Genomic DNA, 71,555 nt, shown 5'->3' on the forward strand with positions numbered 1-71,555 from the left:
TCAAATCACATTGTTTTTAAATGTGTTACATCATCTTTTGTGTTTCTCTGGCTTCCAATTCTCAGTCCCTAGGAACTACCAAGAAGAGAAAGGGTTCCCCGCCCATCAAGGAGTCATGTCGAGTGATTCCAAGGAACAGTAAAAACCCAGACTGCGTCCAAGTTTTAACTGCCACGTCTTAAATCTCAGCTCTTGTTCCCTACATGTGACATCACTTAGAAACTTGTTTCAGGCACAGAGAATCACAGGACTTAAAACATCTTGTTCCCAACATGTAAAATATTAATGGAATGATGGAGGAAGGTCATTGCTTAATTATAATAAACCAACTGCTTGGCCTCATGCTTAGAACATAGATGGGAGGAGTAAACAGAATAGAATTCTAGGCGGAAGAGGAAGTGAGGTCAGACTCTGCTCTGCTCCCGGAGAGACCAGACAGCTCTACTCTCTGGAGCAGAGACACCAAAATGGACGGAGGCTAGACTCTTCCCGGTAAGCGCACCTTGGGGTGCTTACACACATCATTAGAAATGGGCTAGTCCAGGTGCGAGAATTAGCCTGTAAGAGTTCATGGGCCAAGCAGTTCTTAAATGAATACAGTTTGTGTGTTGTTATTTCGGGCATGAGCTAGCCAAGCGGCCGGGGTGTTGGGGGACGCAGCCCCACCGCCGCTCCTATTTCAACAATGGAAAAATCCAGGCATATCATAAACAGTATAGAAATTACATGAAGAAAAAGAGGAATTTGCAGAATAGTATCTGCATCCTTCCAACCCTAAAGAGAGAAAAAAAGGAAAGGAACCTAACGGAGAACGGAGCAGCCAGCTCAGTGCTGTTCTCTATCCAAGATGACAATAGACGTTCAGACATCCAGTTTTCATAACCTAGCAGGACCAGCAACATGTACACACATCTGGATTTGCCCACGCACATGTGCGCGCGCATACAGACACACTTAAATTTTTTTTAAGAACTCTCTACTGCATTTTAAAGATGGAATCTCGGGGGCTGGAGAGATGGCTCAGAGGTTAAGAGCATTACCTGCTCTTCCAAAGGTCCTGAGTTCAATTCCCAGCAACCACATGGTGGCTCACAACCATCTGTAATGAGGTCTGGTGCCTCTTCTGGCCTGCAGGCATACACACAGACAGAATATTATATACATAATAAATAAATAAATATAAAGTTGGAATCTCACTCTCTAGCCCAGGCTGTCCCCTAGTTCGCTGTCCTTCTGCGTCAGCCTCTGAGTGCCAGGAATGCAAGTCTGCACCTGTGACAAGCAGAGAAGAATGAAGAAATACTTTATTATTACTAATTTTTCTAGCAAGTCATACAAGATGATTTTCATCTGCTTACAGTAGCATGTGAACACATTTTGGTAAGCAAACCCCATCTGGGCATGGCTGTCATTCTCCACATGAGAAAACCAGAGGAAGCGAGTCGGCTTCAGGTGCCAGGTGGATCTCCTCCACTGACGTTGCCCGCCCTCCCTTCCCCTGTGGAGCCACACTGTTTACAGCGGTGTCATTACGCAACAGGGCGAGCAGGTTTTATGATTAGTTTCATGTCTAGAAAAGGAAATTCTAGAGTCTGAACTGTCTGGTGTAGATTCCCAGAGGAGCGTTATGTTCAGACAATCTCTCCATTTGCGGTTAATGCATCAAGGTCTTTCCTCCCTTCCGAATGAGTAATGAGTGAGAAGCCACATTCACTGCTTCCGTAGTCCTGGAGCAGGGGGTGGCGCCTAAGGGCTCAGGATCTGTGGTTGCAATTCCACTCCTGGCCAGCTATGCTTCTGAGGAGCAGAAGAGACTCAGTCCCCTGATTCATTTCTGGAAAATTGGGTCAGAAATAGGACCGGTCCGTGGGCTGCTGTGTGGACCAAATGACAAATGGCACTAGGCATTCTGACTGGTGAACTGTAGATGCTGAACATAAACATTTGCAGAGCCTGGGGCAAAAGTACAGATGTAACATTTACCAATAGACTACATATTCAAAAGGGAAAGAGCCAAGTCAATAATCTGGCAATTATAGTAAGTACTATTTGTACCTATTCTATATTGCTGATTAGATTGTACCACAAAAGTCTAGGGTCCCACAGTTCTGAGTCACGACATAGTAGTTAAGAGACAGTAGGTAACCACCGCTTGGGCCTGGGTGACACAGATGCCACTCAGGAGAATGGACATGCACAGGAGGCCTAAAGAGGCCCTGCGGCCAGGCTCAAAGATCTTTGGAGCTACATTTCCAAGGTTCCAGTGACTCCCAAGTGTTCTTGTCTCTAAAGAAAGCTCACTTATAGGCAAGGGGGCTTGAGGAGACCCAGAAGAACCTCTTGAGGCAATGTCTGGAAGTTTTAGGTATTATTTTGAGTGAGTAAATTGTGTTTGTTATAGAGAAATAAAGTTCTATTAAAAGTTAAAGCAAAATATTCAGAAAGTAAAAGATTGATTAAAACGTCTCTGATTACCCATTTGTATTATTCTGTCCAAAATTAGAAAGCTAATCATCGTATAATTTTCAAAAATGATATATGTGTATTGTTGATGTATATAGACATAGAAATTTAATGTATGTATTTATATAGAGATATATTTTGGACTAAAGACTGTCCTCCCTAAGTTCATGTGGAATCCCTAGACATCAACGGGGCTTCTATTTGGAGATAAGGTCTCACTTTTAGTTCAATTTAGTTCAAATTTGTCTCAAACTCTGTATTTAGCTGAACCTGGGCTCAAACTCATGATCCCCCTGTCTTAAACTCACCTGTGCTGAAATTACCATGAAGCTGGCTAGAGCCAGGGCCTTGACGGAGTTGGCGGAGTTAATCAGGGTGAGATGAGGTAAGGGTAGAGGTCTTATAAGTGTCACTGGGACCCTTGCAAAGAGAAGTGGCACCAGGGAGAGGCACATTCAAAGAAAACACCGCAGGAAGGTTCCTATATGCCAGCCAAAAAGAGACACAGAAGAAAAGCCTACATCTCTTCATCTGGAGCTTCCAGGATCCAGAACCATGGAAGATAATCTTAATTGTCAAGTGACTGTTAAGGTGTTATTTGCTATCACAGTCTTTGGCTAAATAGGGTGTTAGAGGCCACTCTGGGCCATGTGAGACCACGTTGAAGAGGAGGAGAGGAAGGAGGAGGAGGAATCAGAGTTCACTAGTTTCGTTTTATAAACAAGGAATCTTCCTAGTTAGTGTCACTGTCATTTAAAATAATCATTACTTCTGTCCTCCCAGAGAAGCTGTAGAACAAAGAACTATCCTCTTAGATGAAAGTAAGGTCGGGGCCGGAGAGATGGCTCAGTGGTTAAGAGCACAGGCTGCTCTTCCAAAGGTCCTAAGTTCAATTCCCAGCAACCACATGGTGGCTCACAACCATCTGTAACGACATCTGGCGCCCTCTTCTGGAACACAGGCATACATGGAGGCAGAAGGTTGTATACATAATAAAAATAAATAAATAAATCTTTAAAAAAAAAAGAAAAGAAAAGAAAGAAAGTAAGGTCCCCTCGAGTCCTTCTGCATAAGGTAATCTGGAATTTACCATCCACCCGGGAACAGCTTTGTAAAGAGATTGTTAGCAATCAGACAAGGAGAAAGATAAAAAGCGGGGCTGGTCCCCAGCTAGAATAGTGCGGCCCTGTTCTTACCTGCTCACTCACGTTAGAGAGTATACCAATCCCTACAGTGAAAACTGAAAGGAAGCCAAATGCAGCCCACAGTTGTTAACCCCTGGTGTTCAGGAGGCGTATGCAAGAAGACTGGTCAGCCTGGAAAATTTGGCAGATCCTGTCCAAAGAAAGGGAGGATAAAAGGAAGGCCATTTTTCTCACACCCAAGGAACTCGTTGCCTACTAAATGAAAGCGGGACCACCTCTTGCATGTTTCCATCATGCTGCGGTAACTTATGTAGAGACACGTGTTCTATTCATAGAACAGAAAGCTCAGCTAAGACACAGAGTGAAGTTTGGGAATATGGGAAAAGAAATATCCGGGAGAGCTTTCTAGAAGGTGGCATCTCTGCAGAGAAATATGAGCATGAGGCTGTGTGGCCTTTAAGAGCTGAATAGTCTAATTCAAAGCAAGCAGCACGGTCAAGAAGGTGTAGGGCATTCAGTCTCCAAATGAACAATTCTAAGTACTGGGGAGGAGAGCGGCGCCAAAGTACAAGATTAACAGGACTAAAGGCCTTATAAGGCTAAAGCCCGTGCAACTCTTTGAGAAACACGGTTTTTTTCCTGAAACGTTGGTAAACTGCCTGCCTGTGTTAGAATCGGGCAGTGTTATTTGTCTCCTCCTTGTTTGCTAACAAGTGAAAGTCCTACTCACACTAGAATCCAGCAGGACTTCTTTCTTATCACACTCTTTCTCCCCCAATTAAGCGTTACAGAAAAGGGCCCAGAGTATAACACGGGGGGGGGGGGGGCACAAATAATGGCATGAATTCCAGTATTCATAAAAGAGAGAGAAGGGTTGGGGGCTAAGATGGGAATCAAAATACTGTAGCCTTTATTGTTGGGAGGAAAACTAGATGGGCCTCCATCGGAAAAAAATGAGAGAATGAAATTTTGTGTTTTAACTATAAAGCCAACCCAAAGAAAACTCTGGACCCAAGATAGTTTCCTATCTAGAGAATTTAGCATGCGTAAGGTTGAGTTTAGAGAAAAAAAAATCAATGAGGACAAGGCCAGTGGTTAATTATCACAAAGCTGGTGAGCAAATTCAATTTCCTCTAGCAAATAAAATATTTAAGTTTAGCGAGCTGAGACAATTTCCTACGACAAACATTTGAATAAGCTTTGAGGTTACAAAGTCTTGCTATAGGTTATAACACGAGAGGATTACAGATAAAGTTACATTTCTTTAATCTTCCTCATCTGGAATGAGATTGTAAATACAAGCCTTAACCCTCGGAATTCTTAAAGCACTGTGTCAATGTTTGCTCTAACTTTGTATTGATTTAATGTTAAACAAGGCTGAAGTTATTATTCAAGTCAAACAAAGTGAGCGAATAATCCATACAGAAGAGGCAGGGAGATGGTAGGAGGGAGGGAGGGAAGGAGAGAGGAAAGGAGAGAGAGAGCAGCTAGGGAGAGGAGAGGAGAAAGAAGAGGGGCAAGGGAGAGAAAATATCAAAGGCTGAGTTTTACACTCAGCCTCCCCAAAGGTTAGCGCCAGTTAAACAGACAAGTTAAGGCGTGCAGTTCTAGGGGAAGACGGGCTAGAACTGTGTGTGTTGGTTGTCACGGTCACTGAAAGGCTCTAGAATGATCTGGGCCTTTGGGCATGAGTGAGGGATGATTGAGATTATCTTGATTTTTGTTACCTGACGGAGAAGGACTAGCCCACTGTTGGTGGCACCATTCCCTGACAAGGACTGTAGACTGCAGAGATGAAGAAAGAGAGCGGAGCGGCAGCGTGTATTCACTGCTGCTTCCGGACATGGCTGTAATATAGCCAGCTGTTTCAGGTTCCTGTTGCCTTAGCTCCCCTACTGTAATGTAACACACTGTACTCGTGACCTGGGACCCATAATAAACCCTTTCTCTCAAACAAACCAAAAGTTGTTGTTGTTGTTGTTTTGTCATGATAGTTTTATCACACATCTCAGGAAAGAAACCAAGACAACAACAGAGTAAAACTTGCTCCCATGTGAATACATCTAACTGGGGTGGAGGTACTGGTTTCCACTTTATGAGCAGTGGGTACTTAAACAACAGGATGGCTTGGCTCCCTTGTGGATACTGTAGAGCTCATTAAGGGAGAGTTTACAACACATTTTTCTTCTTTCCTGAAACAGTTTCACTACGTAGCCCAGGCTGGTCTTGAACTCCTAATCTTCCTGTCTGCACCTCTGGAGTACTGGGATTATAAACTATGGCCACTAAGCCCAGTTCAACACACAGTCTTCATTAAGGGACTGCAGAATCTATGATATTTGGTGATCGAGATTCCTTCCATTTAATGTCTTTCTGATGGAAATGTACTTGACTTGAAGCTTCTGGGGAGAAACCTGTCTCATCTACTGTCTTTCTGGCCATTCCTTCTCCTTCTGCTGCCTTCTTTTGTTCCTTTGGTTCCTTTAATGTTTGTTTCCTCCCAGATCCCATCATTTGGCTCTTCTCATTCTTTATATTTGATGAAAATAAGAAAACAAATAATGCATTAATAGATAAGGCCAGGCATGCTGTACAAACTTCCAGCATTCCCATGGCTGAGACAGGAAGGTCGCACTTCTAGGTCAATCTTGGGACACATAACACAACAATGTCTTAAAAATCCTTGGGCTGGAGGGATGGCTGAGTGGTTAAGAGTGTGTTCTGCTCTTACAGATGACATGAGTTCAGGTCTCAGCATTGAGTATCTTGTAACTGCCTATAACCCCACCTCCAGGGAATCCTTGTGAACCTACACTCAGATGAACATGTCATACACATAATTTTTTTTAATCTTACCCCAGGCTAGCCAGATGTTTTGTCCCTTAGAATCAGGGTCAGGTATTCAGGACACAGAGTTAAACAATCAATAACTTCCCAATCACTCTAAACTCTGATCTTTTCAGAGACCTATTGTCCAGGGAAATTACAAAATTAGACGTTGGCCTTCCTTAAAGTTTTGACTCAGTCCTTAGTGGTCCTGAACCTTCCCCAAGTTCTCTTTGTTGGTGGGTATTAATAAGATCCTCTCTTCCTCTGTCTCCTACCTACCACTATGCCTCCAGGAACTAGGAGGCCTCCTGTGGATGAGGTTAGTCTTTCCCTTCTTCTTCTCATGCGTCCTCTTCTCTCCACTCCATGTGATTCAATGAGGACTGGCACCATCAGACACCAACCTTCCCACCCTAACAGCAGGCACAAGACTAAGACTTGACGGTCAGCTCTTCCCATTCCTCAGTCTCAGTGACCAGGTGATTGTTCCAGGATAAGCGTATGTAATGAAAAAGACTAGTCGGATATGTATTACTTTGAGGGGGAAGAGAGAGAGAGAGAGAGAGAGAGAGAGAGAGAGAGAGAGAGAGAGAGAGAGAAGCCTGAGTAGAAGTATAGATAAATTTTGGTCTTAGTATACTTGGACCATCTTTCCTATAATTTTAAAGAGAACCTGGAAGAAAAATGAAGTCAACAAAAAGAAAAGTCCATAGATGAAAAGAAGAGACCAAATCACTGGCAACACCATTTTAGTGTCTAGGGAGAAGCATCCCTGAAGCAGCAATCCTGGGCTTCTCATTTACATAAACCAGTAAATCTCTTGTGCTTGAACCATTTCAAATTAGGTAACAGTTGCCTGTTGTAAAGAATCCAATCTACCTCTGCTCCCACACATTGAGTCTTCAAACACTTTAAAAGGGACATTTCCTTCCTCCCTCCTCCCCTCTCTCCTTCCTTTCCTCTTACCTTCCCTCCTTCTCTCCCTCCCTTCCTACTTTCCTGTAACTGAATAACTTTAACAGGATTCTCAATTATCAAAAATTTGGCAACTTTTTACATCACTGGTTTAATTTCAGGCTTGGGGGTTGAACCTAGACTCTTGGCATGGGCCAAGCAAGCACTAAGTGAGCTGGATACAGTAGGGACTGGGCTGCAAAGAAAATTGAAGGCAGGTGTAGGAAACGTAACAAGGCTCTGCCTCAAAATAAAAAGTTTAAGAAATAGGGGTGGTGTATATGATTCAACAGCAGAATGCTTACCTAGTACAGTCTAGGCTCTAGATGGGCCCAGTTATTTAACTTTGGAGGTGGGGGATAGCTCTCTGTCTTCTAGTAATTGGAGAGGTTTGACCAGGCAGTGTGAAAACCCTGGTTCCAGTAGAGTCAAGGCCACCTTGCCTCTTTGTGCACCCTTCTTCAGTTTGCTTGGTTTTTGCCTGTTGGCTTGTTTACTTGAAAGAAGGTATTTATTGCAAGGGCTGGCCTTGAATGACTAGGTGACTAAGAATGACTAAGACTAACTCCTGACCCTCCTCGCTTTGACTGCCCATGTCCTGGGGTGACACCAGCATCATTCTTCTTGGTCTTTCGTGACACTATATTTTAGTCAATGGCCTGGAACTCAAAGGATGGCAACACATCACCAATCTCAACCTATAATTTATCCCATCCGGGTTTGGTCATTTCCAGTGAGGCTGGTCTTTGTCCTTTGCCAGGTGGGCTTGTCATGTGACTTGTTACTTCTTTGCTGCCCGGCTTGGGTCCGTTCGGAGTCACACTGTGTTTCCAGCTGCTCTTGACTGTGTGTTTGCTCACAATATGCTAAGATGTGCCTGGCTCCAGCGTCCTCCGTGCTCTACCTAGGACCTTCTACTTGCTCACTTCATCCTGTCATCTGAATGTTGGTGTCCCCCGTGCTAGCTCCCAATTAGCACTGGTAAGAAGCAAGACTTAGCTATTATGGCAGTGCCTTTCCCGTAATCCAAGCTCTCAGGAGGATCTGGAGTTCCAGGCAGGACAGCTTGGCTGACATTGTGAGACCATGTCTCAAAAATAAATGAATTAAAGAAAGAAATCCTATTGTTATAGTGTAATTCCTGTGAGAGATTTTTTTGATAAAGGAAAACAGAAAGTTATGCGGCTTGACATTTTTCATAAAAATGCTTTCTAGGATTCATTGTTCCAACATATTAGTTAAATAGCACACTTAAACGCTCCCATCTGACGGTGACTTCATTTCTGTGAACCAATAAAGTGACTCAAACCCGTGCCAGGAGAGATTAGCCAGCTAAATCTGTGACTGTTGGATAGAAGAGTAAGTGTCGGCAGGGAGAGCCGAAGCCCCCAGCAGAAAGGTCAGAGAGGACGCAGTGAATTCCAAGATTCTCTGTAGACCCTTTAGCATCAGTAAGTGATGAGGTGACCAACTGAAAGATTCACTCTACAATTGCAAGCTTTTCACCCTTCAAGCTCACTGAATCGGGGATGTATGTTGGACAGGGATGCAAGAAAACATTTTCCAGATTTTTGTGCAAAATATCCCCAAAAATATGCATTCTACTATATTTGATTCAGCCACATGCTTGGATTCAGCCTTCTTGGGACAATTGTATCAACATTGTATTGCATTGTGTCAAGCATCTCTCTGTGAAAACTAACTCAACTATGGGGAAGGTTAAATTATGATGGCAATTTGTAAGTCGTCACTAACCATTTGGTTATTCTTGTCTTTATATAGTTATGTAATAATAGCAGAAAATGTTAACCCTGCTAACTAAGTAGTGAATCAAAAATTACTTGAGGGGCAGACATGGTGGTGAGTGCCTTTTAACCCCAGCACTTTGGGAGCAAAGACAGGCAGAGTTCTCTGAGGTTGAGGTCAATCTGTCCTACATAGTGAGTTCTAGGCTAGGCAGGGCTGCTCCGGGAGACCCAGTCTGTGTGGTCCCAGGAACTCTAGACAAAGGATACTTCTTGTGTCTGAGTTTCAGAGGTCTCTAAAACAGGCAGAGAAGGAAGGACAGGCTTGGGCTCTACTTTAGATAGTTACCAAGTAGCTGAGCAGGCACGGAGCAGCTTTCAAAATATACCAAAACCTTGGTAAATAAACATCCAAGGAAGAGTGTCCATCAAACCTTTAATCTACTTGGGTACTCTGTGAAGGAAAGGAAACATTTTTGGACCTGCAACCATGCATGAAGTTATACAGAAAACAGCAGAGTGACTTCCAATCTAAGAGCAATGTATGGCCACAACACAGGGGAAGGCACATGGCATTTCCTAGATGTAGGGACAGTTTCACTACAACTGAAGAGCCGTGGGGTTGATTTGATCCTAATTATCTACTTTTTGAGGCTATCTTAAACAGGCCTGTGTTACAAGCTTCAAAGTTTATGAGAACCTTTTGGTAGTCAATTTTTTGTATTCAACATAAACCTCATAAAGTTCCTTTTTCTTACTTCTTAGACATCTCCCGATAGCATATTTTGTAACTTTTAGTCATTTTTCCATGTTCATATTAATTATTTTTGTGGGGGGGAATTTAAGTAGGAAATATGCATTGTATAAATCCCAACAGTTGTTTATTCTGAACTGCTGACACCAAACACTGTGACTCAGCCTCAATTGTTGGCAGTCCATCTTTGTTTGGCTTCCTGGGGTAGCTATGCTAGTATGGAGAGAACATTACTGCTTTGGGAAATGGGATTAGCTGAAGTCCAGGTGCTTAAAATACTCCCCAACCCGAATACAAACATGCCCAAGTGTTTATCCATCAATCACTCCGAGTGCTCCTGATGGGCCGTTCTGCTCCCCACTGTAGTTTACTCGTAGCAGACATCCTCTAATGCCCTAGTAAACGAGAGCAAAGATCTCCTTCTGGATGTTCTCTCACCATTAGCAAAACATAAACACACTCAAAAAGCTTTCTTTCTTTTTAATTTTTATTTTTGTTTTGAGACAGGACCTTACCACGTAGACCTGATTGGTCTGGAACTCACTATGCAGGCTGGACTGTCCTCAGACTCAGAGACCTGCCTCCCTCTGACCCCTGAGTACTGCAGCCCAGCTTTCATCCTCCTCTCTGCAGTCTGACTTCTAGTGCTATAGGAATGGTTACCAAATAAATTATAGAAACAAATTAATGGATCCCTGTTGGAGTGCTTAACACTATGTGAGCGCCTCGTGTAGTGCTGCGTGCTTGTCACAGCAGTTTAAGAGACTGAGTCTGAGACCATCCTCTACTACATAGTAAGACCGTCTCAAAAAGCAAAACAGACAAATCCCTAATGTTCTGTGGATTTCATATTTCCATATAACACCTAATTCTAGAACTATGAGCTTTTTCTAAAAGGTGACCAAAAGAGAAAACATTAAATTTCATTTTGGAAGATAAGAGAATCTAGCAAAAGAGGGAGGGAATATGCGCTAACGCACTAACTATACTGGGGAGCTATTTTATGCTTAGACGAAATGATTTACTTAATAAGTTGTGATGCTGGGTCATTTGTCAGTCATCAGATACGCCAAGGGAGGTAGATGAGTGGTGTGCACATCTAACTCTAGCACTCAGGAGGCTGGAGCTGCAGCCTCATGAAGTCTGAGCTAGCCTGACTACAGAGAGTATGCAACAAAAATTAACTACTTAAAAACTACTATAGCTATAGCTCATTGGTAGATCCGCTTACATGTAGTAGGACCTAGGTTCAACCTCCAGTACTCAAAAAAAAGATGTCATATAAGGTTTTTTTTTGTTTGTTTGTTTTTGTTGTTGTTGTTGTTGTTGTTGGGCAGGGTCTCTCGGCTTTGCAGGCTAGCCTGGAACTTTCTGTATAGCCAAGACCCCCCTGAACTCCTGATCCTCCAATCCCCAATTCCTAAGTGCTTGGATCACAAGTGTGTGCTATGATGCCCTGGTCAAAACCCCTAATCTATAAAAGTGCCCCTGGGGCCAGGAAATGTGGCACACACATTGGCAGCCCCAAATATTATGGAGGTTGAGGAAGGATGGACAGAAATTCAAGCCTGCAGTCCCAGTTCCTGGGAGACTAAAGTAGGAGGAGCAAACTTTGAGGGCCTGCCCACATTACAGGGTAAGTTCACGGTCAGTTTGCATAACTGGACAAGACCCCAGCTCAAAATAATCTAAACAGGGCTGGGTATATAGGGTCTGGGTAAGGCACTGGGTGTGATCCTCAGAATGTGATAGCTATTCTTGTCAACTTGACTACAATCCTGTAGTTTTTTTTTTTTTAACTCTTTGGGGGTCCATCCCGCAGCTCCCAAATAAATACATGGAAACTTATTCTTACTTATGAATGCTCAGTCTTAGCTTGGCTTATTTCTTGCCAGCTTTTCTAACTTTAATTAGGCTATCTCTTTAACTACAATTTCCCTCTGGGCTTTGTACCTTTCTTTATTCTGTATCTTTTTTTCTTCTTACTCCATGGCTGGCTGTGTGGCTAGGTGGCTGGCCCCTGGCATCCTCCTCTCCTCCTTTTCTCACCCCTCCCTTTTCCCTAGATTTCTCCTCCTATTTATTCTCTCTGCTTGCCAATCCTGCCTATTTCTCTCTCCTGCGTAGCTACTGGACGTTCAGCCCTTTATTAGATCAATCAGGAGTTTTAGACAAGCACAGTAACAGTTTTATAGAGTTAAACACGTGTAACTTAAAAGAATGCAACACATCTTTGCATCATCAAACAGCATAAATGAATGTAACACATCTTAAACTAATATTCCATGACAACATCCGGAATAAACTAAAACCCCAACATAGAGGAGACAATTGTGAATGATTTTGTTGTTGTTGTTGTTGTTTGAGACAGGGTTTCTCAGTAGCTATGGAGCCAGTCCTAGAACTCGCTCTGTAGACCAGGTTGGCCTCAAACTCACAGAGATCCACCTGCCTCTGCCTCCTGAGTGTTGGGATCAAAGGCGTGCACCATTTAGGTTAATCTGTAATAGGAAGTTCCACTTCTAATCTGGATCTTTAAAATATCAGACATGCCTTCACTCCAGGTCTTTGAGCTGGGAAAACCCACCTCTAATCTGGGCCACACCTTCTGCTGGAAGCCTATATAAGGATGTGGAAGAAAGAAGCTTTTGCTTTGCCTGCTTACTCTTTTCTTGCCAGCAAGTCCATCCCTTCACTAACATTAGAGCCTTCTTCAGGATTCCAGCATCTACTGGAGACCTGCTGAGACACCCAGCCTTCTGGATTCTTAGAACTTCCATTCAGAGACAGCCATTGTTGAACTAGCGGGACTACAGCTTGTAAGCTGTTCTAATAAATCCCCTTTCTATAGATAGAGAGAATCATTCATTAAGTTCTGTTACTCCAGAGAACCCTGACAAACACATGGAACTATCAAAAAACCGATTTTTGTGCCAACCCTTCATAAGCCAAAAGTCGAAACTGTTATGAAAACCGGTGCAGTACTTATTTTAAACTGAAGTTCTGACCTCTAGTGGCTAAACAGAATTAATAACTAAATCTATTAAATAACTTAATGTCACTATCTTAGTTATGGTTTCTATTGCTGTGAAGAGGCACCATGACTATGGCAACTCCCATAAAAGGAAATATTTAATTCAGTTGGCTTATAGTTTCTGAGGTTTAGTCCATTATTTTCATGACGAGAAGCATGACAGGCATGCAGGCAGACATGGTACTGGAGAAGGAGTGGAGAGTTCTTGGCCCATTGGTGACAGGAAGTGAACTACTCACCACACTGAGCATAGCTTGAGCAAAAGAGACCTCAAAGCCCACCCCCACAGTGGCACATTTCCTCTAACAAGGCCACACCTACTCCAACAAAGTCATACCTCCTAAGAGTGCCACTTCCTTTGGGGGACGTTTCTTTCAAATGATCACAGTCACACAGGGAAAATGACACTGTAACTTTCCTAATGCGAAGCGACCAGTAAAATTCAGTTCCACCTGAAATACCCTTGAAACCAATCAAACTTGTTGATTTAAAAAAAAAAAATCAACTTTGAGGCCAGGTGAGACGGCAGATCTCTAAAATGACAGCAATTTGAGAGTTGGAGGCAGCAGGATCAGGAGTTCAAGGGCATCTTCAGCTACTCGGAGTTGGAGGACACCCTGGGAGATCCCGTCTAGAAAGTAAAGAAAAAGCAGGTTTGTAACAAGATAAGGTGCTAATATAACAAAAGGCCAGTGTATAAAAGGAGCGACTGTGGAAGACTCAGTCAGGAATCACAGGGGACCACAGTATACAGGGCCTTAATGTCCTTTTGTAACAGGGCCCAGACCTTAGCAGGCAACATGGACACAATAATGGAAGTACCTACCATTCAGGCCATAAAGCCAGCATGGAGACAGTGCCGCCTGCAAAAAAAAAAAAAAAAAAAAAAAAAAAAAAAAAAAAAAAAAGAAGCCCTGATCATCCAAATCCATAGTTCTGGCAAAGTCTCTGAATGTACTAGCCTTGCTTTTGGCTACTGTGGTTTCATTTCTGGCTAACTGTTCTTGTTAACTGAAGTATGTCAGTCCAGGACATGGATTTTGTGCTTAAAACCAAGCCTGATAAAAGGTGGAGCTACACTGGGATCCTGAACACTGAGTGTAGTCGCTGGCTGGTTAATAAAGACTTTCTATTGGCTTAACCCTTTGTCTGTTTTCTCTGGTGGATAATCCGCAACAATAACAAAGATGAAGAGTTTATTTTGTGCACACCAGGGGCTCATCAAAAGTATTTAAGAGAGAGGATACAAGATGATCTGGGCACAGAAAGTGTGGAGGGCATCTTGCAAGGTGGAAACAGGGCGGGAAAGAAAGTCTCATGCATCTACCCTTACTGTTACAACCTGGCATCCACACAGGACCTGAACCAGCCTCATTAGAGCTCCAGACAAGGTGCCAAGAAAAAGACCAGGTATGAAAGAGAAAGGAAGAGCTCACGAATGGAAAGAACCAGAAGCTGGGGTCAGGAGGGCTGCAAGGGATGATGGCCCAGGGCACCAAGTTCATTAGCTGCAGAGCTCTTTTTACACCCTCTAACGGGGAAGCGGAAAACATACTAGTAAGGAGCATCAGACAGCAGAACTGCAGAGTGCTCAGAATGTCTCGTTTGCCTGTAGCAAGGTACTTTCTGGGACAACAAATCAAGCACTTTACATCTCAGTGTCTGGAACATTTGACCACATGCATATGGTGGATGCCAAGTGCCAGTTTCTGGACTACAGCCCCTCAAGCCCTGGTGCCAGTCCATGGGCCTTTCCTGGCATGACCCTGGATAGTGAAGGGCAAAATGTCCACATCCCATTAAGGCCTCCAGCCAATCTTCAACTCGGTCTGGGCCTCAACACACGAAGGTGATACTCTGCCTCTCCCAGCCTTCATTTCCCACCTGTAGTGAGAGAGGCTGGAGCTCAGTAACAAGGAGGGAAACAGGGAGGCAGGACTTAGGGAACAGGGAGAAAATGAAACTCAGGAAAGTATCATTTTCCCAGGTTAGAGCAGGAAGCCACGCCTTCGACCCCACAACTAAGCACCCACTAATGTGTGGGCACTCAGGACGGCGTCACAAGCACACTCAGGGCCAGAGTGGGTGGGTCTCTGTTAGAACTGCTTTCTGTCTGTTACTGTTAGATGCTGCTTTTTACAAGCTTCAAGCCAGCACCCAGGAGGCAGAGGGAGGTGGACTTCTGTGAGTTTGAGGCCAGTCTGGTCTGTACATTAAGTTTCAGGTCAGCCAGAGCCACATGTATACTACCAACTATAACACTGTCGAGGGCTTATGCTGGAACTTTGGTCTCTCTTTATTGCAACACCAGCTCAATGCAGGCGGAACACAGGCACACTGTGAAACGAGGGCAAAGAGGTACCAGGATGCTAATGGTCCCCTCGCTTTCCAGAAAAAGCATGACTATAAAATCCTCACTCACAGAATAAAATGTGCATGTATTCTACCAGGGCAATAACAGCTGCCAGCGTCTCCCTTTCCAACTACCCTGTCTGTGGTGTAGTCTTTTGTGCTGTTTTGCTTCAGAATTAGGCTGTTTGATTTCTGACACAAGACCAATGCTCACCTAGAGGCAGAGACAAATCCCCTAATGACAAATATCTGTCTTTGGGTGTAGCTTTTTGTTGTTTGTTTCTTTGAAGCAGCGTCTAGTTCTGTAATGCAACCCAGTCTGCAAGTCACTACACAACACATGGGCCTTAGATTTGTGGCTGTCCTGACACAGCCTCCAGAGTGCTGGGATTACAGGCATGAACCACCATACCAGTCAAGGGCTGGCTTTGAATAAAACTCGTCTACCAATTCTGTCTCCTGAGTTCTAGCTGAGCCAAACGTTTGAGTCCAACAGTGCAGAGACCCAAATACTTGTACTTAAATGTTTTCAGCAGCTTCAACACAGCGGCACGAAGATAGAAAACAACCCAAATGCCCACCAATAGAGGGGTGGATAAAATTATGTTATCTGTATAAACAATGAACTCTTTGCCACAAAACTGAATTAAGTGTGGGCACATGGTAGGAGAGTCCTAGGGCAGAGGCCCAATTCTGGGGGTCCCCACAAACAACTGTAACAGCGAAAGGGGAGGAGACTGGGGCCGGGGAAGGCAGATGCCAATCTTCACCACGACTCACTTTAACATTTGCAGGCAAAAGCAACTGCCGTTGCTTTTAGTAAACACTGCTTCTACTCTTTTGACATTGCATTTATTTGTGTGTGTGTGTGTGTGTGTGTGTGTGTGTGTAGAACAACTCTGATGTGGTTAAGATAAAGTTGGTATTGGGAGATGGAGTACTGATAAAGGAGCCGCAAGCATGCACGCGCACGTACACACACAGACGTAAAAACGTTCGGTGACCTCCACAAGCGCTGTCTGCGCACGCACACACACACCAAATAGGTGTAAAAAAGCTAAGGAAAACGGTGTAAAAAGGACTAAGGAATTTCCTGAGCTCCACAGGCACCGCGTGCATACACAAACCAAAAATGTGTAAAAACACTAAGGAATTCGCTGGCACCCCCAAACTCACACCCAAACATGCCTGAGAACTTGCTCCAGGCTTCCGCCCACTCCAGAAGCGCCGCTAAAGCCATTGAAAACCCGCGGCTCTCTCCAGCGCTCCCAGCCCATTCCAAAACTTCCGGCCACCGCCCCGCCTCCAACCCCGCCCGCCCCGCTCAGCCCGCCAATTAGAAGAACGGCCGCCGGAACCCGCTGGTGAAGGTGTGCGCGAGAGTCGCGTCGGGCCTCGCACAGCCTCAAGCCCCGCCCCTTCCACGCTCAACTCGCCAATCGGAAGCGCTGCCGCCGGAAGTGGCGATTGGAGGCTCGGGGAGGCGTTACGGCAGGCCTGAGGCCAGGTCTGAGGCCGGAGGCCGCGGCGGGCGGTGGAGGTGGGCGGGTCGGCCGGGCTCGGGGTGTGGGTCAGGTGTCCCGGAGCTGCCGGGGTCGGAGGTGACGGGGCGGAGGTCGATCCGGGTCTGGGAGAGTCTCGGCTCGGGCGGGCCCGGCGGCGGCCGCCCTGCGTGGACGCCCCTCGGCTGCTCTCGGCCCGGTCGGCCTGCGCTGCAGCTGCTGCTCCTTCGGGCTCCGCCACAGGTATTCCTGAAAACTCTCAGCTAGCTTGGCCGAGCGCTTCTTCGGGGGCGGGGTCCCTGGGGAGGATTGAAGGAAAGCCGGCTGCTTCTCTGTGGAGTTGGCGTTCTGAGGGTAAAGCCTGGGTTAGAAACAAAAGCCAAAAAAAAGCAAGAAACAGGCAGTTGAGACCCAAGTTCACCGGAGAAATCAGTGTAGCTGATGGATGGCTACCCTGGAAGCCATCTTTTATCGCCATCAGAGTCCCTAGTGAGGACGCCAAGTGCCAAAGCATAGAGGAGCGCAGACTTAAGTTATATCGAGTACTGGGACAGTGATTGGCGTAAGCTTAACATCAACATTAAGGGGGAAATACGTGAGTGTTATCATCAAAGTCAATTCGTAACGCTTTGCTTAAGAAACCATGGGTGCGGGAGTGAGTGGGGTGGAGGGTGGAATCGTAACTACAACCTAAGGTGACACATTGAATTGGACAGGGTGTCTGCGTAGGTCTGTGGTACTTGGGAGAGTCGCCTGCATCGAGTTCTCTATAAAATAGAGCTGTCGATAATGTTGATAATAGCTTTCATACGGGGTCTCCTAGAGTATATTTACAAGCAGAATGTAAGAGATAACACGAAGTGTATGCTCGTTCTTCTGTGCAATAAAATAGTTTAAAAATACCCCTCCCTTCTAATTTAGTAAGAAAAAGAAACTAATTTGAGCTACCGAATTGCACTTGTAAGTCCATAGTATAGCTTCATGGTCAGAAGGATTTCATATAAGTTCAACTTATGCTTCCTCTAGCAATGCAAAGATAGGATTAATGTCCTTCTTAAAAAGATTATTTCTGGAATCCACATTTAGGCTTTTAAAAATTAATACTGCCGGATAATATTTCTTTAGCCTGTACTGACTTAAGCTTTGGGGTTTGGCACATGAAATCTTGGTTTTTCATTGCTGGAATTTGCATTTATCAGAGTCGCATAGATAGGTGGCAGTAAGTACAAATGATGGGGGAAGAATAGTAGTGAAACAACCTTTATTTATTATCTTCAGAGCACAGGGTATCACTCTGGTAGATAGGAAGAATTAGAATAGCCGGCTTCCACTGTGGGTTCTTCTCATTTCTGGACCCTTACCCCATTCCAGTCTTTGACCAGAGTCCAGAGACAGGTGTGGGCATCCATCTTAAGCTGGGCGAGTATCCCTGCCTTAGAGGAAAAGTTCTTCAGGGATGTGTCTCCTTTTCTTAAGGAAAAGGCTCAAAGCCTTCTGGGAAATGTAGCCTGGAGCATTGCGGAGGGGGGGGGGGAGACACGGTAGGTCTGAGGTTTTTTGTTTCTGTTTTGTTTTGCTTTTGGATTTGCTTCCGGTTTGGTTAAAAACTGATTTATTTGTAAAGTGACCTACCTAGCTGTCAAAGCCGGAGGGCAGGCTGTAGAATGTGTAGGGAAAAGGGACCTGTAGTGATGCTTGAAACCCCATTTTAGAAGACAGTGTTTTCTCAGTGTGCTACATTTGGTGGTGGGGTTAGTGATTTGAACTTTGAGACCGGCTAGCCCTTCTTAGTGAGAGCTGTTTTTCTCAGTGTGTGTGTGGGGGGGGGAGGGGGAGTAGAATGTTTTCTTGTGGTTTGTTTTAAAAATGTGTTAGAAATATTTGTGCCTTGAGTAATTTTCCTGACAAAAAGTCTTTCTTTTTGTGGTCTTAGGCTAAGAGTCTTACATTTTTGTTTTTTGCAGTATATGAGAAAGACATGATTTCCACTCCACTTCCACAACACGTCTAAGTTTTATCTTCTTTTTGGATCTGTATCTTATGCTGCAATGGTAAGCGGTGACACAGCATGCTAAAATTTGTATTTTACAGGTATTCTCTTCCTTTAGCTCCATAAAGATAATAGTATACAGAAACACTCAAATAACTTAGCAGTCATGTCAAAATATTGTCTATAAAATAAATGGCTGGTGTCCTATCAATCAGTGGTAGGATTATCACATCTGAATCACACGGATTAAAAGTTGATTTTGCCTTTCCATTTTTCTAAATCTTTGGCAAAGAGGCTGATAAAAATGCAAATTATTTGGGAGGAGGGTTGGGTTTCTTGTGTTTTAAGTTTCCTCTTGCATCGTTTTTGTACATATTCTGCACAGGTGAGTATATATGTATGTAAAGAAAATGAGAATAACTTTAATATTCCTCCTCCAGCTCTGTCTACTTTTTATTTTCAGATAGTCTCTTAGGTCTAGAACTGGCTGAGTAGGTCAGGCTGGTCCCTGAGGTCTACTTCCCATCGCTGGGATCCCATCTGTGTGCCAGCCAGTCTAGCTTGCTTCTGTGGATTCTGGAGATTGAACTAGATTAAACTGGTGTTCATGATTGTGTGGCTGGCACTCGGAACTATTTCCCCAAACTCCTTTACTTGCATGCTTTAAAATTAATAAATGTAGACAGGTTTAGTTTGTCACACCTGTAATCTCAGTACTTGGGATATTTAGGTCTTAGGGTCCCTGTGAGTCAAAGGCCAGGCTGGGCTACAAAGTAAACTAAGGATGTGGCCCCATCTCTAACCTCCGTAGTGAATAGAGTTGTGATGTGCATCATCTTCCTGCTCTGGAGGTCTTGCCTGTTTATATCTCTACTGTTAGAGAAAAGTGGGAATTTTCACTGTGGGACTCCTAACCTTTTATGTGTGTGTATTAATGATACACGGAAGTATTTGAGGGGAATATGAATATGTGATACAGGCATGTCAGGCTGCCAGATACTGACTGTAGATGCCATTTTAGCATTTTTTTTAATTTGCTTAATGATCAAATACCCAAAACAGTCATAAAAAGCAAAACAAAACAAAATCCCAGTAATGCATTGGAGGATAGAGGAGAGAAATAAAAGCATTGTCCTTGTTTCAGGGAGGGAAACAAACACTTACTGAAAAGTGTCAAGTACGTATTCATTTTTTCTGAAAATAATATTGCCAAATATGCTATTTGTTTTTTATAGCAGCAAGCTCTGGAGCAAGCTTTGGATCGTGCAGAGGTGAGACATGACTGATTGTAACTGACAGAAATTTCATAAGAAAGAAATTTTTGTAATCTTCAAGAGAATATAGTATTTAGGCTAAGTGTGTTAAAACTTTTACTGTGCATATGTGAAGCTGGATGATGTCTGGATTACCAGTCATGTGAAATTCTTGTTAAGCTATAAAGTTATTTAAACAAGACCATAGAATTTCTAAAGTTATTTTTCTATCCTGATGAGTTTCTCTAAAATATCTTAAAATATGGGCCGTTGCAGTCTGATGTGCAATTTAAAAATAAATGTAGCTATAAGACATTTAGAATATATTTTTCCTGTGAAATTGCAATTTACTGTACTGAAATGTTAGGTGAGTCATAGTGGAATTTAAATTTTAATTATGACCTGTGTACAAGGTGTAAGTTTACACATGACAGAGCCTAGGAGACTTAAGTGGGCTTTTCAGCCTGACCTGTTGTAGATGTAAGCACACCTATAGTTGTTCATGTAAAAGCTGAATACAAAGAGTTTGACCAGCTCCTCTCTTTCAGTATATTGTTGAAAGTGCTCGGCAGAGACCTCCTAGAAGGAAATACCTATCTAGTGGAAGGTATGACTATTTAATTGATAACATCTTTGCATCCGTGAAATGAGATAACTACCACTTACTATTTTCTTTCCAGGCATTTCACATACTGTCAGTTCTTCAGACAGGTTGGGCATCCTTGACCTGGAAATGTGAGATATTCCAAAATTACATAGGACTCATGATGGAATATCACAAATGGACCTTTTCATATCTAGTTTATGTGACAGATTATAATTAAAATGCTGTCACACAGTAAAAAGTAGTATATAAAATTGTCTTTTGTCTTTCTGTAAATGTATATGAGCCTGCCCTATAACCTCTGTTTCAAAAGCCAAAGAAATCCAAAACAGTGCAGATCTCAAGCATTTTTGATAGTCCTGAGATGATCAGACTGTGTTATGAATTCTTAGATTGAGCCCTACAATGTAACACTCATGCCTTTACCATGTTGAATTGGCATTATATAGGAATTAACAGCCATATTGATGTAGAAACATTGAAATTAATATTTTGTCATATATACAGGGGTAATGTACTATATTAAAGTCTTATCTATGGGGTTTCATTAACAGAACTGAAATATTTAAATTAATGAAAAACAAGCAAAATCATTTCATGATGATTTTTACCTTGTATATTTATTACTTTTTTTCCTAGAAAATCTATATTCCAAAAACTGTATGACTTGTATGTTGAAGAATGTGAAAAAGAACCTGAGGTTAAGGTAAATAAATATAAATTCTCTTTATTACTGGGCTTTGGAGTTGTAGTAGAAGGGGGAAGTGTAGACCATTATGTTTGAAGCAGCTAGTGATTTATATCTTCATAGTTGAATAACTTTTTCAGTCAGACTCCACTCAGTTTTTTGACTGACCCAATTCCATTCCCTGGCTAATCTGTCTGAGTTAGTGATGGTCTGGGTAATGGGACATCATGAACAAAGCCACAATGTGTCTTCCGTTATTTTCCTCTGAGATTTGTTTTTGCAGACTGAGCTAGTATTTCAGTAACCCACTTTAGATTTTGATTGCACATACAAGAAGGATTCAAGTGTGTTAGTAAAAAATGAATTTGGTCAAAGACTAAACTCATAACTGGTTTAATTCAGCATAAAAGTATCTATAATTATAATAAATAGAAATTAACATTTTTAGGCAAAGTTGGAATTTATTAAGGAAAAGCTTTATTGTATGTAGTTTGAGATGCAAGTTTTATTATGCTGGCATGGAACTCACTGAGATGCCCCTGCCTCTAGAGTAATGGGATTAATGTGTGTCCCACCACACCCAGCTTTAAGAAAACATTTTAGTATGGATTTAGAAATAGGCATTTAAAAAAACAATTCAGGTGGTTCTTTAGTACTGTTGCATTGAACTTACAGAAAACTGTCTAAATGACTTCCTTTTACCAATTAGCTCTTTTTAGGCTCAATATTTCAGCTAATTAGACTTGCTGAACTTCTTTACGTCTAAGTAGATTATAAGTTGTTGAACAATTTTGGCCTTATCGCTGTGCAGTTAAAGAGGTTCCCAACTCTTCATATCTGTATTAAGTGTTTTGGTTATAGAGGTTTCATTTTTTTCCCCCTCCTTATTTTTTCTTTCTTTTGTTTGTTTCTGTCTTTGACATGGAGCCTCACTGTGTAGCTCTGACTAGCCTTCAGGTGTGGTGATGATTCTTTTGCCTTAGCCTGCCACGTGCTGGGCCTAGAGACATTAGCTGCCATGCATCTTTTTGTTGTTTGTTTAGAATAGTTCTCAGCCTTCCTGATGGCTGATATTCCCTCATGTTGTGGTGATCCCTAACTTTAAATTTTTTTCTTTTTTTAAAATTTTTTTAACTTTATTTATATTTATGTAGTATACAGTGTTCTGTCTACATGTGTGCCTAAAGGCCAGAATCTCACTGTGGATGGTTGTGAGCCATCATGTGGTTTCTGGGAATTAACTCACAACCTCTGGAAGAGCAATCAGTGCTCTTAACTGCTGACCCATCTCACCAGACCCTAAAATTTTTTTCATTGCTACTTCATACTGTAATTTTGCCACTCTTAGGAAACGTAATGTAAATATCTGTGTTTTCCAATGGTCTTAGGTGACAACTCCCCCAAAAAGGGTCAGTCTCTCCATCCTCCCCCTCAAGAGGTTGTGACTCACAGGTTGAGAATCACTAGTTTAAAAGGTGGTATTGCAATGTAACATGGTCCAGGCTGTCCTGGAACTCAAGTCTTTTTGCCTTGACCTCTTCTAAATGTTGATACTACAGGTACACATCCATGCGTAGCCAGTTTATGCTGTGAGTTAATTTGCATAAAGCCTGCTAGTGGATAAATATTTAGTTGACATTACTGTCCTATGAATTGTAACAGTTCTCAAGTGTTTGGGATTGCAGTAAGGAAGGAAAACTGATAGGAAGTGAATTGTTTTTCAAGGTTATACTGTTTAATGAACTTTGTTTCTTTTTAAAGCAGAAATTAAGACGAAATGTGAACTTGTTAGAGAAGCTTGTTATGCAAGAAACTTTGTCATGTTTAGTGGTCAATCTGTATCCAGGAAATGAAGGGTATTCTTTGATGCTCAGGGGGAAAAATGGATCAGGTAAGGCCTTCTAAAGTATACTTCACATAAAATATCTCTGCTTTTAAGGGTAGTTCTTAAACCCTTAATCAGAGATTGTCCTGACTAAAAGACAAATTCTTATCCTCTGTTTTTTTCTCCTCTTGACTTTTGCTAGAATGTTTAACATTGTAATGTGTAGATTATCCTTCCTGAACTCACATTTGAAAAGTATTATAGTTTATAGTTTTTCTTTAAATTTTTTAGATTAATTTATTTTTGTTTTAAGTGTATGGATGTTTTGCCCTGTATGCATTGCATGCCTGGTACCTTCAAAGGCAGAAGAGGTTGGATTCCATGAATAAGTTAAAAATGGTTTTGAGTCACCATGTGGGTGCTGGGAATTGAAACAAGTCCTGTAGAAAATAAGTCTGAGATCTTCACTGCTGAGCCATCTCTCCAGGCCCTGTCTCTTCTTTTATATTTTATTTTATTTAGTGGGGAGGGGATCGTGGCACCCTTATAGTCCCAGGATGACCTATAATAAATATAATAAATAAATATAAATAAATAAAGTTAAAAAGAAGAAAAGTCAGTTCTCTTCTTCTAGCGTACGAGTCCCAGGGATAGAATTCAGGTTTTCAGTCTTGACTACAAGTGCTTTTATCCACTGAGCTATTTTGCCAGCCTGATTATTTCTTTATAGTTAATTGAACGGGTGATTTTTAACAATGGCATTTTTTATTGCTATTTATATTTTAAGGTAACATAAGGTACTTTGACTGCACTTTATAGTGAGTATAAAAACTGGAAAGTTAAGCATTTATTGCCTGTTGAATAATTTTATTGAGATTTCAAAAATAGTAAACATTAAAAATAATTTTAACAAGATTTCTCATACTATGGATGTGAAGGGCATTACAACATAAATATACTTAGATTTCATTTAAAGAGATATCTCTGAATTTAACAATATGATCACTACAAGGCTAGTGAAGCATTTTATTTATGGGGATAAGAATATAGTTTAACTGGTGGAATACTTGCTCAGCGTGCACAGAGCTTGGAGTTTAGTTCATAGCATCACATAGACGTGATGTCAAAGTCCTGTAATCCTAGCACTCAGCGTGTAGAGGCAGGAGGATCAGAAGTGCTTATTTTCCTGTTCTTGTTTAAAATCTTTTGTAGTAAACAAGTTTTCCAGCATTGTGGTATAATTGACTAATAAGACTTAGCCTCTAAGCTGTATTTTAAGATTTTATCAATTTTAATTATTTGTATATGTATATAATTGGTGTGTGTGGGGGGGTATGTACATATGAATGCCAGTGCCCACAGAGCTGACAGTTCCAGTCAGCTATAAGCTGCCATGTGGGATCTAGGTACAGAACCCAAGTCCTCTGCGAGAATGGCAAGTGCTCTTAACCACTGAGCCATCTCTCACGCTCTGTGTATTTTATTTTTAAAAGTCATTGAAATTACAATTCTTACTTTTGTGAGCCTGTTTTCATAACTTGTTTTAAAATTAAGATTCTGAGACCATCCGATTGCCTTATGAAGAAGGAGAATTGCTTGAATACTTAGATGCAGAAGAATTACCTCCTATTTTGGTTGATCTCCTTGAAAAATCACAGGTAAAAAAGAAAAAACAAAATATCTGTTTGAATAAAATAGCATGTATATAGTAACAAGTGACATACCAGCTGCTTCGAAGGCTGAAACAGGAACATCTTAAGGAAGTCTGAGGCAGGCCTGGGCAACACAGTAAAACTCCATTTCTAAAACATATATGTGTATGTGCATGCGTGCGTGTGTGTGTGTGTGTGTGTGTATTTCATATGCACCCACACACACCCACACAAATATCTTTTTCCCCCTTCTTTTTGGCACTGGATAGTGAACTCAAGGTCATATATGTTAGGCTACCAGTCTACAGCTAAACTACACTGAGCCCCTAGAAAAATGTTTTGTATTGTCTGTGTGTGTGTGTGTGTGTTACATTTTAGTATGTACATATCCTTTGTGTTGTGGTTTTGTTTTGTTGTTGTTGTTGTTTTTAAGATATGAGCTCATTTGTATCCTGTCTGGCTAGTTTGTGAACTGGTGATGTCCTTGTCTCAGCCCTTTAGTGCTAGTTGTAACATGAGCTGCTCTACACACACGTATTATCAGTAGTGTTGAGAGCATAAAAGGAGACATTGCACAGTGCTCGTTAAAAATGGTTTATCGTGGCGTACTTGATTGCTGCACTGCCATGTGCTGATTGATTGCTTCTAAAATTGCTGTAATTATCCTGGAAATTTCCCAAGGTTAAAATTAAGAAATTAATAAAAGAATAATTTCCACTGTTTATGAAGCTTACTTACAAACAGTGACCCATAAGTGACTCGCTTGCTCTTCTTGCTGCCTTGACCTGACTCCCATTCCTTCTTGTGTTAGTGGAACCAGTTGACCAGCATTCCTGTGTCTTTCTCCACACTTTTTCTTTTCTTAGGAATGAATCCTATTCCTAAGGCCTGATTCCCATTTCCCTTTTAGATCTTTCCCTTTTCGGTGGCTTACAACCATATGCCTCCACTAAATGCACAATATAAATGTGCTGTATTCACAACTTGAAAACCTTCTGATCTCACTTGTTTTTTCAGCTGTCAATTAGGAGTTTTCCTTATCGCTACAAAAGCACTGGAAAACTTGTCTGCAATCTCTTTATCACACTTTGTCCACTCACATATCTAGCATTGTAACAAGCATTTCTTAGATGATTTTGTAAAGTCACTGATCTCATGGCATGGCATTGTTAGTCACTTTGCTGTTTGAATCGGAATTGTCCTATGAAAATGTCAGTATAGCCAGGCATAATGGCACATGCCTTTCATCCCAGCATTGGTCAGAGTCAGAAGTTCAAGGCCATCTTCAGCTTCATGTTGATTTGATAGTTAAGTAAATCGGAAAATGATTACAGAGAGAGCAGTTACATAGGTATTGTTGTTGGGTAATATTTATTGGATAGATGAAGATACTGCCAGTAGCCAGTTTAACTGAATTGGTTAAAAGAGGGTTGCGGCGCACACCTTTAATCCCAGCACTCGGGAGGCAGAGGCAGGCAGATCTCTGGGAGTTCGAGACCAGCCTGGTCTACAAGAGCTAGTGCCAGGACAGGCTCCAAAGCCACAGAGAAACCCTGTCTCGAAAAACCAAAAAAAAAAAAAAAAAAAAAAAAAAAAGAGGGTTGCTTTATTTAATCCTAACTAGAGATACAGCTAGTTGTTGTCCTTTGGTAGCAAATCGTGTGCTGTAAGGATGTAAGCTGTAAGGATGGTAGTGATTAGTTGGGAAGGTATTGCTATACTAAGCTTCTCGTTGTTAATAACAAGGTGATAAAAAATACAGCTTTGACCAAATGTAATATTTTAAATATTTATTGTTAAAACCATGATTAATAGATAAGAATTAATATATATTGCTTTAAAGAAAGCATGCACATAAGGAAGGAAGCTAAGTCTGGTTCATAATTCCTAGTCCAGGTATTAGTACTAGCCTGGTTGACCTAAGATAAAGACTATTAGGGTTTTGTTTATAGATATATCAGTTGTATTTATCAATTTGTATTTGAGCACAGATAACTGTAATGGTATAAAGTGCCTGGACATACTATGAGGGAGTAGGCAAATCATAGTGAACTGAGCACTTAGGTTTCTTAAACTTGCAGTACAACATAGATGTGAGTTAAATTCATGGTTATTTCCTTCTTATTAATACAGCCTAAAAAGTCTAGAAAATTTAGGAAAGGAAATATGGAAGTTATATCCAGAAGCTGAAATTCTGGCACAGTTGATTGACAGTGTATTGCAGTGACAAACTATATAACCACTACAGTGAAATAATGAGCCAACAAGCTTCAGAATAACCTCATTTTTTTTATTGATATTTATTAAGCTCTACATTTTTCTCTGCTCTCCTCCTACTTCTCCCCTCCCACCTTCAATCCCCCCCCCCCCAAGGTCCCCATGCTCCCAATTTATTCAGGAGATCTTGTCTTTTTCTACTTTTCTGCTTCCCATGTAGATTAGATCTATGTAAGTGTCTCTTAGTGTCCTCATTGTTGTCTAAGTTCTCTGGGATTGTGGTTTGTAGGCTGTCTTTCTTTGCTTTATAAGTGAGTACATGTGATAATTGTCTTTCTGGGTTACCTTACTCAAAATTATGTTTTCTAACTCCATCCATTTTCCTGCAAAATTCAAGATGTCATTATTTTTTTCTGCTGTATAGTACTCCATTCTGAAAATGAACCACATTTTTCTTATCCATTCTTTGGTCGAGGGGCATTTAGGTTGTTTCTAGGTTCTGGCTATAACAAACAAAGCTGCTATGAACATAGATGAGCACATGTCCTTGTGGCACGATTGAGCATCATTTGGTTATATACCCAAAAGTGGTATTATTGGGTCTTGAGAAAGGTTCTTTCCTAATTTTCTGAGAAATTGTCACACTGTCATCCAAAGGGGTTGTACCAGCTTACACGCGCACCAGCAATGCAGGAGTGTTCCCTTTACCCCACATCTTCTCCAGCATAAGTTGTCATCAGTATTTTTGATCTTGGCTATTCTTTCAGGTGTAAAATGGAATCTCAGAGTTGTTTTGATTTGCATTTCTCTGATGACTAAGGATGTTGAACATTTCCTTAAGTGTCATTCAGCCATTCCTCTGTTGAGAGTTCTTTGTTTAGGTCTGTACTCCATTTTTTTTATTGGATTATGTGTTCTTTTGGTGTCCAATTTCTTGAGTTCTTTTTATATTTTGGAGATCAGACCTCTGTCTGATGTGAGGTTGGTGAAGATCTTTTCCCATTCTGTAGGCTGTCATTTTGTCATGTTGACTGTGTCCTTTGCTTTACAGAAGCTTTTCAGTTTTAGGAGGTCCCATTTATTAATTGTTTCTCTCAGTGCCTGTGCTGGTAGGGTTATATTTAGGAAGTGGATCCCTGTGTCAGTGCATTCAAGTGTACTTCCCACTTTCTCTTCTATAAGTTTCAGTGTGGCTGGCTTTATGTTGAGGTCTTTGATCCATTTGGACTTGAGTTTTGTGCATGGTGATAGATATGGGTCTATTTTCATTCTTCTACATGTTGATATTCAGTTATGCCAGCACCACTTGTTAAATATGCTTTCTTTTTTCCATTAGATATTTTTTGTTTACTTCTCAAAAATCAGGTGTTTGAAGATGTGTGAATTGATATCCGGTTCTTCTATTCGGTTCCATTGGTCCTCCTGTTTGTTCTTATGCCAATACCAGGCTGTTTTCAGTACTGTAGCTCTGTAGTAGAGTTTGAAGTAAGGGACTGTGATGCCTCCAGAAGTTCTCTTATTGTACAGGATTGTTTTGGCTATCCTGGGTTTTTTGCTTTTCCATATGAAGTTGAGTATCATTCTTTCAAGGTCTTTGAAGAATTTTGCTGGGATTTTGATGGGCATCGCATTGAATCTATAGATTGCTTTTGGTAACATTGCCATTTTTACTATGCTAATTCTTCCTACCCAAGAGCATGGGAGATCTTTCCACTTTCTGGTGTCTTCTTTAGTTTCTTTCTTCAAAGATTTAAAGTTCTTGTCATGCAAGTCTTCCACTTGTTTGGAAGAACCTCGTTCTTAAAAGAACTGCAGTAATGTCTGTGACAGGTGAATACAAAAGCCATCCTGGATGTCAGTAGATGCAGTCAATCTACTATTAACGGTTTTAAATTGCTTTCTATAATGATGCACATAAAAATAAATGATCCTGTTTAGTAGTTTATATAGTGGTGTATCCACTAAGATATCTATTGAAGGTATAGAATTTTAAGATTGAAACATTCAGTATAATTTTGCTTATTTTGACTTTTGGAAAATGACATTTACTGAATTTTTTTTTTTTACTTAAAACAGGTTAATATTTTTCATTGTGGATGTGTGATAGCAGAAATACGTGACTATAGGCAGTCCAGTAATATGAAGTCTCCTGGTTACCAAAGCAGGCACATTCTCTTACGTCCAACAATGCAGGTATGGAATGTTTACTTAGGAAGTACTGGGTGTTGTTTTAGTTGGGTTTTTGCTTAATGTCCATATATTTGTGTGAACATATATATTTTAAAATGTTTTGTTTCTTCCAGACTTTAGTTTGTGATGTTCATTCTATAACAAGTGACAACCATAAATGGACCCAGGTTAGTTCTCTCTCTAATCCCAGGTAGGCCCCCAACAGTGTGAAGCATTAGTGAGAGGCTTCCTTTTACTCACATTTGATTGGTTTGTTGGGTTGGACATTTGGACGAAACCAAGATTCCTTTAGGAGCTTTAGGATTTTAAAGTCTCTGTACATTTGGAAATCTCTCAAGGAACTTTATAATGTAGTCCCAAATTGCTTCCATCCTTGCTGATAAACTACGCTTAAGTTAATTTATGAAGCCTAATGTGAAATTTGTTTTGTTTTGATTTTGTTTGTTTTGTTTTTGTTTTAATATAACAATCTTGGCTGTCCTGGAACTCCCTCTATAGGCCAGGCTTGAGCTCAGACTTACAGAGATCCCCCTGCCTCTGTCTCCTAAGTGCTGGGTTTAAAGGTTTGTGCCACCATCGTCCGGCTATTCCTATCAAACAAAAGCTTTATTCTTACCATTGAATACAGATGGATTGTGATTTTTCTTTCATTCAGGATTCTAAAATTCTACAAGAAACCTATCTTTTCTCCCTCCCTCCCTTCTTTCCTTTCTCTCTTCTTTTTCTTTTTGAGGTAAGATATCTAGCTCAGGCTGGCTTGGAACTTGAGATTTTGCTGCCTCAGCTTCCTGAATTCTGAGAGTAAAGATCTATATCACCATACCTGGTAACAGGATTTCTTAGCAATGACAACAGCTAATTGATCCTCCAGTTCTGTCTCTTGTTTATCTATTACTGTGAAGAGAAAATGTCAGCAATGAAATAGCCCTCTATGAAATGTGCTTATGAACTATGATGAACTTTAGTCTGGGCTGTGATTTTTTCCCATCTATAAGAAGGTGGAAAGTTCTTCACATCAAAGAAAGTGGTGGGGAACAGTAAAGCATCAGTTTCTTAAGCTGAAGATTGGTAAACAAAGGGAGAATATAATTCTACTGTGTCCCCAACAAACTGTATTTTAGGCAGCCAAATAAATATTCAACTCTTTGAATTTGACTATTTTATACAGTATACAAATAACTGAATTTTCATAAGAAGTTTGTTTATCTTGGCAGGTTTACACATTAATGTGCAAATGAGTTACTACAGTTACTTTAATCTTTAGCAAACATCCAAGGAATATTTCTGGATTAAATGATGTATATTTGTAAACATTATCAAAAATGTATTTGAAGCTGACATATATTCCTGTGTATTTCAGGAAGACAAACTTTTGCTTGAGAGCCAACTGATTCTAGCTACAGCAGAACCACTGTGTCTTGACCCGTCTGTGGCAGTAGCTTGTACCGCAAATAGGCTGCTCTATAACCGGCAAAAAATGAACACTCGCCCAATGAAACGGTAATTGCCTGCACTTATGTGACACAGGCTCTTAAATGTTGCTAGCTTCCGTGCCCCTTCCATCAGCATGGCACTGCTGCACTTTTAAATTTGAAAATGGGATTTTTAATGGCCTTGTATTATGATTTTGTGTGGTAGAATTTTTAAAAAATATTCCCTGAATTATTGTAAAGTAGTATTGTCTGCAGTCTTTTAACGAAGTAACTTCTGTAAATTATGGTCTGTTCACAAAGCTTGTGAGGCTAAGAAAAGATGAGATAGGAGCAGAAAGACAGTGGCTTCATTCTTTCACAACACTAATTGGAAACTGCAAGGAAACAGAATGTAACTTTCAAGTTTCAAGAAAATACAATTGCAGTTTTAGAGAGTTTTTTGTTGTTGTTTTGTTTTGTTTTTCCGAGACAGGGTTTCTCTATAGCTTTGGAGCCTGTCCTGGAACTAGCTCTTGTAGACCAGGCTGATCTCGAACTCACATAGGTCCACCTGCCTCTGCCTCCCAAGTGTTGGGATTAAAGGCATGCGCCACCACCACTACTGCCTGTCTTAGAGATTAATTTATAATGACTGCCTCTCCATTTGGGGATTTAATCAGCTTGGCTACATGGTCAGGAGAATTTTGTCTTGTTCTTTTTGTTTCTCCTGTGCCTAAAGCTTGCTGGTGTGGGAGTGTTATACAGGTGTTTGTGATTTAATCTATAATTAATTCACGCTGCTGCTTTCCCACATAGATTATGAGTTGTTGTTTTGTGTATTCTAATTTGTGTAGGTGTTTGAAGAGGTATTCCAGGTCTTCCCTGAACCGGCAGCAGGACCTGTCTCATTGTCCTCCTCCTCCTCAGCTGAGATTACTTGATTTCTTACAAAAACGGAAGGAAAGGAAAGCAGGTCAGCATTATGACCTCAAGATCTCTAAAGCAGGAAATGTAAGTAGTTCTTCAGGAGCTCACTGTTGTGACAGGCTAGCTTTGTTTTACGTTTTTTGGTGTAATTATACTGCTTTAAACTTTCAGTGTGTGGACATGTGGAAACGGAGCCCCTGTAACCTGGCTGTGCCTTCTGAAGTAGACGTGAGTGCTGCCCTCTAGCATAGGGCCAAAGTTCATTAGGTAGCTAATGCTGTGAGAAAATAAACCAGAAAACTTGCTTTTGAAAGTCTCGTTTTAAGAAGCTGTGTGTTTACATCAGTCATGTAAGTTTGTTGTGTTTCTGAACTTGGGTCTTGCTGTTTAGCCCAGGCTGTCCTCAGATGTGGGATGATCCTGCTCTTAGTCAGTTTCACAGCTCAAGACATTCTGAGAGGGGCCACCAATACAGCCTCATTTTCATAAGGACATTTAGAGTTCTGTGTTAGGAGCAGGAAGAATGATAAAGTTTCAAAAGAGTGTGGCATATTTTATATAATGCAATGCTCAGGAAATGGTCTAGTGTCCTTCTGTAGTATTTCTTCATAATTAACTCATAATGCTCATGTACTTAAACTGGTAACATTTAAAGATTAGTAATATTAGAGCCATGGCTGAAATTAGGAACTCCCAGCGCTATTCTTTTTTTTTTTAAATATTTATTTATTTATTATGTATACAATATTCTGTCTGCATGTATGCCTGCAGGCCAGAAGAGGGCACCAGACCTCTTTACAGATGGTTGTGAGCCACCATGTGGTTGCCGGGAATTGAACTCAGGACCTTTGGAAGAACAGGCAATGCTCTTAACCACTGAGCCATCTCTCCAGCCCCCCCAGCGCTATTCTTTACTGATAATCTTGAAGACACACAAATTCTAAGTGGCTAGGGGTGTTAATGAAGGACAGTATTTTATTTCATTTCCTGTGTCTTTTAGAGTTTATTTTTATTATTTACTCAGTTATCGTTTATATACGTACTCTGTGTATGTGTGTGCATGTGCATACCATAACGTGTATGGAAGATCATAGTTTATTCTTTGCTTCTATCACATTGCTCCTAGGCATCAAATTCAGAATTTCATTCTTCAGTTTCAGTAGCAAGCACCTTTATCTGCTAAGCCATCTCACCAGCCCTTACTCAATTTAGTATGATTCATATTTCAAAGTTATTTATTTCAATAATGCTTTTTGTATTATCATTATAACAATTGAAACACAAGGCCAAAGGCATTAATAGACTATGTCTACAAACCAACAAAGAAAGCCATACTGTCTTCTTGTGTCATATGTGGCCCTCAGGCAGGTAGTGCTCTTAACTGCTTAATCATCTAGACCTTTAATTAAACACATCATTAAATACAAGTGTTTGGTGATACTGGTAGTTAAAACCCTTATGCTTACTCTGTTCTTATTGAATTTTGCAGGTTCTTCTCTTTGTTCCGATACTGATTCCATTTTATTTCATGTCTTTATCATTTAGGTGGAGAAATATGCTAAAGTGGAAAAATCCATCAAATCTGATGACTCTCAACCAACAGTCTGGCCGGCCCATGTAAGTAATTAGGCTAAGTTTTTTTTTCATTAATAATGCATTTTTCTTGTTTATTTTCTTTTTTGTTTTGTTTTGAAACAGTGTCTCTTGTAGCACAGATTAGCCCCTAATTTGCAGTGTAGCCACGGCTGACCTCGAACATACCTCTTGCCTTTATTGCCCAAATGTCAGGTGTGTCCCCACCATATTTTGCTGACAATATTGTTTATAAACTGGTTTCTGAATTTACTAAACAGAAAATTTCTTGTAATGTATAACTTTTTAAAACTACATTTAGAGCTCTTGTGGGCTTCAAGAAAAATATTTTTTTAAAGTGTGTTTTTCATTTTACAGAGCAATTTTAATGTAACAATAATTTTTTTATGAATGGGGCATGATAGCCCATGCCTATAGTCGCAGCTCTTGGAGGCAGAGGCAGGAAACATAATTACAAGTTGGAAGTCAGCCTGGAGTACATAGGGAGCTACTCAAAAACCAAAATAAGTGTCAAGCCTAGTACATAACTGAAAGTCCAGAACTAGGGACGCTCCTATTGGAAAGGATGCATTTGAGATCATCCTGAGATACATAGTGAGACTGTCTTACAGAAAACAAAATTGCGTTTTTGTTTTTGATGCATGTTGGTGGTTTTCATTTTTCTTTTGTTTCAAACTAGTGTGTTCTGTTAAAGATGTCTTTGTTTGAGACATGGTTCTCTGTGTGGCCAGGCTGGCCTGGAAGTTTGCTATATTCACCAGCTGGTCTCACCCTTGTTGCCATTTTGCTGCCTTTGCCTCCTCTCAGTGCTGGGATTAAAGGTGTGCACCACCAGTGCCAGGCTTCGTTGTAGTTATTTCTTAAAGGGAGAGAAATTGGAATAATGGGGGCAAAGTAATAAGGTTTTATGGACACAGGATGTTTTATATGATTGGCCAATGACAAAAACATTGCCACCTTCAGACTTTATTTTCACATTGTTAAAATTACAGCTGTATGTTCAGTATGTGAAGCTCTGTGCATGTCTGTCAGGTTTGATGAGATGCAGCATTGGACACTTAGCATAAAGACCTGTGTGAAGAAAGGGTCCTGTGCAGTACTCTATTTTACAGTTTGGGCTGTGAAATTCCTTTTCATTCATCCATTTGTTTGTTTGTTGATTATTTATGAGATAGGGTCTTACTTTATAGTCCTTGGTGGCCTGGAGCTCACTGGGTAGTCCAGGCTGATTTTTGAACTCAAAGACATCCACGTGCCTCTGTTTCCCAAGTGCTGGAGTTAAAGACATTTACCACTATACCCGACCAATTCTTTTACCTATGATGTGGAAATGGCCATGCCAGCCATGAGTTGGTGGTGTTTGACAGTCGGGTGGGATATCACTTGTTAAATGCTATGGCAATATTCAGTTAATGTTTGCTATGATTTTCATTATGCTTGTAGAAATGTTTAGCAATTTACTAGTGAATGACTCAGTAGCATGTGTAATCATCATGAACTTGATATTTTTATACTGCCTTAAATATTTCTTTAGTGCCATGTATATACCAGACATAAGTCCGTTTTATTTATTTATTTATTTAATTTCTTTTCTTGCTACTTGAGAAGATGCTATTTGGGTTTCTCTGTCCTTTTCAGGATGTAAAAGACGATTATGTATTTGAATGTGAAGGTGGTACTCAGTATCAGAAAACAAAACTGACCATTTTGCAGTCTCTTGGTGATCCACTCTACTATGGTAAAATACAGCCATGGAAAGCAGATGAAGAAAATGACAGTCAGATGTCTCCATCCCAGTGAGTCCTGTTGAGTATATATAACACACAGAGGCATCCAGAACTTACTTAGAACTACCAGAGAACTGCCAACTAGTAAATACCGTTTTCCTTTAGGGGTTTGATATTTAATCTATATAACAGTATATTTTGACAGTGGATGTGAATAAAGTTAAAATGCAGTTGCTATGTTCTCTAAGTTATTCATAGTCATTTTTTTTAAGTGTAGCTAGTTGTTTTTGTGGTAGCTCTGAAGGACAGTCTTAGGATTTTGTTGTTGGCAGTTTATGTAGTTGATTTTCTTAATGGTACATCTTAAGTACAGGATACTAATACTTAGTTTTGATTCTGTGGTTGGAAGTGTGAGCAGGGCCTGTGTATCCCTGGCTGGATTGGAACATGCTATGGAGACTAGGCTGGCCTCAAACTCACAGAGATTGGCTTGCCTTTGCTATCTGTTTCTTGAGGGCTGGGGTAATTTGGATTGTATGGTTATTTTTATTATTAGTTTGTTTTTTTTTAATCACATTCATACTGTTTAAAAAATTGAAAAGAGTTCAGGAAAATGAATAATTGTCAAGGTCAGTTGTATGTCAAATTATTGTTTAAACTTTTACTAAAATTGATTTGAAATTTGTGAAGAATGATGGGTTTTAGCGTTATTTCACCCAAGTCTGCAAGAAGAAAAGCAACAATTCCTCAGTTAACAGCTAGTAGCTGTTTTAATTATGCATATTTCTGAGATTCTATCACTAAAGACACATCCACCATTGTAAATGTGCCAGCATGTCAATAGTGTGATGACACAGTTGCTACTCCTTTGTGAAAATTCAGTTTCCATCTCTGGGAACTGCTTCCAGGAGACAACTGCTATCTCTGCCGTTATTCTGGAGGCTCTGTGCTCATCCACGTCCTTCCATGTTCAGAACCTGAGAGCTGGGAAACTTAAGTTTGGCTTGCCCTGACTGAGTGCTTTTCTTTATGTTTTATATTACAGCTCCTCTGCAGATGATCATTCAAATTGGTAATTAAAAAATAAGACTCACTTGTTTTTGTATGTTGTTATAATGTCAAAATTTAAAAAAAAAAAGTTTAGACAAGATTTTTGTTTGAGTTAGGAATAAGCTTTCATCCTTGTCTAAAATAATTGTAAGAGTGACTTCTAGAGTCAAATTAAATGAATGGAAAGCCACAGGCCTTTCTGTAGTAGTACAGTGTTTGTAAATGTGTATAGTGGTACTTGGTAATTTTATTCAAGATTGTATAATGATAAATAAACATTAAATTTCTCCTAAGGCAAATCAGCCAAAATGATTATTTTAGGGTGAATGTAAAACTTGAGCATTATTTCTCAAGTTTAATTAATTTTTTAATGAAATGATACATTGCTATATATTAAAGACTTTATAAAGGTTAACCTAAGATGTCTTAAGACATTCTTACTAATACTTCTTTTTCTTGGTGACCTTTTAGGTTCATCATTGGGTCCAAGACTGACGCGGAGAGGTAAAGTGCATTTGCCTCTTTAGTTGGTCAGACTGGATGTGACTGCATCTTTGTGGGTCGAGTGTTCTGTGTCTGAGTCACAGATGTTGATTCTGTTACACGTGTCACTGAACATCACCTCATGTACTCTTAGGTCGTGGGTTAAATCACTTAATATTAAAATCTCATAGGCCATTTTCATGGTATTTTAATACCCTGGATGTTTTTTCATCAAATTAAGAAAATAAAGACCATGTTTAAAGTACAGTTTGTTTTAGGTAAGAAAATTTAGACATCTGAGAAAGACGATTTTAAGGGGGAACTTTATAGTCCAAGTCTAAGGGAAGGGAATGAAAATTTTATTTTCTGTTTTTTGGTTTATTTATATTGTAATCAAGGATAATATTAAACATAGTTACCTTTATAATTTCTATATTTGAAGTAAGATCTTAAAAGTTGCCTTTATATGCCTTTATCTTTTTGTTTTGTTTTGTTTTGTTTTTCGAGACAGGGTTTCTCTGTGGCTTTGGTTCCTGTCCTGGAACTAGCTCTGTAGACCAGGCTGGTCTCGAACTCACAGAGATTTGCCAGCCTCTGCCTCCCGAGTGCTGGGATTAAAGGCGTGCGCCACCATCGCCCGGCTATATGCCTTTATCTTGATTAGCAGAAAAGATTTAAACATTACTTTGTCATTTGAAAGATTAGAATACGCTTCTCTTCATTCCATTTATTTAGTGTGTGAACTTGTGTTGTCACTGTGCAGTCGGCCAGTGTGCAGGAGTTGATTCTCCTTCCACCGTGTAGGTTCAGGGGAGTAAACACAGGTTTTTGTCAGGCTTGGTGGCAAGCACCTTTGTCCGGCTCCATAGCCCAAAATACACTTTTTAAAACAGGATTTCCTCAGGTAGCTCAGTCTGGCCTTGAACTCTTGACCAGACTAATTGCCTTTCTCCTATGGAACAGTAGATCTGTGGTACATAACTGATGAGAATTCGTTTTTAGACCCCCATTTTTTCTCGGCACTTGTGGTTGGACAATTAGGGAACACTTGTAACTCCGTGGTGGAGTGCCTCATTTTGATTTTTCTATTAAGTCTGGTGGGACTTATTTTCCAGTAATAACATTACTTATTTTCTGTATGATTTGTCTTTAAGACAAATTTGGGTAATCCTTACCTATTTTTTCCTAATATTTCAGGGTAGTCAATCAGTACCAGGAGTTGGTCCAGAACGAAGCCAAATGCCCAGTGAAGATGTCACATAGCTCTAGTGGTTCAGCCAGTCTCAATCCAGGAGAGGAGACAGAGGTACGTTCGCACCAGTGGTGCCTTGTGCCTTGTTTCTCAAGGAGCCTGAGAAATGTGAAGGGCAAAGGAGTTGCTTTTACTTTTAACTTTTTAATAATTCAGCTTTATGGTTGAAAGCTTCAAAAGTACTCAGTGATAGGTACAAGCTGTTATTCCTGTTAAAGGAAGGTAGACAGGGGTGAGAGGTTTTCTTTCACTTTCTGTTTTTCCCTGGGTCTCATCATATCATCATGTATGTTACAGTCTGTGGATGTCATGGGAAACTGAGGCAATTCTCATACTGAGTACTTTGCAGTTGTAACTTGTTTTCATGTGGAAATTATAATGATACTAGCTTTAATATTAACAGTTGTGTTTAATGTTACTCCTCAGCAGCCTGAGACGGTGTCTGTTCAGTCTTCAGTTTTGGGGAAGGGAGTAAAGCATCGACCCCCACCCATCAAACTTCCTTCAAGCTCAGGAAATAGTTCCTCAGGTATTATCCTCGACTGTATTACCTAATAGTCACCTCTTTCCTAAAATGTTACTTACTTTACTCTGATAATTCACAGAATTTTTGAATTATGAATATAGGAAAAGACTTAATTTTATTTGTGTGTGTGTTCATGTATATATATACCTTTGCTTCTGTAGGTAGCTGGCTTGGGTGTGTGGCGGGGTCTGAACTTTGGTCTTTAAGATTGCTTAGCAAGTGCTCTGAGCCATCTTTCCAGCCCTAGGAAATAACTTGTGTTCTTCCAGGTAACTATTTTACAGCACAACAGGCCAGCAGCTTCCTTAAGTCTCCAACTCCTCCTCCGTCATCTAAGCCAAGTCTCTCTCGAAAATCATCTGTGGAGCTCAGTCAAGTCAGCATGCTTTCTCCTGCTGCCCTGTCACCTGCCAGCTCTTCACAAAGTGAGTCATGATTTAAACTCTTGCAAAAATTTTCATAAAGCTTTGCAGTAGTGTTTCTTGAAGGCAGCTTTTATTCAATCTGTGAATGGTAAAGTCAGAATGCACTGTGTATCTGAAATGTATAAGTTGCATGAAACTCCAGGTAGAATTCTTGTTGGCTGTGTATATTACATGTTTAATGTAATTATATTTGCTTTTCTGTATCTATGTATGCACTCAGTGTATACCTTTCTTTCAGGCTTGTTGCCTATAAGCTTGTTGTCTTCTTTAAAAATTACTTGGCAATAAGGTTGCAGAGTATTATTTTCAATGCCCCCTAGTATCTTTTTCTTACTATATAAACTGTGGCTGATACCAAAAAGAAAATATGAGAGTGAATTATTGGAGGTACTACCTTTGTATGTGTAAGACACCAGCAGGTTCCAAGATTATACGCAATAAACTGAAGAGTAGTATTTGAGAGCATGCACTTCCACACTTTTGCAAGCTGTCACTAAAATGTGATCATCTGAACATAGGAACGTAGAATTCTCACTTTTGGATACCCTTTTTAACAACAAGTAAAGGCAATATAGGAGTGCTAGGTTTAATGTGGGAGAATTTCTTCAAATGACTATCTGAATATACTAGGTACTAATTTGGGGGGGTATTCCAGTTTTTTAGCTTTTTTGTTTTTGGTTTTTTTTTTTTTTTTTTTTTGCTTGGTTGCTAATGTGTGCTGTCAGTGTACTGCACAGTGCTAGGATGGTCCTAGTTTTAACATCTGCATCCTGATAGCTCAAAAGGTGTAATTTTTCTGCCTTCTTGTTTTGCACAAAGAAAAATAAATACATCTTCTGAAAGTCTTATTCATACTTCTCATGTTGTGGGTGTGGATTGTGGTGATCTGCTGCACACAGTTGTGTTAAGTCAGGGTGGGGTGACAGCTTCTGGACATTCACATCTCTCTCCTTTCTTTCTGCAGGACATGAAAGCTAAAAAGGAAACACCTCAAGAGCTTTTGCTTTACTTTTTTGGTTTCATTTTTTGTTATTTTTTTAAAGTTGATAAACTGTGCATACTTCATTCACAACAGATTTTTCTATACATTCTACATTTAAACAGAAGTACACAGTTACTGTTAAAGATGCAGTATTATCTACACAGTACTTGCTTTACTCTTTGTAAATTTGTCAGGGTAAACTTGGTATGTTGGGAATTAAACATGTATATCTTGGTGCCAAATATAACTGATAACCTTGTGTAGCTTACTAAAAATGTTCAGTTTATCTTAGTTAAACTAAGTAAGCAGTATTAAGGAAGTCTTGAACTATTGAAATCATAAATAACAAAAATTAACTTTTCAACCTTGTAGACAAAAGACAGCATGTAGGAGACTAACTTTTCAGTGGGTGTTGTGGTAGAGTGTAAGTGTCCTTCCACTGTTTCTGTGATAGCATCTGGAGTGGGGTTTTAGGTGATATACTGCATCCTTAATTGTAATTGAGTGTAGCAACACTCATGGATCTTGTAGAGAGTTTTAACACTTGCAGTTCACTGCTTTAAAAAAAAATTGGAACAAATTTATCAGTGCTAAGTAAAATTCCATTAACCTTATTTTAAAAAGGACCGGCCATTTATAACAAACTAGCAATTTTTATTTTTCTCAATGAGCAGGATCTGGAACTCCTAAGCCATCTACTCCTACACCAACCCCTTCATCGGCCCCACACCCTCCTGATGCTCAGAACTCAACTCCTAGTACCCCTTCAGCCACCCCATCTCCCCAAGATTCAGGCTTCACCCCTCAGCCCACTTTGTTCACTCAGTTTGCTCAGCAGCAAAGGGCTCTGAGCCAGGCAATGCCTGTGACAACCATTCCTCTTTCTACCATGGTAACATCTATAACAACAGGAAGCACGGTCTCCCCGGTCATGGCTGACTCTGCTGGGCTTAACTCCGTCAGTGTAGTGAGCTCTGCTGGGTAAGTTGACAATGTTAAAGACTGTTTTATTTGTGAGATTAAGAACAAATTTTTACATCATTACACTGAAAGATGGTATTTTGCTATGGTTAGGAGCTGCTTCATGTGAATGGTATAATTTAGTAACAAACTATTACCTACACACAGGTGTATTTCACAATTGCCCAGGTTTTGTCATTTGTCTATTGTTATTGTCTTTGAATCACTAGGGCAGGGCTTTACTTCTCCTCACTCTGAAATGTCTAAGGATGTGCTCATTATGTAAGCCAGGCTTGTCACACTTTAGCACTAAAATGAAACTTAGCCTAGAAATTGAATTTTTTGAAAAAAATTTTTATTATATTTCTTGAGGGGTGTATATTCCACAGTGCACATGTAGAGGTCAGAGGATGACTTGCAGGTTTTGGTTGGTTTTCCACCACCATCTTCACCTTCAGGCTCAGTGGCAGGTGCCTGCTGAGCCACGTCACCTGCCCTAGGAATTAATTTTTTTTTATTGTTTTGGTTTTTCGAGACAGGGCTTTTTTGTGTAATAGTCTTTGTCCTGGTAGTAGCTCTGTAGAACTCACAGAGATCCACCTGCCTCTTGAGTGCTGGGATTAAAGGCGAGTGCCACCAGTGCCTGGTGAAGTTAATTTTTAAGACAGAATTTGTTTTATAGTTTTTTAATCTGAAGAACTGCGAGACTGTATTTGCGTTCCTAGTGTGTAATGCTCTGCTCCATACCCTGCAGTGGAGCCCAGGCTCTGAAGAGTGCCTCAAACTCCATGCTGGGCTGTGACACTGGCACCATGACTCCTGCAGGAAAAAACCTGGGCAGCGGTCTTCTTCCCTCAGGATGTCTCCTAACAAATGCACTGCCCAGTGCATTGCCCGCAACTTCTCAGACAGGTTAGAATAAGTACATGTGATAGTCTCTCGTTTATCTTTTGTGTGTGTGTGTGTGTGTGTGTGTGTTTATTTGTATGTAGTGATTCTTTTTTTTAAAGATACGGTGTTCTTGGCGTTTTTACTCTTTGGTCTTTAGGAGGCCCGCCACTTAGCTCCCAAATAAATACACACAGAGTCTTATTCTTACTTACAAATGCTCAGCCTTAGCTTGGCTTATTTCTAGTCATCCTTTATTAAATTATCCTATCTATCTTGTTTCTAGGCTTTTAGCTTTCTCTATTTCTGTATACCTTCCTTGACTTTTTACTCCATGGCTTGCTGTGTAGCTGATGTCCTCCTCCTTTGCCTCTCTGCCCTCTCCTCCTAGATTTTTCTCCTCCTATTTATTCTTTCTGTCTGCCAGCCCTGCCTATCCTTTTTCCTGTCTTACTATTAGCCATTCAACTCTTTATTGAATCAGGTGTTGTAGAAAGGCAAAGTAACACAGCTTCAGGGAGTTAAACAAATGTAACATGAAAGAATGCAAAACATATTTGCATCATTAAACAAATATTCCACAGCATGAACAAATGCAACACATTTTAAAATAATACTTCACAACAACAGGGTCTCAAAAACTGACTTCCTGCTGGTATGTGCTGATCTTCCTGTTTCCACCTCTCGGAGCTGGGATGACTGGTTTGTGTCTCCATACCCAGGCTTAAAAGCTGTTATTTTAAGGACATACATTACTAAAAACACTAAATGTTATTCATAGTTTTATTTCTCAGATACTTAAAAGGCCTTTTTTAGTTCTGATACACCTAGCAAACAGCTTCTGGGAAGAAACCTGTTAAATCTATAAGTTTGTACATCATGTCTTCTGCTTTGTATAAATAATAATAATAATAAATAAATAAGTAACCTTATTCTTGTCAATAGTAATGACAATAAAAATATATGTTCTATCGCTTTTGGCATGGTAGCTAAAAACCTAAATTCTTACTTGTCTAATTTTGGGAAGTTGCTTTTTTATATTATTTTCCCCAGAAATAAAATGGTGATAGTAATAATAATTTTTCTCATAGGAGACTAAATACATGTCAAACAGTACTTACATTGTACCTGTGTCATTAGGAACATTCTCATTGCCATCCTTTATAGTAGTAGTAGTTATTACCTTGTGGTCCAAAGCAGTGGGCACAAGTGTGCTGGTTATGATGCCCTTTAATGAATGGGTAGGCAGCTCAGAAATAAACCGACCAAAAGCTTTCTCGGTTATGGAAAAAACCTAGAAAGTATAACGTAAATATGTTGTTTTCTAATTCTAGTTGTGCTTATTTTGATGAGAAGGAGCCATGGATATTAAAGTCACATCCAGAATTTTAGATATTTAGATTTATGTGTAAGGAGCTTCTAGGGTACTAGGTTTACATTGCTCCAGTGCTGTCCTTAGAGAAGCCATTTAATTCTTTCCCCAGACTCAGTGTCATTTGCATTCTGACTTTACTTGGTCCTTAGGAGAAAGAGGAAGTCTACCAGTGCCTTTGATAAGCTGGGAAGCTGCATGCAGGAGTCATGTTCCTTTGTATGCTGTGCCACAGTGAGACACTAAGTGGATGCCGGGCACTGATACATGTTTGCACAGCAGTGATAGCACAAGCCATTTCTCCTCAGGGACTGTTTCCTGAATGGCACACATCTGAGACTTCTTCAGGTTCTTGTACAAGGCGTTGATGACATCACATACCAATTTTCTATACCTCTTTCTATAAATAACATCTGATAGAGGACTACATATATTTTTGTTAATTTTTTAAGAACTTCCCATGTCTTCCTCCCTACTCTGTATCTAGAGTAGATAATTTTTCATCTGTATTCAGATTGATGTGAACAAAATTTGCACATATTTTTATGTTTTGTGGGGCACACCATTTGAGACAGGGTCTCACTATGTACCTGTGGCTGTTTTGGAACTTACTATGTAGATCAGACTGGCCTTGAACTCAGATTCTCCACCTCTTCTTCCTGAGTGCTGGGTTAAAATGTATGCACTAATTTGCACATACTTAAGAGACCAGGGTCAGTAGACTGTAGCTATACAGTCTGCCAAGAATGTTGTTTTATATCTGTATGCGTGAGCATCCTGTGGCTGAAGTTGAGAATCAGGACAGCCTGCAGTCATCTGTTCTGTCCTTCACCATGTGAGTTCTGGGGTTGAACTCAGGTCACCAGGGCTTGGTGGCAAGCACCACTACCCGTGAGTCATCTTGCTAGTACTTTGTTTTGCCTTTCCTTAAATTTGGAATTAATAAGCCATTATATCATAACTTTGGTTTTTTGTCTTTACAAAAGTTAGTGTTCTTTTAACATTTTGATGATTGGTATTTGTTTTTTTGGTTTGGTTTTTGTTTTGAGACAGGGTTTCGCTGTAGTTTTAGAGCCTGTCCTAGAACTAGCTCTTGTAGACCAGACTGGCCTCAGACTCACAGAGATCCACCTACCTCTGCCTCCCGAGTGCTGGGATTAAAGGTGTGCGCCACCACCACCCAGCGATGATGGCTATTTGGAATGCAGAATTTAGTATTTATTGTATATCACTGAGGAATGTAAACAAGTGGCAGATAAAAATGTGCTTGCACAGTGGCAGTAGTTTTGTTCCTTTCACGATGTGTAGGTAATTATAGATGACTTTCTTCAACAGTATGAGAAGTAAAGAAGTCTGAAATGTAGAATATAGTTGATATCTAGTACCCCGCAACTTTGAATAAAATGTCAATAGTGATAAATAATAAAACAGTTCTTTTGTTGTTGAAGGGTTTTTAAATTATGTGTAAATTAATCATTTGGAGAAAGGACAGTAATGTATTTTCATATGTTGAAGTCTAATTTTCATTTGTAATGCTTTCAGTTCTATTATAACCATTACTTTTATTTAATAGGTATCCCGTTTGGTTTAAAGAATACTTCAAGTCTCAGGCCTTTAAATCTACTCCAGGTAAACATAAAACAGTGCTTTTGACTTAAATTTTTATATTTTGTTTTTTTTTTAAAAAAAAACAACTATATTTATACATGTTAGCATATGAAAATTTGAAGTCTATCTGGAATCTTCTAGGGATATGTGTATTGCTACCTCTGTGTAGTTAAGTGCAAATAAAAATAATAGGTGTTCTATAGATGCAGCGTTCATTGGCTTTAGTCTCTGTCTGATGAAGAGCTTGTTACCCCAATGAGGTGGTCCTGGAAAAGCTCCAGTCTACAGTAGTGGCAGTACGAACACTTGCAGACATGTATGTGCTGTTAGCTCACCTTGAGTTTTTGTGCTTCGAGGTTTCAAAACTTTGGTATGCATTATTTCTCCCAAGGAAGATTATACTTTCTTAATACAGTGGTAGATAGATAACTACTAGTCATTCTATAAATGTTCGTTGGGTCTAATATATACCGAACCATGTGGCTGCCTTACCTTTTTTCCATTACAATATCAATGTGCTCTAAAGAGATAGAAAATGGAGCCTAAGTGCTTGGACCACCTGCTTCACATGGGCAAGGCCTCAGGTTGAAGACCTAGCAATACATGAGAGAGGAGACGAGGACTAAAGACTAGAGCACTCTAAGTCCCATGCTAGCTCCTTTACTTCCTGGTTCTTCTGTGTGCTCCAAGTTACTTATCCCATTACCCTCTCTTGTTCTACTTCCCCTTCTTTATGTGTAATTCTTGTAGTTAGCATATAAAATAATGGCTTTCATTATAGTATGTCCTTTTCCTTACTTATATTCACCTGTCTTCATTCCCTGCTCCTTCCACACTGGTCTCCTTTATTCCTCCAGAGTGTCCCCTCTCCTTTCATTGTGCACGTGACTGTTTAAAATGTAGACGCTACATACTGTTAGATGCTTGATACTTCTTTTTGTGTTTTTCTGCTGTTACCCTCAACTTGCTTTACTCTTTTCCCCATGGTTCTTTAACAGTCACATATTAAACTAGTAATTCGGAAAATAGTTGTCTACAGAGAACTTAAAGGCAAACTTGAAGATAAAGATCTGATGATATTACAGAACTGTGGATTATTGAGAAATGGCAATACTGGACATATCAGCCAACCTCATATATAACTGATAGGGAAGTCTGGATTGAACTAAAACTGTTTGTGTGGTATAAATACACTGTCAGTATGTGCAGGCCAGTGGCAGAGCTGTGCACTGGGGCCACAGCTAGAACATACTGCTTCATGTTAGCATGTGTCTTGAGAAGTCTTTCATGACAGATAAAAAGGATGAGAACAAAGCCACTGTGTCTACTAGTAAAAAAGAAATACTGAGCCTGGACTATGTCAGATTTAGTGGGTTTGGTTTTCTTAACCAAAGGATTGCTTTTTTAATTTAATTTGGGTTCAGAATAAGAGCAAGATAAAGGACTCTACAGTAAAGGCACTTTCTTAATCAGCCCTAGAATTCCTTACCCTGGTCCATTAAAATGGTTATTTTTAGGGTTATTGCTAAAAGACTAGAACAAATTTGGGAGATGGGTTGTCATACACAAATTTATGAATCATAACTTTGGTTTTTGAGGATAGATTGTGAAGTTCAGGTTGGCTTTGAACGCTCCCTTCTCAGCCTGCCAGGTGTTAGGAATGAATATAGGTGGTCCAGTGTGCCATGATGCCCAGTTACTTTGTTCAGTTTCTTAGCATATGTGATGTTCTTTTGTGAGGATGGCAGAAGAAGTGATAAATATTTAAAAACTGTAAATTTGGATAGCTGACTATTAACTAGAAGCAGGAAATTTATACTTGAAAATAATATGGGGGGAGAAAGCAATAGGACTTAAAAATAATTCCTGGGTGTAGCCTGATGAAGCGCAGGTAGCTTGTTTGCTTCTGTGTGGTTTATGTGGAAGTTTAAAAGCTGGCCCAAAGCCGGGCGTTGGTGGCGCACGCCTTTAATCCCAGCACTCAGGAGGCAGAGGCAGGCTGATCTCTGTGAGTTCGAGACCAGCCTGGTCTACAGAGCTAGTTCCAGGACAGGAACCAAAGCCACAGAGAAACCCTGTCTCGGGAAAACAAACAAACAAACAAATAAATAAAAGCTGGCCCAGCAGTTGCTGAGCTCCATCTCCAGTCCTTCTCTTGCTGTCTTCATCTGTTTCCTCAGAGCCTAGGAGAGTGCTTGGCCCCTAGCTAATTATCTATGGATATTTGTAAGGGAATTTAAATATTTTACATGGGAACAATGGAAGTAGCTAATTCTTGTTTAAATTCTGAATAGCTTCCTGGTGGTTCACCCATTTTTAACACTCAGCAGCAGCAACAGCTTCCTCAGTTTGTACAACAGCCTCAGCAGCAACAGCTCCCTCAGTTTGTACAACAGCCTCAACAGCAGCAGCAACAGCTCCCTCAGTTTGTACAACAACCTCAACAGCAGCAGCTACAGCTCCCTCAGTTTGTACAACAGCCTTCAGCTTCAAGTCCCCAGCAGCCAGAGGAGCAGGTATGAGATTTTTAGCATCTTTTTGTATTTGCATTTTCACTGTGAAACTAATTTAGGACAAGTTTTTCATACATTTCCACTGTTTTGGTTTGTTGGAAGAAATAGTTCCTGTGTTGTTTCTCTTTATTAATATCAGTAGCTGCAAGTTTTTCTAATGATAGCTGCTCTAAATGGAGGTCTCCATCTTGACAAGTAGTGTCACACAGCCAAACAGTTAATGGTAGTAGCAGGTGACCCCACTGACTAACCCATCATCTTCTGTTTGTATAATTGTTGTTAAGATTTATTTATTTATTTATTTATTATGTGTACAGTATTCTGTCTGCATGTTTGCCTGCAGGCCAGAAGAGGGTGCCAGATCTCATTACAGATGGTTGTGAGCCACCATGTAGTTGGGAATTGAACTCAGGTCCTCTGGAAGAGCAGCCAGTACTCAACTGCTGAGCCATCTCTCCAGCTCCTTTGTAGAAATTTATTACCGTTGCAGTGGATCTGTCTGTGTTGGCCAGAAGTACTGGGCAGTGGGAACAAAATCAAAAGCAGACACTGCCAATCAGAATGTAATTAAATAAATTGAAGTCTGAAGAGAAGGGACATTGTTCATGGACTTTGGCTGTTCTGTAGAATCATTTAGGAACCTAAATATACTTATTCCTGGGTCCCACCTTAAGGGTCTCAGCTGATCTGAAAACTACCCTATCAGCCCTCTTGAACTTCATTTCTTCAGGTCTTCAGTGGATGAAACTCATCCTCTGGCAGGCTTATCAGAGAGGACAAACTGATAACTTTCTATATTATTAGCACATTAAAGGTTCTGCTTCACTGATAAGATGTCTAGTTTTCCTTCCTTCCTTCCTTCCTTCCTTCCTTCCTTCCTTCCTTCCTTCCTTCCTTCCTTCCTTCCTTCCTTCCTTCCTTCACTTTTAAAAAATAAATTTTATTTTCTTTATGTCCGTGTATGGGTAGTGGTGCACATGAGTCCAAAGGACTGGTAGGTTCTGTCCTTCCACTGTTAGGCTCTGTGATCATCCTTAGGAAAAAGTGCCTTTGCTGAAATACAGTGTTGGAGCTTTTGTTGTTGCTGTTTTTGAGGCAGGCTTTTACTCCAGCCTGGCTAGTAACTCAGCATTCATTCTGCCCCAGCACACAAGGGCTGGGAGAACAGGCATGAACAGTGCAGCTATTTGCCATTTACATTTAAGTAGTATTCACACTGTTGCACAAAGTATCTTTAATCTTGCAAAATTGAAACTCTATAAGCAACTGATAACATCCTCAGTCCAAACACCACCATTGTGCTGTTTTTGATCTTAACCATCCTGAGTGCCTCATGTAGGGAGATAGAATCATGGTCCGTGTGTCCTTTTGCATCTCTTGCTGTCTCCACAGACAGATGATCATTTGGATATGTGTCAAGAACTTGTTGGGCCTTACAGTGCTTCTCTTACTTCCCTGAGACACTACAGTGTTGACTGTCGTGCTGCAGTCTTGCACTCCCCCCAGCAGTCTTTTCACATCGTCACAGATGGCTGCCTAACTTCTGCTCTTGGGGGTTTGTACTTTCTTCTGCTAGACTTCTGCATTCATATTGAAGAGATATGATTGACAAATTCAACTGATGAAACTTTTCTTTTTTATTTTCCTCTTAAGAGTTCAGCAGTTTTACTTGCCTTTCTTACAATTTATCAGAAACTTTCTCTCTCTGACTTTATATGATCTTGATCAAGATCATATAGATGACAATCTTTTAAAATTTTATTATTTTTATATGTATGGGTGTTTTGCTTGCATGTCTATGCACCATGGGCACTGTGTCCCATTGCTATACATGGTACCTGGGGAAGCTAGAAGAGGTTATCAGTTCCCTTGGAACTGGAGTTACAAATGATTGTGAGTCACTGGGTGACTGGGTGCTGAAAATCAAACCTTGATTCTCCAGAAGATCACCTAGTGCTCTTAATCACTGAACCATCTCTGCAGCCCAAATTATTTTAACTCTTATAATCTTAATAATCTTAATTTATTTAGTTATTTCACCTAAGATCCCGAATAGTGGCCTTTATCCTTTATTGTGATGAAACCTATTATATTTAGCGTATGTGAATATTTGTTTTGCAACAGGCCCTTACTCTGTAGCCCAGGGTAGCACCAAACTCTTGCATTAGTTCCAAGCACTGGGATTGCAGCAGGAGCCTGACAGGCACAGTGCTTTCTCAATTATTGAGTTGAGTAATTCTATCCATTCATTTCCTCCTCAGCTCTGCTTAGGCTGCTTTCCACAAGTTTTGATACATTATATTTCTATTTTAATTCTACAAAATACTCTCATTTGATTTTAACAGTAATTTTCCTCTGTTCTCCTTCTAAGTACTGGATTACAAGTTTGAAACACCAACAGCTGGTTTTGAAGCTTTATCTTTAGGTGTAGACATTTAGAATCAGTATGGCCTAATTGACCTCTCTAATTAGTAAGTGACCCTCTATATCTCAATTTTTTGCTTTCTTTTATAAATACTGATTGTATACCTTTTCTACTCTTTCTTTTTTTGATGAATGCTTTAGTAGTTGATAGTTAATTTTTTAAAATGTTTTTTTTAAAGATTTGTTTACTTTTATTATGTATATAACATTCTGCTTCCATGTATTCATGCCCCCGTGCCAGAAGAGGGCGCCAGATCTCATTACAAATGGTTGTGAGCCACCATGTGGTTCCTGGGAATTGAACTCAGGACCTCTAGAAGAGCAGCCTGTGCTCTTAACCACTGAGCCATCTCTCCAGCCCGATAGTTAATTTTTATTCATGGTTTTTAGTTATTAATCTAGCTTGCTGGTAAATATCTCTATTTGTGATTATATATATATATATATAGTCTTTGTGGTCATTTTAGCAAAGAAATTGTATCCAATGCATTGCTTTTGTGCATTTTTGGATTTTTCTTTTGTTTTATAATAGCACTGTTCTGGAAGTGATGTGAGGTTTTAATTTAGCATTTGTTTTTTGTTCATTCCAAGCTTGCTACTTCTACATGTGTTCATAATTTATATGAAACCTAAGCTGTTTATTCTTCCTCATATATCAAAGAGATGCTGTTTTTTCACTGGCTCAATTTGTTTTGCCATTTTTGCACAAGTAACATACTATTTTTTTTTTAAAATTCAGGGATCTGAACAAGTTCTAACTGCTCAAGAACAGGCCTTAACTGCTCAACAAGCTGCTATTATTAATCTTACTGGAGTAGGAGGTTTTCCACAGTCACAGGCAGCTGGTGGGTATCATCCTGACTTCCTTCTTATCTCACTGTGTAAATTATTTCCCTTTTCTTCCTTGCAAGCAGTAATTAGAAAAAGGCTGAAGTATTTAATCTGTGAACTACAAGATTAACAAACAACTGATCAAGAATTTTTCCTTAAAAATTACTTTGACAGCTGATTATGAAAGCTTTGACTCACATACTTATATGTTCTCTTTACAGAGGTTAGCTAGCAAACTTTTTAAAAAATATTTATTTATTGTACAATATTCTGTCTGCTTGTATGCCTGCAGGCCAGAAGAGGGCATCAGACCTCATTACAGATGGTTGTGGTTGCTGGGAATTGAACTCAGGACCTTTGGAAGAGCAGGCAATGCTCTTAACCTCTGAGCCATCTCTCCAGCCCCAGCTGGCAAACTTTTACATGTCCATCTGAGTTCATAGAAAGTCGTCAAACCAGTTTTCAGTGGTTAATTCTGTTTTCTTAATTACCTGGGACCACATTGTCCTACATTGCATAATTTTTCTCAGTTTGTATTGTATGAGTTAAATCTTCATAATTAGCAAAACTTATGTAAGCTACTTGTTTATAAATATAAAACTAACTTGAATGCTCCCACTTGAAAGTAGGGAATGAATGAAAGTAGGAAATGGTAAACAAAAAGTAATACTGTATTGAATTCTGACTTCACATTTGAATAAGCCAAGAGATAGAACTTTAATAAAAATAATTAGCAAAGCTATAATGGAATTTGAGGATTCAGTAAATTGTCCCTTTGTGCTTGCTTTTGATTTCTGTAACTTCCAGTTTTCAAGTTTAGATGTACCTTAGTAGGAGTAATTCACACTTGTGTTTTGAAACTATTTCTTACAAATAGCTGTAATTTAGAATTTGTGAATTTCCAAATGCAGATTTGTAACTAATGTACCTTTACCACACAAGTTATTTTTCTAAAATAGCCATAGTAAATTTGTGAAAAGAATTGTAGACAAACTGTACTCACTTAAGCCTGGTCAGCCTTTTCACCTCTCTTTGAGAATGTGGAATGATAGGGACGGCCCAATCACTGTCCGTCATCTCTGCGAGCTCACTGGATGTTGTATTTTAAAAGAACGTACATCACATAAGGGTGGCTTTCAGAAAAAGGTCCAGCCAGTATCACGTTCCATTGGGATGCAACGAGGATGCCATGGAGGCAGAATGTAGTTGAGGTGCTAGTGTTTCAGCTTCAGAACACTGGGTATGATGCGTAAACCTATAACCAAAGCATTCTTCAGGTGGAGAAAAGAGAATCAGGAATTCAGGTTAGCTGTTTCTACATAGTGAGTTCTGAGGCCAGCCTGGGATGAGACTTAAAAGAGAGGGAATGCAGTACTTTGGTCTGTGTACTTCCTTCCCTCTGTATAGCCAGAGTGTTCTGGACTCAGTGATACCCTTAATTAGCAGAAGACAAAATTTATTCTGAAATCGGTATGATTTGTTACTTAAGGTAATTTCTATTTTTTCTCATTTTCTATGCTGTGTTTTCTAACCCTGGTTGCCTTCAAACTTTTTAACTGGCCTGCTTTCCCTTTCTCCTGTAGTGTTGTCTCAGCTTGGCTCTGCCGAGAACAGACCTGAGCAAAGCCTTCCTCAGCAGAGACTCCAGCTCTCCTCTGCCTTGCAGCAACAGCAGCAGCAGCAGCTTCAAGTAATCTAGCAGCTTCATTTGATTAATTAAACACCCTTAAGTTCCAAAATACTGCTTTGCAGTGGGGCTTTCCTGCTAAAGCAATTGGCCAGTAACTTAGTTTTATTTTTAGAAATCTGACATGCCAGTCAGCTTGCAGCACTAAATGTAAACTATAACAATGCATACTTTTAAATCCTTTTTAAGGTCTTGGTGGCACATTTCACACACCCCTTTAATGTGCATCGTATTTTTAAATAGTTTTAAGTGCCAATTATTAACTTTTATGATTCTATGCTGTGGGAGTGTTCCCATTGCTTTAGAAAAGTTGCAAATTATTTTAGGAAAGGGTGTCAGCACACTATGATCAACTCTTGATAGTTTATTTTGCTATGAATTATCATTACACAACAAAATGGTAACTGCAGTTGCTGCATTACTGCAGTATGGACTGCCAGGGCTAAGTAACAGATAATTGTATCATTTTTAAGAATCGTATTTAAAGCCCTCAGCAGGTTCTTGCACTGTCCTAGTTTGGAGGAGTACCCTTTGTTGCCCATGCTTCCACTCTGAGGCTTGTTTTCATCACTCCTGGGAAGCAACTGGCCACACCTGTGCATTTAGCATAACGTGATCTCTTTTCTCCCCCTCCGTTTTGCAGCAGTTGCGATTCTTGCAACAGCAGATGGCTATGGCAGCAGCAGCCGCACAGACAGCCCAGCTACATCGTCACCGGCATGCAGGTGGCCAGTCCAAGAGTAAAGTGAAGCGAGGCATGCCAACCACTCCAAAATTCTGAGCAATTTTTTTTTCCTTTTGTCTTTTCTTTGTTTTTTACAAACACAAGACCATTGAATGAATTGTATTTTTGCTTCATTTTCCTCCTAAGAGTCAGTATTTTACATTAATAGATGGTGCATAGTTTATACAAAAGCACAATTCTGTGGTTCTTACATGGTTAAATGTTTTCTTGTATATACCATCTACAGAAATAATCTAAGAACTACTAGAAATATCTTCCAAAAGAATGTAGTTTGGTATTTATTTAGTATAAAAAGCCTGTGCACAGTGTAATAAATAAAATTTTTACATCTGTTTTGCAATTGTGGCGGCTTCATTTGTGTTTCATACTCTGAATGACTTCATCTAGTAGCTTGTTCACTTCTTTGTGTCTCGTAACTGCTCGACTCATGCAGTCCTGAAGTTTAGCTCCAGTAAGTCCACTCCCACCTGAAAAATTAGGCCAGTTTTCAGTGTTTCCATTATTTTGTGAAAGTGGAAGATCATGTCAAGTGTTTGTTTTGAAATCAAACAACATCTAAATCAAGTGGTATGGTCTCAAGACCTGCAGGTTAGTTTTAGAAAGGCTCTAGAAGACAGGTATGTCCTAAGTTTAGGATGACACACAACACTTAAACAGCAAAGACCATCATAAACTTCCATCAGCTAAGCAGCCAAACATCCCACACTCCACTTGACACCCCAGCTATTCCCCATTGCAGTGGAAAGGACATACCTGGCTTGTGAAGACAACACAGTTTGCCTTCCTCATCCATGACTATTGTTAAGGTTCCTGTTGACAGGTGTTCTTCCTCTCCAGTAGGGTCAACTATCAGCAAAGTGCTACATTAACAACAACAAAAAGGTATTAAAACAATGTGCATGGAGAGGGTAGAGTATCATTTCTAGGAAGAGACTAATTTCAAACAGTATTAAAAGACCTGCTTTGATTTTAGCCTATGGAAGAGCTAATCCAGGACTGAAGGAAGCCAGAGTGGCAGTACCCTGCAGCCCAGTACGTAGGAACTCCTTGCTCTTCAGCTTTGGGAATTTCTTAGATTCTGCAGCAAATACTGGAGACAGTTTCAGAAGTTTATAGAGTAGGAGCTTGGAGCATAGCTCAGCAATGGAGCACTTGCCTAGTATGAACCAGCCCCATACAATCCCTGTCACCGTAAAAGAAAAAGGGCCTAAAGAAACATAGGGGCAATTGGTGACCATAGAATTATCCTGTACATCAGGATGCCAAGCAGATGGAAGCTCTGACTAAAGGAACTGCAGAGCAGGGCTCAGATGTCCACAGCAAATTAGGGTTGGTAATCAACTGGAGGACATTTCTTGTAAAGACAGCTAAATAACAAGATAACAGGCTATTAGCTTAGAACCCAGAATGGTACATTTGGTTAACTTACTCATCAAACACAGCAAAGGAAGTTGCAACTGGGGTTGTTCTAACATTCAAATAACTTTTCTTCTTTAAATTAACTTCTGCTAAAGCAGTTTCTTCATTTATAGTTACTTCAGGCAACTGTACTAGAAAAAGGCAAGTAAACATAAAATGAATGTGGTACGTAGCTTCATTTCAATCCTTTCTTAACTCTTCCCCCATTTAGCTTATCCAGAACAACTACTCATTTGACAGGATCTCACTATGTAGTACAGCCCATTTAGCTTGGAATTCACTCGAATTAAGAGTTATGTGCTACTCACCTGTTACCAGGATAATTTTATTCTAAGTCTCTCATAACAATTGAGGTAACTATGGTGGATGAAAACTGCTTTTCAGAACACCTTATGTTCCAGCCAAGCCTTTGTTTTTATTCCCCCCCCCCCCCCAAAAGGTTTCTCTATGTAGTCCTATCTTTCCTAGAACTCGCTCTGTGGCCCAGGCTGGCCCAGATCCCCCTGCCTTTCCTCCCAAATGCTAAGATTAAAGGCATGCACCGCTGCCCAGCTCAAAGTATCTATAATACTCATTTAGTCATCTACCCTCCTAAAGTAGTAAGTGCTGCTCTTCGGTATCGTTTTATTACAAAGGAAGCAAGCAGGCTGGACTGATGTTTAACTAGGACTATACTAGTACTATTAACTGTATCTTCCACTCTTAAGTTGGATGTTTTAGATAGAGGATCGTTCTGCAGTCTGAACTGGCTTCAAATTACCGTCTTCCTCACCTGTGTGCTGAGATTACAGACACAGACAACCATGCCTGGCTTTTATTGTGGATTGCTGGTCATGCAGAATGACCTGGAATATGCACAAGTGATACTCTAAGACATTACCAAACTACCCAGACCCTTACTAGGAAACATCACTATCAGGTGATATTTATGTCTGCCTGTATGAGCTACCTGGATTACAGTGAGAATCCCTTATCCAAGTGAGCAGATTCTAGGAAGGACGGCTGCTCTAATGACTACAGGTGGAAACAGTCAAAGCAGTTCTAAAACACTACAGAATATAAAACTAGGATGTCCACTTTCAGTAGACCCTGTAAATTTAACTAACTTAGGAGCACAAGCTGGGCAAGGTAGTTCATACTTAAAATATTCTCAGCCTCTGAGATGCTGAGATAGAACGATAAGTTCAAGGCCAGCCTGGGTTATGGGATACTGTCTCACAGCACAAACATGTGAATGACGATTACATCTCAAGAAAACCTTGCCAAAGGTTTTGACCAGCTGGATTCTGACCGGATTAGCAGGAAAATGTTTCATTTAGGCTGCTTACCATTCTTTAGAGCTGCTAACAAAGCAAACGTGCAGGCATCCAAAATATTTCCATCGTAGTCTAGGCAAATAAGGTCACAGTATAGGACCCAAGCAAGCTAAAACAGTTCACACAAAGTAAATTAGATCTGATAACTGAACAGTGCTGGTGCCTTAGGCTTCAGAATTACAGAACCGTTGAATAGATAAGCAAGGAAGATTTGAAAGCCTAATTTTTTTCCCCTATCATTTATAAAGTACGAAGTCAAAGTGGTCAGGATGGGCAAGCTAGGCTTTTGACAAGCAAACCAACAAGTGATAAACTTGTCCTTTTCCCTAAGTAGAGCTATAGGTGCAAAGAGGAAGGTTTATTCTTGCTGCTACTTAGTAAGTGAAAGGCCCAGCTGTAATCTGTGCTCTCGATGTACAATGTACAAGGTTTTACATGCTAGTTAGCACTATAAATTAGTAAAGGAAGGCACTATAGGAAGATTCCACATGGGTTCACTGTAAATATCAAGCAAAACCTGATCTAAGGGATAATAAAAGCCTTTTATTTTTTTTTTTAAAAGAGGAAAAGTGTGTGTGAGTTAACCTTAGCTTGAAAGTTAGCTCCCAAACAGGTTATTTATTACTTGTTACTTGGACACGATGGCAGAAACCTGTAATCCCAGCATTAGGGAGATGATTAGGGAAAAGGACCAGGAGGTAAAAATCAGCCAAGGTACACAGTGTGACCCTAGCTCATCAAACTTAATACCCAGTTGGAAAGGATTTATGTTTATTTAGACAATTATGGAATAATGATCTTTTAAAAAATCCCTTCTAAACTCTAGAATCTCAGGGTTTAAGGTTGTTTATTCATCCCCACTACCATATTAAAGCACATGCACACAGCCACTTCAGAGTTCATAAGAGTTCAGTCTGTTCTTACCTTGCCTGGAGAGATGCATAAGTCTTCTTTCTTAATTATCTGTGAGCTTGATTTAATGATAAAGAACACAATAAATATGAAGGCAAAACATTTAATAATGCACGGTGATAAAAACTCCTCATAAAAGTCTTACTTTTCAATGACATCCGCAATGAACTGGCTGGCTACTTGGGCCTCTTCTCCAGGAGGTCCAGTCCGAAACCTCGACGAACACAGCGGTGGTAGGTCCACATTAGGAACTGAAAGAAACACTGCAGCTAGGAACTAAACTTTCCCGACAGCTGAGGTTCTGCTGTGGTCCATAGGAATCATGCAGTGAGATTTCAGCTGATAGAGCAGAAGGCTGACCCACCAGAACAAGTGCAATGAAGATCAACTCAGTTGGCAAGGCACTGGGCATGCAGCCAGGAAAGGAGTCTTTCATATAGATCACAGTGGGACTTTCAGAGAGAAAGGGAGGTCCAAGCTCAGAGATTTGCCTTTGCTTTGCCTGGGTATATAAACTGGGAACTTTCCAGAATAGAGAGCAGGAGAAGAGTAATGAAACTGGTACAGACAAGTACGGAGTAGAGAGTTCATTTCACCCTCAGATCTAAGTCCTGTGCTTGCTGTAAATCTGAGTTCTGAAGGGACACTGAGGCTAGCACTCAGAGGTCCCCGATAAGGTTCCTAGTACAGGGACTGCCCGTAGCACAGGCGATGGCCATGGGTAATAGACTCTTTGGGTGGAAAGCACAGCAGTGTTAAAATGACTTTTTCTCATTTTGCCAAGCTCCGAGAAAAGGAAATTTATACTTGTCTAAAGTTTCCCCACACTGCTTCAAAAGCTTATTATGCTTCAATCATAATTCTTTACAATTTTTCTGGTTTCTTCCCCCAAATACCTACCTGTGTGTAGCAAAACAGTTCTCTGCTTACACCCAACTATTAAAGTTTTGAATGTTGGTTCCTACTTTAAAGAAAAGATAATCCAAGACAAAAATATTGCCGAGTCTAAGCTGAGTGCAGACAGACTTCAGTCCGCACTGGTGGCCTTTACCGACAACTCACCCTTGGATAAGGAATGTATACAACTCAGTGTATGAACTCAGACAACCCACGTGAGTTGGCGAAGTTCTGAGATGTACCTTACCCTGTTAGTAAACAAGCAGAAAGCTTTGGGATGAGGGGACATTATTTCTGACCACTACCTCAATTATCAGAACTCCACTACAAGAGTTCATTTTAAGCTTACTCGTGTCTTTGTTAAAATTACAAGCCCATTTAACTCACCAACATATCCTCTATCAGGAGCATCTAGTGGTGGTGCTGCAAACTCCTACAAAAGCAAATAAATGTATTCTAATGAAAGGAGCCATTCAAAACCATGAAGATAGTCTAGGAGTTAGTTACAGACGCTGTACGAAGACCTCCCAGGCCAATAACCCCACGATGAGCATCTAGAGTGCTTGGGGGATCGAGGACACTGGCACTGCCCTTCCCAATGGCTCACAGGAAGTCAAGGGCAGCGGGAACAGACCGCTGCTCATCCTCATGGTGAGGATCCATGGGCTCTGCCCCATCTGTGCACTTGTTCAGGAGCCGAGAATCTGAATTGAATCCCAAATGATACAACATGGCTAGACTTAGTAACTAGCTGGAGTCACAAGTATGACAAATAATAGTAACTAGCCCAGCTCAGCTGTGGACACACACTTCCTAGGCTCAGAGGCTTGGGGCAAGTTATTTGACCTTAGATGTTTCTCTGCTTTTATGAGGATAGGTGAACAGTACCTGCCTACTTGCAGGGGCTATTTCCAAGGCCCAAATGAGACAGCACCATTAAGTTCCAAGTAGAAAGCTAGGAAGAAGTACATGTTCTGATAGCTATCACTTTAGCGTGACCACAGACCTCTAAAAGAGGAAAGTCGCTGAGTGTGATGTCAGAAAGGACAGGCTTTGTCATCAGACTTTGTTATGAGCCTGACAAACCAGGGGAAGCCACTGAACTTCGTGGGCTGAGCAGGAGGTGGAGACCAGTAAATCAGCAAAGCTCCTAAGAAGGTGCTCCCAAGAGCAGGCGGCCAGCAGACAGCTACTGCTCCTTTAAGACTAACAAAGACTATGGACAGCTAAAAGCTAACACAGTAACAAGCTAATTTCAAAACAATCTTACCAAAATTTTAAAGTACGAGGTGCTGAGATTCAGTTATTTGCCTTAGAAAGGGGTACACCCAGGTCGGGGTAGATCTACATTCCGAACCCTAATTAACTATGACCTTGTGAGTCTGAAGCTAATTTGGAATTGGGACGTCACCAGACACCAGCGAACCTACTGCTTTCACTCCGCAGACGACTGTGGTGTTCCCCAGCTTCACGAGGGCAGAGCCGTCCGCCGTGCTGATGGAGCCTGCAAAGGGACACACGGCACGTATAAACAACCTTCTAAAAAAGCAAAGGAGAATGAATAAATGCATTTTATTTGACTACAAAGTCATTCAGATGCTTTAGTCTGTATGGTTATCTGGCTCGACCTCTGCAGTTGCCTCTGGAACTTTTGACAGGTTCAGATCAGTGATTTGAAAATGGATGGTATCACTACTTAATATCTTTTCCTCTGTCCCCCAATTTGAGCTAATCAGGCTTAGATCAACGACAAAGCTGATATAATAATAAGCTTTTAACATCATCAAATACCTCACGCATAGATAGTATAATTGGCTGGGGGAAAAGTGGCACACAGCATAAGGGTGTCATAGCAACTGAAATGAAGTCTATCTTCACCTATGTTGACAGTTGTGGTTCTGAATTCCCCAAGTTCTCTTCCATCAGGGCGGCAGTTTTCTTTCTAAATGTATATAAGGAAATAGATTACATATTTTTCCACTTATGCAGAGGAGAACACATTAAACCCCAATAATTTAAAGGAACTGAAAAACTATGCCTTGAAGTATACTTATCAAAGGGTCTGACACACGAAATCGCCTCTACTCACCAGAAATCTCCTGTAATACTCCAGGGGTTCCACAGTTCTGAAACATGGTAAAAATGTGTTAAAGTCCGTCAGTGTGCATCCCAGAATCTAAAGCCAGTACTTAAGGGTGTGACGCTGGGGCATCAATCTCCACACGCTCAGGTGTTAACCATAGTAATAAAAAAAGCCTAACAGTAGCAACCCGTCTTCATCGGTCCCCTTTACTGTGCCCCGGTCAAGGGGACCGGAGTCCAAGGCCCTGGACACACTTTGAAGAGGATTCACTTGGGTGTCGGCAACGCAACTCTAGTTCTGAAGCTGGGGACTCGGCATCTGATGCCCTGCGGTAATCTGCATTAGCGACCACCAAGGACTGTGTTTTTGCAGTTACGGCAGGTTCCTCTGGCCTCGTCAACTACACGCAGACAGAAGTCACAGCAGCTGTGAGTGCACGCCCTCGCCGACACACGAACTAGAGGTTTACACGCGTGGGCAGCCTGGGGCTCCATCAGAGCCCCAAAGGTCTCAGGTCCCTCCAAAGGCGGCACTCCGGTTTTCCCGTGGAGAGCGGCCTGGCGCTCGGATAAGAGGTCGGGGGTCCTGGCTGCGCTGTTGCTCAGCGCCTCCTGTGGGCAGAGACCTCCTGCAGCCCCACGAGCACTCGGGTCCCCACCACGCGCCACACCCGCGCCTCCTGTGCGCGCCGCCACTCACTTGAACCCGGCCGCCATCTTCCCGCCCGCACCGCGCCTGCGCCCTTCCCTCTACAGGCGTCTCCGGCGCAGGCGACTGGGAGGAGTCCTGGGTGGAGAAGCTGCTCCTTCCGTGGACGCTGCTGTGCTCCCGGGCACGGGCCGTGAACAGCAACTCCGGGGAGCCCGGGCGTCCCACGAGCGCCTGCTTAGGACCAGGCCTGATGGGGAGGCCGGGTCGGTACGGTCACAACCGCCTTGGCGCCAGCCCCGGGGTCCCACGTCCCGGCGCCTGTGCGCATGTGCGCGCGCGCGCGCGCACACACACACACACACACGCGCACGCACGCGCGCGCGCGCGGAATTAACAGGGGAGACTCTAAACAGTCCGGGGCGTTAGGCACCCTTAGATGACTGCACTCCAGGGCACGGGTGTGAGGCTGGCAGCGCTGTCAGTTCGCACAAGACCGGTGCGTTGCACTCCGGGACCGGCCGTGTAATCCTCGGTGGAGCCGCGCGAAGGCGCTGCGGGTGTCGTCGGGTGCGGCCCCCTAGGGTGGCCCTTCGGGTGAAGGCCTTGGGCAACCAAGGTCTCTCTCAGGAGAGGCTTGGCTGTTGGGCAAGTGACCTGCAGGATAGCTTAGCTGTTGCTGCAGCTCACAGGGGCCAGCTAAATGCTGGCTATCACGGTGCAAAAGATAATGTTTTTGCAGAGCAAATATAAAAAGAGATCAATGTAACCCGGTTTCCACGACTGCCTGTAGGTTCCTTTCACTGCATTTATAACTCCTACAGAAATGCCAACATGTCACCAACATGAAGAGAAATTCTTCCCCAATGCCAGAGGCCAGAAGGAAAGTTTACCCAGCACCTGGGACTCACCTACCAAACAGCTGTCTGTTCTCATGCCTTCCTACAAGGAAGAGAAATTGTAATTCCTACTTGACTTCTTTCCTTGATGGGTCCTTTGGAGAGAAAAGAAATCCTGCAGTGTTTGCCCTCAGAGAGGAGGGCATGGTTGGCAGCTGTGACTGGGAAGAGGGGAAGTGAGGTGGCTGGACTGAAGTCCTGTGGTGAGAACAAGGGACATTCTGGGTGAGGATAGACTGAGTGACATCCCTGAGGGTCTTGGTAGATGACAGGCATGTCTTCCTATGTGAATAAAGTATGCTGGGTTTGCTAACTCATTTTCAAAAGCAATGTATAAAATATTTTTTTTCCCTTTAGTGCCCGTGATGATGGATGAAGCCCTGAACTACCTAGAAAAGAGACAGGTATCACTTCTCTTTCAATGTCACATCTCCGGTTAGAACTGAAGCAGGTCAGCAGTTGTAGACCCCAGCTAGGTGCACTGTGGGAGGCAGGCCCAGCATGCAGCATGCTACCTCTTTTTAACTTTTCATGATGTCTGGAAGACTTTTCTGAACTCCCTGCCTGATCTGTTTCTAGCTCATTCCGCACAACTGTTTTTCGTGGACCAGCAGTTGAGATCAATGTTCTCTTCGCCAGTCTCTCTGTGGTCCTTCATGTTCTTTTCCACCTCCTCTGCCCTTCAGGGGTTCTCAACTCCCTCTTGTTGTGATCCAGCTGCCCTCATTCCCCCTGACCAACAGCGGAACTTCCTTGTGGTCTATAATTGACAAGGATGTTTGTGTTCTTTCTGGCCGGTGTTTTTCCACAGAAGCTGTAGAGGTATAAAAGGTTTTAGCCGAGGCAGAATAAAGGTTGCTGTTCTTCCACCTGAAAAAAAAGCCTCCATGTCTCAATGCTGGCACCCCCTGCCAGTCTCGGCATCCAGGCTGTGCTGGCTGCAGCAAGTGGAGATCCCACCCAGATCAGAAAAGTGGGCATTTGTGAATGGCGGGGCTCCATTGGCCGGCTAAATCGAGGAGCATATTGGGGATGGTAATATGTCCTCATCTGCTGCACCCATAGTACTGCTACCCGGCTACAGGAGCCTGCACCTAAAGCAGAAAGCCATCGGAAGGACAACTGGTCAGCCTGAGCTCTAAGCACATGATCCTGGCCTTTAGTTCTCGCAGACGGCAGTGAGACACAATGTCTAGCACCTCTCTCAGGCATTCACCTGGTCCCTGTCAAAGCAGTGGCTTTTGCCTCCCTTTCTCCAGGATGGTCTGCCTCCATGGAGCCTCTCCCAGAACTACGGTGATATGTTTGGGGATCCTGTTAGGCCGTGTATAGGCATGCTGAGTGAACACTGTAACCGCAATTTACACAATGAAGAACAATTTGTTAAAAGCAATATTTAACACAACACTGAAAACAGCCCGAAGAATAAAAAGGCTGTTACTCAGGGGAGAAGCTGGCTGTGGGTCTGGGAATGCTGCTGGGTAGAAAAAGGGTGGAGATTCAGTGGGGAAAAATAGAGCTGGTGCTGTCTGCAGAACAGATAGATGAGGGATACCTAGAGGAGCAAGTGGGCCGGGACAATCCCTGGATCTCCCGGATGAAGCTGAACTGTGTCTGCTGACATGGTAAGAGGTCAAGCATCTGGAGCACCCACGACTGCTGGCAGGAATGGGGCCCCGGCTGCTACTCCAGCTGTACACGGGACACAGGACCTCATGTTGGATTTTCTAATCTCTGGCTGCTCTGCTTCTTACTGATCCTGGATTGAGGTTTGCTGTCTTCATTGCTGGTTGTCAGACTTGGAACTCTAAATTTGGATGTGCAGCTCTGCCTTATCTCTCCGGACCTAAGGATGGAGACAGATGTGCTGCTGATGCAAGCATCTCTGTTGATATAGGGACGGCGGCAGGGCTGCGTCCCCGGCACCCGGCCGCCCGCATGGCTAGAAATACCCAGAAATAATTACACGGAAACTGTATTCTTTTAAACACTGCCTGGCCCGGCTAGGTCCAGTTTATTATTGGCTAGCTCTTACATATTGTTCTAACCCATTTCTAATATTCTGTGTAGCCCACGAGCTGGCTTACCAGGGAGGATCTTAACCTGCATCTATCTGGAGCGGGAGAAACATGGCGACTCTCTAACTCAGCTTCTTTATCCCAGAATTCTCATCTGTCTACTCCGCCTACCTAATTTTCTGTCCTATGAGGGCCGAGGCAGTTTCTTTATTATAATTAACCAATGTCTTTCCTCCATCACATCTCTAGAAGGGGAAGTGGCAGTGGAGGCACAGGAGACAACAGGCCCAGGATGGGACCTCTTTCTCAGTCTTTGCAAACATAGGAGAGACCATGTCTGTCTGGATTCCCAGACCCTATTCTCCAAAAGATGACATGGCCAGGCTGGGGTCCAGTGACGGCTCCTGTAAAGAGGAGCCTCTAAAGGATCCACCAATCATTCCTGAGACCTGAGACCAGGTCCTGAGACCTCCTCACAGTGTCAAGCATCTACCTGGCATGTTCTCAATCACTATCCTCAGAATCATTTGCCGCTTCTCCCTGCAATTTGGTATGGAGCCTGTGGACACGGATAAGGACATCAGAATAGGACATATTCAATATTAAGTAGGTCTTCCTAAAAGTCCTCAGGGAACTCAAATCCATATGTCTGGAATGGGACAGACAGGACACGTAGTGACCTAGACTTTCCTTTGCCACCCCGCCCAAGACTCTGTGCATATGAGACTACAAAGGAGAGGCTATTCGGTCCTTGGCCAGACGGGTACAATGAGCAGTGCTCAGAGGTCCATGGAGGCAGGGAGCTCCTTAAGCCTCATGATCAGGCTCTAATGGAGCACAGCTGAGCGAGCCTTCATGCCATGGACTGAGAGGGCCACTGGAGGCCACAGGCTTTTCCCACATCCCCACTTGCCAGGACAGTGCCCATGCAATTCTTTTCATGCTCCAGTCAATGCTTAGACCTCAGTATGGTGGTAGAAACGTGGAGCGTGAGCCCCAAGTATCGGCCATCCCTCACCCTTGGTACCCAAGGGAGCCCACCCTGCAGAGCCAAGGCCTTTCTTTCTCATGTTGTGAAGCTCACTTCTTTTCTTCCCCATCCTCCTCACTGAAAGACCCCCTAAATGGCTTGTCACATCTGAGGGATCCCCCTTTACCCAACACAGAAACCAGGCCACTGGATGCAAAAGCAAGAGGAAGTTTAATGGTTACACAGGCACCTGTGGTCACTTCACCCAACCAGCTGAATGAGTGCTCCAGGCTGAGAATACATCATGCATTTATAGGAGGTTCAGGAGTTATATAACTCCCATCACCCTGGGGAGTCTGCAGAGAACCCCGCACCCATAATTATGTTAAAAATTGTTCTATTGACAGAACCTACCCCACCCAATTAAGTTAATGGAGAACTATCTGTTAGCAGAACCGCCTCACATTCCAGCTATCCAGGGAACTAGGTGTGGCAACTCGTGACTGACCACTTGGCCTACATGACCTGACCTAACATACCCTCCTGCCCTATGTGAAAAACCTGAACCATGTGACCTGGACCTCACGGCAAGATCCCGTGCCCATGCCCCCCAAGCCCCTCATCCAGGGGCTATATAAGCAACAACCAGGACTCTAATAAACGGAGGCTGTGACAAACTTAGCATGGCCTCCTCCTTCTTTCCTAGCCCATTCTCTTCCAGATAGTACCCCTCCATGACCCTGGGGTACTGACTGCAGGATGGGTTACAAACCCCTAGACTGAGTAACCCACCCAAGGCAATCGACAACAATTGAGGCTGAAGCCTGCATACCTGTAGGAGATCAGGAAGGATGTCACCTGTGGAGTCCCAGTTCCCTACCTAAAAGACATGGGGGGGGGGGCTGCTGGCTCCTGGAGCAGAATCAAAGTCCAGAGCCTAGAAGTTCTCTGTGCTCTCAGGTTATTAGTTCACCTGCATTCAGTAGGTGCTTCAAATATGTTTGTGCAGTATGTCTATCCGAACATCTCAGTGCACCCAGTTCAATCCAGCTGTTGCTACAGTGCAACCTGTGTCCCTCTGGGGGATTGTGCACCACTTAGTACATTACACGCAACCAGAACTTCAGAAACCTATTATAAGGATTCTTTAGATGGTCCCAATATACAGTTTGGATAGTTGGTTGGCTTTGAAATATCCCAAAATCGCCATCTACGTGGACATCTGGAGGGAGTGATAGGAAGCTTACATCATTTACAACTTCACGATATTATTCCTTAACAACTACCTAACAATCCGATTCGCCAACGTGATGCTCCACCTGGAAGCTAAAGATCAGCAGAAGCATCATCTCCCTCCTCTGTGCTTCTGTCCACCCTGGGCTATGGGAGAGTAAATACGTTTGTCTTCAGTGAGCCTCCGTGTGGGCTTTAAGTATTAGTCAGCTGTTTTTATTGTTTGTTGTTTTCTTTTTATGTTGCGAGTGATCACTCCAGTAGAAAAGTTCATCAGTGTATGGTAGGAGAAAACCTTAGGAAACATTTAGTCAGCATCCTTTATACAGCTGGGAATAGGAGCCTCGGTGATCTTGTCTGTGATCACAGAGCTAATTGTCTCGCTGCTGGGCCAAAATGACTGACAAGAGCAACTAAGGAACAGAGTTTGTGGGGCCAGTCCATTGTGGTGGGAAGGCATGTGGCCGGTGCTCCTGCTGTCAGGGCCGAGGGAAGCCGGAGCTCAGCTCACTGCCTCCGCTGTGCAGTCCAGGCCACGGCCTGGAGAATATGCTGCCACCCTCGATGGCTCCCTTGTCCCAGGAAATCTTTCTGTGAACACATTCTTACATATGCACAGGTACATCAGTTTCTCTCCTGGAAAATGTCTTAGAGGTTTCACTGTCACTTCTATCAAAAATGTTGAGAAAATCGGGTCTATTTGGACTGTTGATAAGATCACTGGGTCCTGTTGATTTGAAGTATGTCATGGCAAGATTGGGAAACAAGGAAAGACCAAGGTCCCAGTACTTTCTACTCCTTCTGTTCCGCGCCTTAATGCTGCTTTTTCAGTGCAAAACCTGTGTCCCTCTGGGGGGTTGTGCACCACTTAGTGCATTACATGCAACCAGAACTTCAGAAACGGCGAGATCCCGTGCCCCTGCCCCCCAAGCCCCTCATCCAGGGGCTATATAAGCAACAACCAGGACTCTAATAAACGGAGGCTGTGACAAACTTAGCATGGCCTCCTCCTTCTTTCCTAGCCCATTCTCTTCCAGATAGTACCCCTCCATGACCCTGGGGTACTGACTGCAGGATGGGTTACAAACCCCTAGACTGAGTAACCCACCCAAGGCAATCGACAACAATTGAGGCTGAAGCCTGCATACCTGTAGGAGATCAGGAAGGATGTCACCTGTGGAGTCCCAGTTCCCTACCTAAAAGACATGGGGGGGGGGGCTGCTGGCTCCTGGAGCAGAATCAAAGTCCAGAGCCTAGAAGTTCTCTGTGCTCTCAGGTTATTAGTTCACCTGCATTCAGTAGGTGCTTCAAATATGTTTGTGCAGTATGTCTATCCGAACATCTCAGTGCACCCAGTTCAATCCAGCTGTTGCTACAGTGCAACCTGTGTCCCTCTGGGGGATTGTGCACCACTTAGTACATTACACGCAACCAGAACTTCAGAAACCTATTATAAGGATTCTTTAGATGGTCCCACCCACCATCTAAAGTTGGTTGGCTTTGAAATATCCCAAAATCGCCATCTACGTGGACATCTGGAGGGAGTGATAGGAAGCTTACGTCATTTACAACTTCACGATATTATTCCTTAACAACTACCTAACAATCCAATTCGCCAACGTGATGCTCCACCTGGAAGCTAAAGATCAGCTACAGCACCCTCAGATTATCAAGACTCTTCTCTATCGTGTGCTCCAATATGAATTCTAGAATCTCCTTTACAATGGGAGAAGCACTTTGACCAATGCTTCAGAAAAACTGGCCAAGGATAGGGAGCTTCCTGAAGGTGGAGGACACTCACACTCACACTCATTAGGGTCTCAGCTGTGGACACAGCAGTCCCTAGGGCCCAACCTGGAGGTAGTAATGTCTGACTACATGCTGCTGGCTTCTGACAAGACTCTAGCAACTAAGTAGGCTCAGAGAAATGCAGAGGCTTCCCACAAACAAGAGGATGTGAGGCCTCTGAGTTCACAAGTGGGCACTCACCCCCTGAAGAGCACATCGAACACCTGCTAGATAATGGGATGAGCAGGGTAGGTTCTCAGGAAGATTGCTGCAGCCAGAGCCGCCTGGGTAACTGAGACTGGCAGGGGGTGCCGGGATTGAGACAAGGAGGTGGAAGAATAGAAACCTTTATTTTGCCCAGCAACCTTTTATACCTCTACTGCTTCTGTGGAAAACCCACTGCCAGAAAGAACACTAACATCTTTGTCAATTACAGACCACAAGGAAGTTCTGCTGTGAGTCAGGGGAGTGAGGGCAGCTGGATCACAACAGAAAACAAAGAGAGGCTTGCGGTCCCCATTCTGAAGGGAAGTTATCTGGTCTTCCACCACCTGCCTCAGATTTCTCAAGTTGAATACCTTAAAGTACCCGGAGTCAGCCAGAGAGAAGAAGAGTGTGCCCAGGAGAACAAAAAGGACACCTTCGGGTCCGCAAGGGCACACTCCTTCTGCTCCTCCAGGATGAATATCTTAGGATCCTTTTCAACCTGAGGAGAGATCAGGGTGGGTGGTTCAAACCCGCACAGGACTGCAATGTCATGATTGGTTATTATCATTCCAGGTTTTCCTGACCCTTTTCCTTTGGCAAACACCAAGAGTGAAATTTGGGAAAACCGAGATTTCAGAATGGTTACCTGGCCTACATGTTCCTGACTCTCTGTCTGAACTGACTCAAGTGTGTTTCTTCATGGCCAAATGATCATAGTCACTGGAACCAATTGTGAATCGTCCTCTCTAGGCATGTCCACGGCCTCTGCCGTGGCCTCCACTTTTCCTGTTCTTGTGGTCAGAGGTTCCTTAGGCCATACTCATGAGAGTAACTCATAAGACTGTATCTACCTGGTGAACTCCCAAGCCCTCAGTGTGTTAGGTCTAAGAAAGAGGCAGGCAGCTGAGTGATTAAGAGCACTGGCTGTTCTCCCAGAGACATGGGTTCAATTTCCAGCACCCACTTGGCAGCTTACAGCTGCCTGTAACTCCAGTTCCAGGGGATCTAAGATGATACCTTCACACCAATGCACATAAAATAAAGTAAAATGAATCATTTTTTTAAAAAGACACAAGGCAGATCCAATTTTTATGGATGCAACTTGATTTCAGAATGAATTATACTACATACATATTTTTAACTATAAAACATTATTGGAAACCTCCTACAGTACTGCATGGAGAAACAACTACATTATCTTAAAGATATTTCCCAGTGTAACTGCAATGTACGTAAAACCTCTGGATGATGCAGGTTAGCAAAGGATAGCATTTGATGTCGAGACAATTATTAAGACATTTGACTCAGTTTCTTCATTCGTATCCTGGAAGAATGCTTATACTCAGTTCTTAGGGTTGAACGTGAAAATGAATGACCCTATGAGTGAAAGGACTAGGGTCTTGGTTCCCTCTGAGGGAGAGGAAGCTGTTGTTCATGGAGTGAGAGATAGTGTTTTAATGTTGTGTAAGTTTGTGTGTAGAATCGGTTTGTCCAGTAAGTCTGATAAAATGCTAAAAGAGCGGTCCTGCCCATGCTGAATGCTGACCCGCCCGGCTCCCAGGCCGGACCCACCACCTTGGCTCCTCCGGGCCTGAGGGAGGCCACAAGCAGCACCACAGAGTGTGGGGCTGATCCAGGATATGAGATTATATCAGCCTCCAGGGTTTCTCTGCAGCTTTGGAGCCTGTCCTGGAACTCACTACATGACTTCAGCCAGTTTCCCACCCCTGCTGTGTTGGACTGCCACACTCTGAGCTGTCTTTCACCAGGAAGCCTGATTCTGGTCCAGTCAAGATGGGGGCCTCCCAGAAGACTTCCTGCCCAACTGGTGCCCCCTCACCCTATGGATGGATTCCTTACTGAAGCTCAGTCCCCGTGCTATGATGTGAACTCTCTGATGGCTGGACACTTAACTCTAGAGAACTGAGACTTGTGTTACCTTTTCCCATGAAAAACGTGCTGGTGACTGGTGGGTGAGTTCCCTAATTCCCCAGAAGCTATAATGAGCAGATCTGTGACCCCTATCAGTCTTGCACACTGAGTTAATCGCTCTGGAGACGTGAGCACCTTAGCTGCCCGAGGTCAGTTATGTGTGACAGTTGGTGACAGAATCATCAATGGAATTTCGTGGGGGAGGGGCCAGAAAAGCATAGTGAACGGCAGTTGGGTGGCTATAAGTCGTATCCCTGAACACTGGAGGAAATTTTATTTATAATTATTAATATTATTATTTATAACTTGACACTGTTACTCATAGACTGTCCCAAACACTGAAGATAAGCTGAGTATTACTTCAAGAAGATCAGCATGTTTTAAACATCGTCAACAGCATAAAAGAACCCTTCTTGAAAATGTGGCCACACATCTCTTCAAACTGTACTTATTATGGGCAACTGTGAGTGTGTGCCTGGTCTTGTGCTCATGGGAAGCAGGGATCTCACGAGATTACAATTAGTCCTCATCTGCTGCACCAATAGTACTGCTACCCGGCTACAGGAGCCTGCACCTAAAGCAGAAAGCCATCGGAAGGGCAACAGGTCAGCCTGAGCTCTAAGCACATGACCCTGGCCTTTAATTCTCGCAGACGGCAGTGAGACACAACCATCTGTATGTCTAGCACCTCTCTCAGGCATTCACCTGGTCCCTATCAAAGCAGTGGCTTTTGCCTCCCTTTCTCCAGGATGGTCTGTCTTCATGGAGCCTCTCCAGAACCAGTGTGGTATGCTTGGGGATCCATGTATAAGCACGCCTAGTGAACTGTAGGCCCATATTTCTATATGATATGGCAGCCCGGCTCTCAAGCCACAGTAGTCACCGTAGACTTCCAGACAGGCTGCCGCTGCCCTAACAAAGGATCAGGATGTTGCTTTGCTCCCGTCTTTGTAATTTGGAGGATGCCTGAAAAAATGTGCTAATTCAGCCTATGTGACTGAGCTTGAACACTGGCCAGGAAAACGTGACTGCAAACACAGGTAGTTGTGGACGTGATGAAAAGCCATTACCTCGTTACCTAGGAAACAGAATGCTAATGTAGTTCCTCCTCAGTTTATGTTTTGATATATAAGGCTGTTTGGAGAATAAAGAGGAAAAAAATGTTCAAGATGTCAACTCAGGACTTCATGAGGGACCACTGAGAATCTCCCTCCCAATAAAGCCATGTGAGTTGTGTCTCTCTTCCTGTGCCTCCACGCCGGTCCAGAGAGAGATAGTTTATGTTGGGGTCTGATCCAGAGAAATAATTTATGGTCCAGGCTAACACCGGACCCCAACAGTGAACACTGTAACAGTAATTTACACAACGAAAAGCAGACAATTTGTTAAAAGCAATATTTAAGCGAACGCAACATTAAAAGCATCCAGAAGAATAAAAAGGGGAGGGGACGCTGCCTGTGGGTCTGGAAACACTGCTGGGTTGAAATAAGGGGGAGATTCTGTGGGGAACAATAGAGCTGGTGCTGTCTGCAGAGCAGATAGATGAGGGATGCCTAGAGGAGCAAGTAGGCCAGGACAATCCCTAGATCCCCCGGATGAAGTTGCACTGTGCCTGCTGACATGGTAAGAGGTCGAGCATCTGGAGCATCCACAACTGCAGGCAGGAATGGGGCCCCGGCTGCTACTCCAGCTGTATACGGGACACAGTTGGATTATCTGATTTTCAGCTGCTCTGGTTCTTGCTGATTCTGGATTGAGGGTAGCTGTCCTCATTGCTGGTTGACAGACTTGGAACTCTAAATTTGGATGTGCAGTTTTACCTGCAGCTCTCCGGACCTAAGGATGGAGACAGATGTGCTGCTGATGCCAGCATCTCTAGAAGGGGAAGTGGCAGTGGAGGCACAGGAGACAACAGGCCCAGGATGGGACCTCTTTCTCAGTCTTGCCAAACATAGGAGAGACCATGTCTGCCTAGATTTCCAGATCCTATCCTCCAAAAGTTCACATGCCCAGGCTAGGGGCCAGTAACTGCTCCTGCAAAGAGGAGCCTCTAAAGGATCCCCCAATCATTCCTGAGACCTGAGACCAGGTCCTGAGACCTCCTCACAGTGTCAAGCATCTGCCTGGCACTTTCTCAATCACTATCCTCTGAATCATTTGCCGCTTCTCCCTGCAAATTGGTATTGAGCTCGTGGACACAGACAAGGACATCTGAATATGGTAAATGTATGATCAAGTAAATCTTCCTTCACCCTCTTCAGAATGGATACGTCTGATGTTTTGGCAAAGTCCTCAGGGAAAACACTAGTCCATGTGTCCAGGAGGGTGCATATGGTGCTGGCAGAAAGGGATAGACAGGACACTTACAGTGACCTGGACTTTGCTTTGCCACCCATCCCAAGACTCTGTGCATGTGAGACTACAAAGGAGAGGCTATCCAGCCCTTCGCCATACGAGTACAATGAGCAGGGCTGAGAGGTCCCTGGGAGCAGGGAGCTCATATGCCCCATGCTCAGGCTCTAATGGAGCATGGACTGAGATGGCCACCGGAGGCCACAGGCTTTCTCCACATCCCCACTTGCAAGGACCGAGCCCATGCAATTCTTTTCACTCTCCAGTCAATGCTTAGAC

At 41.9% G+C, this 71,555-nt stretch overlaps 2 protein-coding genes across 12 annotated transcripts; one reads left to right on the forward strand and one right to left on the reverse strand.

Moving 5' to 3' along the window:
• The first annotated feature begins 16,746 nt into the window (after positions 1-16,746).
• Positions 16,747-52,942, forward strand: Supt20h (SPT20 homolog, SAGA complex component). 11 transcript variants are annotated; one of them, XM_050138307.1, is made up of 26 exons: positions 16,748-17,021; positions 18,743-18,829; positions 20,004-20,039; positions 20,570-20,628; positions 21,265-21,331; positions 23,075-23,204; positions 24,693-24,796; positions 29,084-29,200; positions 29,311-29,364; positions 30,558-30,697; positions 31,464-31,620; positions 31,708-31,764; positions 33,082-33,153; positions 34,768-34,925; positions 35,902-35,928; positions 36,378-36,410; positions 37,587-37,695; positions 38,068-38,170; positions 38,437-38,592; positions 40,249-40,555; positions 41,289-41,446; positions 44,368-44,423; positions 46,697-46,918; positions 50,079-50,184; positions 51,754-51,860; positions 52,504-52,942. In XM_050138307.1, the coding sequence occupies exons 2-26, from the start codon at positions 18,827-18,829 to the stop codon at positions 52,636-52,638; spliced, it is 2,673 nt and encodes an 890-aa protein (XP_049994264.1). In that variant the 5' UTR covers positions 16,748-17,021; positions 18,743-18,826; the 3' UTR covers positions 52,639-52,942. The 11 variants fall into 11 exon arrangements, with proteins under 11 accessions (XP_049994270.1, XP_049994264.1, XP_049994266.1 ...); XM_050138309.1 differs by having other exon boundaries at positions 46,730-46,918; positions 52,501-52,942; XM_050138302.1 differs by having other exon boundaries at positions 16,749-17,021; positions 52,501-52,942.
• Positions 52,853-60,153, reverse strand: Exosc8 (exosome component 8). Its single transcript, XM_050138314.1, has 11 exons — positions 59,929-60,153; positions 59,236-59,272; positions 59,025-59,088; positions 58,577-58,650; positions 57,534-57,579; positions 56,395-56,500; positions 56,262-56,307; positions 55,350-55,446; positions 54,032-54,152; positions 53,356-53,462; positions 52,853-53,069 (listed from the first exon to the last, which is right to left on the reverse strand). The coding sequence occupies exons 1-11, from the start codon at positions 59,943-59,945 to the stop codon at positions 52,954-52,956; spliced, it is 831 nt and encodes a 276-aa protein (XP_049994271.1). The 5' UTR covers positions 59,946-60,153; the 3' UTR covers positions 52,853-52,953.
• Positions 60,154-71,555: the final 11,402 nt, after the last annotated feature.

The sequence above is a fragment of the Alexandromys fortis genome, unplaced genomic scaffold, assembly GCF_014885135.2.
Source record: "Alexandromys fortis isolate MF-2015 unplaced genomic scaffold, M_Fortis_MF-2015_v1.1 scaffold_15, whole genome shotgun sequence".
Taxonomy (NCBI): Eukaryota; Metazoa; Chordata; class Mammalia; order Rodentia; family Cricetidae; genus Alexandromys; species Alexandromys fortis.

Bases quoted from the DNA above. Each gene is read 5' to 3' on its own strand.
- Exosc8 (XM_050138314.1), bottom strand. The intron at 58,651-59,024 runs GTGAAGATAGAC...GTCCCTTTGCAG, and splicing joins AACCACAACTGTCAACATAG to GCTCCATCAGCACGGCGGAC. The intron at 56,501-57,533 runs GTGAGTTAAATG...TGTTTCTTTCAG, and splicing joins TCCTGATAGAGGATATGTTG to TTCCTAATGTGGACCTACCA.
- Supt20h (XM_050138302.1), top strand. The intron at 37,696-38,067 runs GTACGTTCGCAC...GTTACTCCTCAG, and splicing joins ATCCAGGAGAGGAGACAGAG to CAGCCTGAGACGGTGTCTGT. The intron at 50,185-51,753 runs GTGGGTATCATC...TTTCTCCTGTAG, and splicing joins TCCACAGTCACAGGCAGCTG to TGTTGTCTCAGCTTGGCTCT.